This window comes from Helianthus annuus, chromosome 3 (assembly GCF_002127325.2).
Source record: "Helianthus annuus cultivar XRQ/B chromosome 3, HanXRQr2.0-SUNRISE, whole genome shotgun sequence".
In the NCBI taxonomy this organism is placed as follows: domain Eukaryota; kingdom Viridiplantae; phylum Streptophyta; class Magnoliopsida; order Asterales; family Asteraceae; genus Helianthus; species Helianthus annuus.
This window is the reverse complement of record NC_035435.2, coordinates 16,311,982-16,384,070: the sequence shown is the minus strand read 5'-3', so window position 1 is coordinate 16,384,070 and position 72,089 is coordinate 16,311,982. Positions and strand designations below refer to the sequence as shown.

Sequence of the window (72,089 nt, the reverse complement as noted above, 5' to 3'; positions counted from 1 at the left end):
GGCGAGAAAGAAAGGAGGCATGACAGAAAAAGATGGAAACGCATCAACGTCACTCCACGAGCAAGGGAATGTATCTCTTCAATGCCCAAAATTGAAAGAGACGAATTACACCCAATTGGCAGTTATGATGGAAACAATCTTGAAGGCATATAGTCTTTGGGAAACAGTTGTTTCAACGGAAGGGATAAATGAAAAGAAGGCGCACACAACGAAAGCACTTATCTTCCAAACATTACCGGAAGATGTTTTGATGCAAGTTGCGCAATACGAAAAAGCAAAGGAAGTATGGGATGCAATCAAAGTTCGTTATCTCGGAGCAGATATGGTTCAGAAAGCACGTCTACAAACTTTGAGGAGCGAACTAGAAGTCTTAAAGATGGATGAGAACGAAACAGTAAGTAGTTTCGCAAGCAAGTTGAGTGGTATAAAAGCCAAATTTAAAACTCTCGGTACCACTATCAAAGACAAGAAACTCGTAAGGAAGTTACTTATCTCCGTTCCGAAGAAGTTCCTACCCATCGTGGCAAATATCGAACAATATTCAGAAATAGACAAAATGCCATTTGAAGAAGCAGTGGGAAGAATAATAGCTTTTGAAGAACGTCTCAAAAGTCAAGACAAGCAAGAAGATAATAATCAAGGAGGACTCATGATGGCACATGCAGATAACCAATTTGAAAGTTTGCATCATGGAAAAGGTCGTGGTGTTCAAAACCATGGTAGAAGTCAAGGACAAGGATCTTTCAAAGGAGGAAGAGGACGTGGAAAAGATATGGGTCCAAGAAACCAAGACAAAAGCAAGTTTAGATGTTATGATTGTGGAGAACTTGGTCATTTTGCAAAAGATTGCACCAAGTGGAAAGAAAAGGAGAAAGACACGCAACAAGAAGCCAATCTCGCATTGGAAGAGGAACCAATGCTACTGCAAGTCAAGCAAGTTGAAGACCTTTGTTAAACTATATTTAGTTTACGGGAGAGTATTGGTGTTTTAAACTAAATATAGGTATAGGGGTCATTCTGTAATTAGTAGATAGTCAGTTTATGTTATAATTAGATTAGTTAGTAAGTGCGAGGACCGGAAGCGACAAGATGAAAGTTTGTAACCTACAAACTTAATCAAGGGACGCCTCTCCAGGAGATGTACCTGTTCACATCGATGCCTACATCACAGAGACAAGGGGACGTGATTTTTCAAGGAGACACACCTCTTCAAGATCAATCTCATCCACAAGTTCAAGAATCGCAACCGTTTATGAAGAGACACGTCTCTACAATCGCATCTATTCGTATAGTATATATAGGGTTCATGTATGTAAATTGTAATCATCACTTTTCATTCAATACAAGCAAGTTTATTAATTCTTGATTCTCAATTCTTTTATATTCAAACATGTGATTTGCAAGTTCGATTACCAACAAACACCACCACATGATGCATGATTAACCATTCCCCTCTTTTAATGTTATTTTCACGAAATTAGTAATAACGTTAAAATTAGTGCACTTTCACTTTTGCCCCCCATGCGCTCAAAGTGAAAGTGCACTAATTTTAATGTTATTTTACTAATTTCGTGAAAATAACGTTAAAATAGGAGGATGGGGGCATTGATAGCCGAAAAACAAGGGAGTACCTCCACTAAAATCTAAATGAACAGTCACATGCACTACTTACTACTATCAATAAGGAGCATGAAGAAAAGGATCATCTTAACCATAGGCTTAAGGGATATGGCTAGCAATATTGTATTTTAAAACAATTAACTTACTTGAAACTTTAATGCCTTCTCAAGCTCCTTGATGACTTCTTCAATTGTTGGTTGTTCTGCTTGACTTATTGCCAAACATCGATAAGCAATTTTTGAAAATGCATTCAAAGATTCAAGACAAGGTCCTACTTTTAGAGTAGAAATGAGTTCATGAGCTTCATCCCTTATTTTCGGATCCAATATTTTGTCAAGTGTTCCCTTTTCAAAGTGTTTTTTGCGATGGGTGCAAGCCCATTTTCATTTTCGCAAATGTAAATTTGATCATAGGCCAACGTTCCTGAGAAGATCTCAAATAGTACTACTCCGAAGGAGTATATATCTGATGCTTTTTTTAACTTACCTGTCCTAGCATATTCTGGATCCAAGTACACATTTGTGCCTGCAATATGATTTGTTTTGATGGTGCTCGCGTGAAGATATCCATGGTGAACTTTAGATAGCCCAAAGTCAGCAATCTTAGCTTCCCAGTTCTCTCCCAACAAAATATTGTCGCTTTTTATATCACGATGGATTATCCCATATTTGTTCCCCATGTTTGTGTGCAAGTAATGCAAACCATGTGCAATATCAATACACATCTGCAGACGCTGTGTCCATGTAGGATTAACCTTGTTCGTGCTTCCCAAATAACCATCCAAGCTTTTCTTAGGAGCGTGCTCATACACCAGAAGCATTTCATTATCTTCAACACAAAATCCAAGTAGTGAGATTATGTTGGGATGCTCGCATCTACTCAGCACATCAATTTCAGCAAGGAACCCTTCTTTTCCTTGACCGTCATCTCTATTGAAGATGCGCTTTATAGCTACAGTACTCATTTCCGTAAGTTCATCTTTACCCTTCATCTTTATTGCCAAGTAACTTTTGTACACTTTACCATATCCACCTGACCCAATACAATATTTTTCGTCAAAGTTCTCTGTGGCTAATTGTATATCCTTAAGTGCAATCTTCAAATGATCCAAGTTTTGCACCTAACATAAAAGAGAAAGAAAAAAGGATTTTGAAATTAGAAAAAGAGATATAAATCCAATATCAAGATAATTTATCTTCTAAGAAATTATTAATTCTCACTACAAGAAACAGGCACCTTTAGCGACGACACGTGTCGCCGCTAAAAGTCCTTTTTGTCGCCGCTATTGCCTTTTAGCGGCGACATGTCGTTTAATTGGTTTATTAGTTTTCATATTGGAGTTGGATTGCTTTAATGCTTATTATAAATATAAATATATTATTTATTAAGTTTTGTCGAGTTATGCTAATAAAGAAAACACTCAAACAAAGAAAACAATCAATGTGAGTTGCTTTAGAACCTCCTGCGCGGTCTTTTATTTTCGGTTTGACTTTTTAACAGCGGCTATATTTTTTTAAAAGGTGTGAATTATTCGCAAATGTCGGGAGGTTTAGCATACGTTGTCTTAACCGGGTCCGCGCTAGAGAGCTCTCTCGCACAATAGATCCCAAATATAAACTCCTCAACGAGAAACCTCTATAATACAGACTCGAACTTGAGGCCTGGAGGGGAAAATCATTCTGGCCCACCATAGGTGGAACTTAAATACACATAGCCACCACTAGAGCAGTAATGATGGTTCTAACAGCCACTATATAAATATAAAAAGAATCGGTCAACAAGGAGCAAACACCAAAACATCAAACACCCAAAACACCTAAATACTATCTCTAACGTTAAAATCCCATCACATACTCTAATCTAAAGATTTAAATTTAGACCTGCTCCTAACCCACCAAAAGAAATTCTCCTTAGGATGGAAGGGTGCCCCTCTCATGTACTCTCGCTCCCTTTAATCTTGCTTGCACATTATTTCTATCAAAAACTATCCTAAAACCACCAAAACACTGGCAGCAGTATCCTCAACTACCCTAGAACATTTTTATCTTTTAATTAAAAAACAAATTCAACAAATTAAAATAACTAAATTATAATTTCACTAACAAATACAAATAATACGTAAGTTAGAAATAACAATTAACAAGACTTAAAATCAATAAATTACATCAAATTTAAATAAGTAATTCTTTCTATTGTGTGAATGAGTTCGTACAATCTTCAAATCCTCAAGGTGAGAATCAAATCTTTATATTCACTTAGGTCAACCAAAATGGCATCCTCCCGTTCGGCATTTGTTGGTTGCTCATTGCCTCTTTGAGCAATTTTTCGAACTTCGCACCATTAAATTGGATAATACACCACCTGTTCACGAGGTCGTATACTTTTCGGGTTTTGTTACCCACTCTTTCATGAAATATGTTGAGGATTTGTAGACATATCTCACAAGACCCTCGAACCTTGTTCACGGCTATATCAACCCAAACACTCGACCATTTGACTGATAGAAGAAAGTGTATTGTTTGTTTAGAGATTGAGAAAGAAAGTAGTATGCGAAGTGTGGTGTAGTTTTTGTGAAAGAAACGAGTTGTATTTATACCGTTTTAATTGTAAAATATTTTTTTAAGTCATAACAGTCCTTCAACAAACACATTCAACGATCACATTTGACCTCCACGATGCGGCTTCCACTTCCCTCTAAACAAACCCACAATGACTACCTCCATGGACCATGGATAGCATAACTACAAGAAATCTTTGATTTAACGGTGACAGAAATAGGGGCGACAACGAGCAATAATGACGACCTAGATGTGGGTCGCCACTAGTGCTCGTTGTCGCCCTTATTGTCGTCGCTGCTCCATTCGTGTGCTTCTTCAAGATTTGTTGTTGACCATTGATTAAAAACTAATCCAATGGTCTTCATCTTCTCCTGCTCCAACAAACACACACCCCATACGGCTTATCCTCCTAAAAGACACATATCTCAAACACAACCTTCAACCTTCATGTTCACCCCTCCACCGTTCACCACCAAGAAACAACCACCACCCTCAGCCGCCAACCGTCACCTTCCACCTTCGGCACTCCACCATTCACCACCCAGCAAAGCCGCCATCATCTGCCACCATCAACCACCGCTGTGAGGTTTGAAGCTCTACCGCCATCCACCGCTGTTATGATTAAAGCTCTGCCCACTTGTTTCTGTATAGTGTTTATTGAATTATGCAGTGTTTGTTTCTATGTAGTGTTTGAAAACCGATTTTCATAAGAAATAATTCATTTTTTTGTTATTGTGTTTTAAGTTTCATTTTCGAGTTTAAACAAACAATGGTGATTTGTACTTCTGAAAAGTGGAAATCCTTCTCGAGTGAAGTTTCTGGCAGTACTCCAACCCTTTTATAGGCCTAAAACGAACTCTAAATGTGGGCCCTCTCTAGTATCTAACAGATTGTTTTTCGTTGTTTTATATCAAGTATATGATTGTATTCTTGTATATTGTATGATGTTTTGATAAAAAGAAACTAGATTTTTGCTTAGTGTTTTATGAATTATTTTAATTTCAAAGCATATATGTTTATTGAAAAATTAAAAACTAAGTAAATAAATCAAGAAAATAAAACTTATGTAACCATTTCTAGAAATAGACGCTAATACAACATATTCTAAAAATGAGAAAACAAAAAAAAAAAAAAAACAGCTTGTTAAACATTTTCGGATAATCACTAATATGAAGTTTTTAATCCCAAATCGTAAACCCTTTTAACTTTTAATAATAAAAATTTTAATTATAAAAATGATATAATCAAGTATTTAATAGAATTAAGTGGTTATAATTTGAATAGTGGGGATTTGGTTTAACTAATACACGAAGAGCAAGGTAAATTATATAATATAGATTTACATCTAACACTAGTTGAAATATATTTATATAATAGAATAGATTAAAGAAATTTAATTTCTTGTAAATTTATAATCTATTAAAATATAGCATACCCATATGATAAGTTTTCACAATAGTATAATGTCCGGGACAGCTCCTAACCTTCTAAGCGGTGATGATCCTTGATCTCGCCTGGATCTCTAGATCTACGGAAACCACGGTGACACAAGACCGTGTCTTGCGAATAAAACGCGAAAATACTAAATTGTACATTCTCTTTAGTTGTAATTGTTTATATGGTATTTTAGAAATCTTCTTTCATAATTAGGGTAATCCTTGCATCTTTCAAAGTTTCTCTATCTTCCTCGTGCGTTTTATCGTTAGGGAATTATCACACGCAAAACTGTGAGTAGATCTTTCATCTTCCCCTTTTTAATACAAGTTTTGGGGTGTATTATAGCCAATGACTATAGGGATATAGCATAGCTTATTAGATACTTAGAGCATATACTATAGTCAACTAGTACTTATGCGCTTACGAGCTAAAATGTTTATGTTCTAACTTATGACATTCATTTGCTTACACTTTTAATTTCTTTTATCGCTCACAAATGTATGCAAGCACCCTATTAGTACTTGATTATGTGTTACATGCAACATGTTATAAATACACCACTAAAACATATATATATATATATATATATATAGGGGAAGGATAAATCGAAAACCCACTTGAGTTGAGAAAACTCAGAAAACCTTTATAAAAAACCATGTAAACTCAAGAAATATTTCTAAAAAAATAGGAAATGTAATATACATATATTTGAACATTTTTAAAAAAGAAACACAAAAAAACACCAAGTAGTTTTTTTCTAAAAAATGTTACAAAATTCCAGGTTACATAATATATATGTCCAAAAAAATGTAATATACAAATTTTCAACATTTTTTTTAAAAAAATAGTAAGCGTTTTTTACATTTTTTTCATAAATAGGTCCGTGTACATTTATATTGCATTCCCTATTTTTTTAGAAAAAAATAAAAACGTTACATAGGGTTTATTTGGGTTTTCTCAACTCACATGGGTTTTCGATTTATCTTTCCCCTATATATATATATATATATATATATATATATATATATATATATATATATATATATATATATATGGGAGGGATATAACGAAAACCCACTTGAGTTGAGATAACTCAAAAAAGCCTTTGTAAAAACCTCATGTAACATTCTTATTTTTTTTCTAAAAAAATTGGAAATGTAACATACGTATATTTAAACATTTTTATAAAAGAAAAAACAAAAAAGCGCCGAATAGTTTATTTTTTAAAAAATGTTAAAAATTTCATGTTAAATAATATATATGTCAAAAAAATGTAACATACAAATTTTGAAAATTTAAAAAAACTAGTAGTCGCTTTTTAAATTTTTTTTTTTTTTATAAAAATGTTCAAGTACATTTATGTAACGTTCCCTGTTTTTTAACATACATATATTTAAACATTTTTATAAAAGAAAAAAATACAAAAAAAATGCCGAGTATTATTTTTAAAAAAAATGTTAAAAATTTCATGTTACATAATATATATATCTAAAAAATGTAACATACACATTCTGAAAATTAAAAAAAAAAACTAGTAGGCGCTTTTCAAAATCTTTTTATAAAAATGTTCAAGTACATTTATATAATGTTCCCTGTTTTTTAGAGAAACTTGAGAAGCATTCTAGATCACACATTTTTCCTAAGCTTTTCGTAATATACACATATGTATAGTTTAAAAATCACTATATACATATATGTATAATTCAAGATTTGACAATATACATATGTGTATATAGTGAATTTTAAACTATACGTATGTGTATATTATGAAAAGCTTAGGGAAATGTGTGATCCAGAATGTTTCTCAAGTTTCTCAAATAGGGTGGACTTCTCTTAGGATCCCTACCCTATATATATATATATATATATATATATAGAGTAGCGTTCGCACGGAAAGTGTGTTTTTCCTACAAAGTCTAGGAAGCGATCTGGTCCATCCGATTGGTGTGTTTAAGGGTTGAGATTAAATCAATGGCAATCTTGTAATATTTGAGTTTAATTAATTGATTGTTTTAAATAAGTAGGGGCAATTTTGTCAATGGCCGTGTTTTAAATCAATTAGATAACCGCCCAGTTCCTAAATTCAAGCGATTTTCCCTCTCTCTCTCTCTCCAAACCCATCTTGGGAACCCTAATCCTACCAAAAATAACTACAATCATGGAAGAAGATAACTTTAGAAACGATGGAGAGCACCGGGTCAAATTAAAACACTTCTCCATCTCCACCATCTCCGAGTTCATCATCACCATTCAAATATTGTTCTTATCATCTCCGTTTTCTTGACGTTGTGTTTTAACAGCAAGCAAATTAATACAGTTGTGTTTTAGCAGCAAACATATTCATACACTTGTGGTTTAGCATCCAGATTCATACAGATGTGTTTTAACAGCAAGCAGATTCATACAGTTGTGTTTTAGCATTCAGATTCATACAGATGTGTTTTAACAGCAAACAGATTCATACAGTTGTGTTTTAACAGCAAGCAGATTCATGCAGATGTGTTTTAACAGCAAGCAGATTCATACAGTTGTGTTTTAGCATTCAGATTCATACAAATATGTTTTAGCATCCAGGTTCATACAGTTGTGTTTTAACAGCAAGCAGATTCATACAGTTGTGTTTTAGCATTCAGATTCATACAGTTGTGTTTTAACAGCAAACAGATTCATACAGTTGTGTTTTAACAGCAAGCAGATTCATATAGTTGTGTTTTAGCATTCAGATTCATACAATTGTGTTTTAACAGCAAACAGATTCATACAGATGTGTTTTAGCATTAAGATTCATACAGTTGTGTTTTAACAGCAATCAGATTCATACAGTTGTGTTTTAGCATTCAGATTCATACAGTTGTGTTTTAACAGCAATCAGATTCATACCCTGTGTTTTACCATCTTTATATTCTGGGATCTATAAAAAAAATGACTTTAGCCCTGTAAACTATTAAAACACAGCACCAAGAATATGCTGATAAATTCCAGTAATCTTCTGAACAATGGAATATGCGATGTAATGTGACATGGAATTTTAGTTAATGAACACATTGACTTCCAGATTTGAATTCGAAAATAATAAAAATTCCGAAAATCAGGGAATTTTAGTTAATGATGATACATTCCAAAAATAAAATTAAAATGTGAAATTACATAATAACCCTTCTACTTAAAATCCCTCAATGACACATGTCCAATTCTTATTCCTTCCTAGACTTTCTAGGAAAAATAGACTTTCCACCCAACTCCTACTCTCTCTCTCTCTCTCTCTCTCTCTCTATATATATATATATATATATATGATAAGGATACGTTAGAAACCACTCTTTATTTCCAGAACCACAAGAACTAGTGTGAACACAACCAAAAATACATAAAAAATAAAAAAAACACAAAAAAAAAATTTAAATCGCTGCTTTTCATCCCAAAAAAGAAAATTGGGACGAAAATTAGCGATTTAAAAAAAATTATGGTTAGTTTAGTTGTGAGGTTTATGTTAATGGTTTAGTTTTTAGCATTTAAATTGGGTGGGTGGGGGATTTTAGGTTTTTTTTTCTTTTTTTTTTTGGGGGGGGGGGGGGTGGGGGGTTAGGTTTTGGGGGGTGGGGGGTTAGGTTTGGGGGCGTGGGGGAGGGGGTTTAGGTTCTCGCAATAAGAGTGGTTTTCAAATAAACCCTACCCGATATATATATATATATATTAAATAATGTATTTTTATTGTGTAGGATGAATCGCGAGCTGTGTAGGATAAATTTCAATATGTGTACGATAAATTTTCAAAATGTGTAGGATAAATTTTGATGTGTGTAGACGATAATTTTAGTGTGGAGTATGATAATATTTATGACTGATAAATTAGTCAAAGATAATAATAAATTAGATGAGAGAAAAACTATTTCATGTTTTACAACTATACCCTTTGTTATTTTTTTCTTTTCAATATATATATATATATATATATATATATAATATAGAGATCACTACACACACAATGCACCATACAAACCTAATAATATTCTTATTATATGTTCCAAGCCCCTTTAGATTTTTTAACATTTCCTTCCATTTTCAAAATATACTTTCTTCATTATTCCAATTTTTGAGATGATTATTATTTTCAAATGTCATCAAAGTAAGTTCATGTGACGGGTATGTAGTAACTGGAAGGGTTCGAGTACTGGTAGTCAGGACGCCATGTTTAGGATTGGCATTCATATAAATCCAAAGTAACAGACTAGTTTGCCTACCTGGGGACTAATGATGAGAATACAAAGGACCAGTTAGGCGAAATCATGCCACACCAAACATCGTGTGAACTAACCCTACTTTGAGTTGTCACCGTGTCCACACCATGATACCCTCTGACTTTTGCACGTCATGTTTCACAATTTTATTTGAGTTTAGCGTACGTTAACAGGCTAACCTATGCAAACCATACAAAAGCCCGATAATCATGGGGGCCCACATGATTACGTAGGTAAAAGTATGGAAGGCATACGAGGCTCAATTTCGAGCAAAGCCCAACGCATCATCAATGATACGGTTTTTCATTTAAGTTTATTTTATTTATTTATGTATTTTATCCACATGCAAGTTTTATCATTCATATACATCGAAACTCACTACCTCGTTTGCGTTGATTTCCTATAAATGACTTCTAGACGCCACCACTCTGAAAAACGCACCAGGAACTCCGGTCGATGTATGGCTGCCCAAATCGCCAAGCAAGTGGCCGCCATATTTCGCATCACCGTCATCCATGGCTAACATTCTCATGTAAATACTGGCCGAATCAAGCAGGTCCAATCTGATGATGTTGTTGTTATTACACACCCCTCTAAGTGCTCATTCAAGAACTTCAAGACCTGTGACCCCCTAAGTACGAGGGAACGAAGGGGGCCATTTCTCTCCTTCATATGTTTGAAGAGATGGATAATACCTTCATAAACTGTGAATGCCCTAATGGCCGCAAGGTTCGATACGTTACCGGTCGGCTCATTGGAATCGTTTTAACTTGATGGAACACGGCATAGAGCAAATGAGGAACCAAAGCAGTTGTGGCCCTATCTTGGGGACAACTTAAGGAACTCATGACCAAACGATTTTGCCCCCATAGCGAAATCAAGAGGTTAGAAGATGAATTTTGGGATTTAGAGCAAATTAAAAGGGGACTATGTGACTTACAACAAGCGATTCCATAACCTTAATCAGTTGGTCCATTACTTGTTCATCCCTCTCAGTCTTCTCATTGAGAAATACATTGGGGGTCTTCCTTCTGGCATTCAAGACCCTGTGATGAGTAGTGTACCGACAACCTTAGTGCCTACTATAGAATTAGCCTCCGAGCTCACGGAAAACCGTTTCCGAAACAGAGATTTCGATAAGGAAGTAAAAAAAGGGTTCAACCAGCAAAACCCGGCAGAAGCACCTAGGGTCTTCCTCTCAGTTCAACCCTAAGAGGAAGAGGGATGGAAGAAACTATGTTGTGGCCCCGACCATCCTACCTAACCCGCCAAATTAACCCATGCAAGCAGCCCCATTCACTCAAATTCCCCCAGCCAACGCCCCACATAAAAAGCCTTATTTAGGACCCTTCGCAAAATGCAACCGGTGTCAATATCACCACCTAGCGGAAATCCCATGCCAATACTGTGTCGGATGTGGACGTGCGGGCCATACGGCCCAAAACCTTGGGGTGCACCTGTTCTTTTTGTCAAGAAGAAGGATGGAACATTCCGAAGGTGCATAGACTATTGGGAGCTCAACAAGCTAACAATTAAAAACTGTTACCCATTAACTCATATTGATGATCTTTTATATCAACTTTAGGGTGCAACATGCTTCTCGAAGATTGATCTTTGTTCTAGATACAATCAGCTTAGAGTGCGGGAGGACCATATCCCAAAAACCGCATTCCAAACTTGTTATGGTCACTACAATATCATGGCCATGCCCTTTGGCTTGACCAATGCTCCTGTCGTTTTCATGGATCTAATGAATAGGGTGTGCAAGCCTTATTTTGACTGTTTCATTATTGTGTTCATTGACGACATCCTCATCTATTCCAAGACCAAGTCAGATTATGAGCGACATCTTCGGCTTACTTATTTTGGGACTCTTGAATACCGAAAAGCTTTACGCTAAGTTCTCCAAATGTGAATTTTGGTTGAAGGAAGTCCAATTCCTTGGTCATGTTGTTAACAACGAAGGAATTCATGTTGACCTAGCAAAAATTGAAGTAGTGAAGGATTGGCAGGCTCCACACACCCCTTCTGAAGTCAGATCTTTTCTCGGTCTAGCAAGCAATTATCGGTGTTTTATCGCCCATTTTTCTCGAATTGTCTTACCGCTTACAACCTTGACTCACAAGGGTAAACCCTTCGATTGGGGGCCCAAGCAGGAAGAGGCTTTCCAAAATTTGACGCAGGAACTTTGTGATGCACCTGTCCTTACCCTCCCGGACGGTTGTGATGACTTTGTAGTTTATTATGATGCATCATGGCAAGGTTTAGGGTGTGTCTTGATGCAACTAGGAAAGCTGATAACTTGTGCCCCCATGCAACTCAAAGTCCACGAAAGAAACTACACAACTCACGACCTTGAATTCGGTGTAGTCGTGTTCGCTCTGAAAATATGGAGACACTATCCTTATGGTACCAAGTGTGAGATCTACACCGACTACAAGAGTCTCCAGCAAACCTTCAACCGAAAAGAACTAAACATGAGAAAACGATGATAGGTCGAACTTTTGAACGATTACGACTGCGAGCGCTACAATCCTAGCAAAGCGAATGTTGTAGCAAATGCTCTTAGTCGAAAAGAGTAAGCAAACTCAATCCATCTCTTGTGTTCTCGGGTTATAACCGACATTCAAAATCACATTCGTGAAGCCCAACGTACTTTAGTAACGAATTATCACGCGGATCTGAAACCAAGCTGGAATCAAAATCTGATGGGATTCTTCATTATCTAAATCGCATTTGGGTGCCTGACCATGACAACGCTCGTACTTTTCTCATGACCGAGGCACACAAAACTCGATATTCTATTCACCCAAGAGCTGATAAGATGTATCAGGATCTTCGGTACTCTTATTGGTGGTCTGGAATGAAGAAGGATATTGCAGTCTTTGTTTCAAAGTATCTTACATGCTCCAAGGTAAAAGCCGAGCACCAAAGACCCTCAGGCTTACTTGTTCAACCCGAATACCCTGCTGGAAGTGGGATAATATAACCATGGATTTTAGTACCAGGTTACCTTGTACTTCTAGAGGGCACGACATGATTTGGGTTATTATCGATCGCCCTATCAAATCTTCTCATTTCATTCCGATTCGCAAAGATTACAAAAATGAGAAGTTGGCTCGTATTTATATCGATGAAATTGTAAGTCAATACGGTGTGCCCTTGACCATTATTTCCGATCGAGATGGACGCTTTACCTCTGTAACGCCCCAAAATCTGAATGTTAATATTTGTCGTATGTTCTTATGTGACACGTCATGAAATAAATAACTAGGCTATTTAACCTAGTTAAGGGGATGGTCAAAAGTATTAAATGATGAGGGTAGTGTCAGTTATGTTTTAAAGGTAAACCCGAGGGGCCAAAATGAAACAAATGAAAGTTAAGTTATTAAATAACTTAATCACACACAAACACACACATACGTGTGTTCGAGAAAGATCAGGAGGCTCCCATGGAGCCTCAAACCCTAACTTCATTCTTTTGCTCAAATTGGAAGGCAAGATGAAGTTTAAAGCCATAACCGAGCATGGATTAATGATCAACAACACGAGGGGATCATAAGGTATGTCTTAAATCTAAGATTGGTGATCATGGATGAAGTGGGTTATGTTTTAATCCGTGAATTAGTATGAAATTGATGATGTATAAGGGTTAGAATCATCAAGTAGAACATAGGTTATGTATAGTTTGTGTTAATTTGATGTTTAGAAGTAAAACCCATTAGTCATGGTGATGATGATGACTTAATCACCATCTATGTCCAATTCTTGTTGAAAGATTGATGAAATATCGGTGTATAACGAGTTATGGTTTGATGAATTGAATAAAATGTGATGATGATATGTTGGATGATTAATTGTGAATACTACATGATGGTGAGTAGAAGGATTTGATGAACTATGTATGAATGTAGAAGATTGATGCATGAAATAGTTGTACATTATGCTTAGATAGTGGTACGCACGCCAAGTGTTTGATGAAATGACTAAACGACGATATTATGTGAAAATGTATGCAAGTTGTGGATGAACATACATACAATGTGTAAATGATTAAATTGTTATTAAACTTACACAAGGAACATGTGTAAGATCGAATCCATGTGGAGGTTTTATTGATGTCTTGTTTGGGTAGAAATGTGCACTACTATCTTTCATTGTTCACTCACATTGTATGGTACACACTATGTGTTTAGTCGACGGTTTAGTTGAGGTTACGAAATGAAATTGGCGTTAATGTATAGCAAGTAAGGATGGTAAAATCATGTTGGTTATGTACCCCAAATATGGTCGTCTAGTATGGGATCCCGAAAGCTTTAGTATATGTAGTATTGATAATATGTATGTGTGTGTATGTAATGGATTGATCATGTGGTTGTAAGCATATTACATCATGAATATGAAGTGTATATAATGCCATTGTTATAGCTTAATATGATGACACGGATATATGAGGTTAAGTCGAAAGTCCATAAGATGGGTCGTTGACTTTTGGAAGTCAAACCTTGCATAAGTAGTATGGCTAGACTCTTGTCAAATTTCAATGCTATAAAGTCATATGGTGCATGTTTAACAATGTGTGTTATATGCAATTATGTAAGGAATTATACGAGTTGGAAGAGATGTGATGTTGGGTATATGTCTTATGTTTGTTAGACTTGACTAATGAAAGTCAGACTTGAACCATACATTCGACATGATCATTAAGTGTACAATCACGCATACTAACAAGAATGTGATTGCGTGATGTGAAGGCATAAGGCTCATGTGGAAATGGACTTAAGCAAGAAAGGCAAAAGGGTAAAAAGGAGGCAAGGGAACGGACGCAAAAAGGTAAGTGATTTCCGTAATCACTTCTTAATTGTTTATGTAAAGTTATGTGCTAGTTAGTTAAGTATGTTAAGTGAGGACCAATAAGGATATGTTGTATGAAACCAATGATTTTGTTAAGTAGATGTAACGGGTCAAAACGTAGCCTTGATGTTAAAACGAATGTGTTGTTTGATGAAAACATGAACGGGTCGAATAACCGTAAATGAATAATAAGCCGATAGCGCATAAGTTAAAAATTTACTTAATCCGGATGTGGGATTTTGAGTCCATAGGATAGAGGACCAATTTGCAAGCATGTAGGAAGAAACGGGAGGTTAAACGGGTAGACGGTTCAAAAGTTATGCGCGTTTTAGTGCGTACGGACGACGAAACGAATCTGCAGAAAAAGTGGTTTTCTAGAGGGCGTCGCCGACGGGGTTAGGGCCGTCGCCGACGGGCTCTAGAAAACCAGTTTTTCTCCGACGCCTTAATTACCTGTCTACGGGGTTTTTGGCTACGGGAAAAGCTACGGGCCATCGCCGACGGGCCCTAGGGCCGTCGCCGACGCCCTCCCCAAGTCCAAAAATCTGAAATTTGTAATTTAAGTTGATTTATGTATCGTAGGCTTCGGTTTGTTATCCGTGGACTACGGCGGGCTTTCTAAACATGATTTTGATCGATCCTTAGATGTTTATGGGCTATAAATCAAAGTCTAAGTCCCATGTAATTACCGTATGAGTATGTAAGAGGTGTGCAAGATCTTGTACGTGTATGTAGATGTGTAATTATGTATATATGGAAGATATATATGAGTGTATGCATGTATGTAGAGACGTACGAATGTAGGTACGTATATAGAAGCGTATTTGTGTATATATGAAGATACGTAGGATAGTATGTATATATGTGAAGGCGTAAGAATGTAAGTACATATGCAGATGAGTATTTATGTATGTATAGAAGTATGTGTGATCGTATGCATGTATGTAAAGACGTAGGAACATAGGTACGTATGCAGATGTGTATTTATGTATGTATGAAGATACGTATGAGTGTAGGCATGTATGTAGAAACATACGAATGTAGGTACGTATGTAGTAGAGTATTTAAGAATATATGAAGATACGTATGAGTGTATGCATGTATGTAGAGAGGTATGGATGTATGCACGTGTATATGTAAGTATGATTTTGGATACGTTGAGTGTTAATGATATTAATCGTGTGCCTAGAAAACGAAGATTTATGCAGGTACATTATTGAATGCTCACCAGGGAATGGATATGCGAATGATATGCTTAAAATCAGAGAGAAAGCTGAATGGAAAGTGTACATGTATTGGATCTTGTTTATGTATTGTGTACTAATGTGATGAATGTATGTGGTGAGTGCAGGTTCTACGAATCACGGGCGGTTATCACGAGGAATAGAGATCGAAGACCGAGTCACAAAATAGATTGTACGGGATTAATTGAGTATGTACTATTAGTAAACAAGACTTATGCTGTCACACCCCCAAAATCCACCCGCGGATAACACCCGCTTCGAGGGCGTGACTGACCAGGATCCAGCCACCAATTATACTAAGCATTGGTTAATATTAAAGTAATACTTACTAACCATAAGATTAGCAAATATCAAGTTCAGAGTTTAAGGTTTCAAGTTTAAAACAGTAACAAGTAGCGGAAGCATAATTAAATAGTTTTAAACAGTGTTCATAAGGTAAGCATAATAAATGCCCAACACACGGGCAGACGACCACTACACATCCCAAGCAGCTGCTCCAGTCACTGGCCACCTGCAAAGCATGCAGTAAAAGGGGTCAACAATAATGCTGAGTGAGTTCACTAGTTGTCCAGTTTTAATTACCAAAAACTTGTTTCACCAGTTAATATATCCGTTTATACATGCCATGGGGAGCTACCCCAAAAGTTAGCGACTAAACTGTTTTTCCAATACCGAACACTAGGTAACCGTTTGCGTTTCCGCAGGATGCCCCGATGTCAATGTTCTATCATCATTGACGGATGCCTGAGTACATTAGTTCACGACCGATCCCATACCATGGCACGGTGTGAGGCTGGTAAGACCTAAATAGCGCTATCAACTAATAACCCGTTCGCCTGGCACCGGCGACTAATCGGTATTATGTAGTAGGGACTTGAGTGATAGAGTTGCGTTTAGTGCCGTTGGTTGCATTCCGTATAAACAGTAATTAACTAAAAAGGGTTTCCCAATACAAGGGGAGATAAAGTAAGTATGTTCCCAATAACTAGGGAAGGAATGTAGACGGTATCCCCTTTACAAGGGGATAGGGTTGTTTTAGTCTCGTGTCCCAAACCACCGGGACGCATGCTTTTAAGTTGTGAACTCACCTTGGGTTGCTCGGTAAGATACGTTACTTGGTTAAGCTCGTTGGTTACCACGTCCTAGCATGGTTACCAAGCATGGGTCAAGTCGGGTACAAGTGAACACGTATACATACAGTAACATGTAGACATACAAACAGTAGCAGATCAGTAAACAGCTCAAACAATAGACAGCCCAACAGTTAAGGCCCAAAACAGCAAAACAGTCAAAGCCCAATACACAAAACAGCCCAGTTGAGACTAAGGTGGTTGCGACTCGCAACCGAGGTTGCGACTCGTAACTGCGGTCTCGGTCCGTCACGTTTTGGTCACGACTCGTAACCGGAGATTGCGACTTAGCAGGCGTGGTTGCGACTCGCAACCAGGTTTGATGCGTGCTGATTGCGACTCGCAACTGGGAGGTTTCGACTGGTCATGCGTGGTTTCGAGTAGCAACCAAAGGTTGCGACTCGCAACCGTGATAACGTGCATGGCAAACTTCTAGAACCTGTAGTGTACTATCCAATGAAATTGCATTTTCATGTAAATATTGTACTATGCCACTAAACATGTCTGTTGGTCGGTTTGTGCACAAATTTGGATCAAAATCAGCATTTTCAAAATATTTAACACATTCAAACTGTTCTTCATGATGTTCATACCATAATCAAACAACATTCAACCATAAACAACACAAAACCTTGCATAGAACCTCCAATCGGACCCTCATCCTAAACGAACAACAACAATAATCCGAACATGCAATAGTAATCTATCTAAACCCTCATTATAACAACCGAATATCACAACATTTTATAAGCTATCCGAATCATCCAAAATATGTCATTATAACCAACTATCATGAACTTCTAACAAAAACCAAAACAAATCGGATATCATGCATTTTCAACATAGACCAAGCATTTTTAACCATCATTTAGCTACCATCACATTATTAACAATAATCAAGCATCATTTAGTAACAACACAAACAATCGAAGCAACTATAGGGATGTTTATGCTAACCGGTTGTGTGAAGCTCAAAGATCCGAGAGAAGAAAAGGGAAGATCCGATTGCGGTCTTGTTGCGGGTTGATCCGAGAGGGATGAGAAGAGTGGTCTTAAAACTTTAGGGTTTTTGTGTGAGAGATGAGAGTGTGAGAAGAGAGTGTGTAAAATGGTTAAGGGAGGTGGGGTTGGGTTTATATAATGTACCGAGTTGGGCTAGGGGGGGGGTTTCCGGGTTGGGTTCTCGGTTACAAGGCCCAAACGGCCCAATCCAAACAACCGGCTCCTTTTGTTGTTCACGGTTCACTCGAGACCGGGTGGTCTCGAGTCGGGTCTCGGGTTTGGTTGTGGTTTCGGGTTCCGGTTCATCTCACATACACACCCACCCTCTTATATATATATATATATATATACATACGTATAACATACTAGCACAAAGATCACATAGAACATCAAAACAATACACCACTTTTTCCATTTAATAGTATACGTACACGCATGTTACATCGAAAGATTGTCCGGGAAATTCCGAAGTGTCACATTATCCCCAAGTTTTAGGAACTTTCGTCCCGAAAGTTAAGGCAGCCACTGTCAAGCTAGTGTAAGTGAAAGCGTTTCAACGGGGTGTCACATCATCCCCCCGTTAGTTTGGAATTTCGTCCCGAAATTCGTTCGTAGCTTCAGTGCTGGGGTTTTCGTTAGGGAACAGCTGGGGATACTTGTGCTTCATCTGATCTTCCCGCTCCCAGGTATACTCTGGGCCACGTCGCGAGTTCCAACGAACTCGTACAAGAGGTATCTGGCTACGTTTGAGGATTTTGATCTCTCGATCCGTGATCTCAATCGGTTCCTCAGTAAAGTGTAGCTGTTCATCAATCGTTAGTTCCTTAAAAGGAATCACAAGTGTTTCATCCGACAAACACTTCTTCAGGTTGGATACGTGAAAAACGTTGTGTACCGCACTCAGTTCCTCAGGCAGGTTTAATCTATAAGCAACCTTACCGATCTTCTCGGTAATTTCGAATGGTCCGATATATCGCGGATTAAGCTTGCCCCGTTTACCAAAGCGAACCACACCCTTCCAGGGTGAGACTTTAAGTAGAACCCGGTCACCGACCTGGAATTCCAATGGTTTCCTACGCTTATCAGCGTAGCTCTTCTGACGGTCACGAGCTGCCGCCATGCGTTGTCTGATCTGGGCAATCTTTTCCGTTGTATCTACCACCATCTCTGGGCCCGTGATTTGACTATCACCGATTTCTGCCCAGCAGAGGGGTGACCGGCATTTACGACCGTACAATGCCTCAAAAGGTGCTGCCTGAATACTAGTGTGGTAGCTGTTGTTGTAAGAGAACTCTACTAGCGGTAGATGCTTCTCCCAGTTCTTGCCAAAATCGATCACACACGCTCTAAGCATGTCTTCTAGAGTCTGGATGGTGCGTTCAGACTGTCCATCCGTTTGCGGGTGATAAGCAGTGCTCATGTCCAAACGTGAGCCAAAGCATTTGTGCATAGCTTGCCACAATTCCGAGGTAAATCGAGCGTCTCGGTCTGAAATAATTGAGGTTGGCACTCCGTGCCTCGAAACTACTTCCTTTAAGTAGATCTCCGCCAGGGTAGAAAACTTGTCTGTTTCCTTAATAGCCAGAAAGTGCGCGGACTTGGTCAATCGATCTACGATTACCCAAATAGTATCATTTCCGCGTTGAGACCTAGGTAGCCCTGTAACAAAATCCATGGAAATTTGCTCCCATTTCCATTTCGGGATTTCTGGTTGTTGGAGTAGACCTGCTGGCTTCTGGTATTCTGTCTTGACTCTCGCGCAAGTCAAGCATTTGCTGACGTATGTTGCTATGTGGGCCTTCATACCAGGCCACCAATATGTAGTCTTCAAGTCGTGGTACATCTTGTCCGAACCAGGATGTACTGAGTAGCGGGACTTGTGGGCTTCGTCCATCACGAGTTCACGTAAACCTCCAAAGAGAGGAACCCAAATGCGCCCTGTAACATAGTAAGCACCATCTTCTTTCTGTTCTAGTTTCTGCTTTGACCCTCGCAGAGACTCAGCCCTGATGTTTTCCGGCTTCAGTGCTTCAACTTGAGCATTTCGAATCTGGGTACGGAGGTTAGACTGGATGGTAAGTTGTAGTGCTCGCACGCGCTTTGGTAAAGTGTCCTTTCGGCTGAGGGCGTCTGCCACGACATTGGCTTTGCCCGGATGGTATTTGATGGCGCATTCGTAGTCATTCAAGAGTTCGACCCATCGACGCTGTCGCATGTTCAATTCCTTTTGCCTAAAGATATGCTCGAGACTCCTGTGGTCGGTGTAAATCGTGCACTTGGTACCGTACAGGTAATGTCTCCATATCTTAAGAGCAAAAACCACTGCTCCCAGTTCTAAGTCATGCGTCGTGTAGTTCTTTTCGTGCGTCTTGAGTTGTCGAGAGGCGTAGGCAATAACTTTCTCGCGTTGCATTAGCACGCAACCGAGCCCATGAATAGACGCATCGCAGTAAACCACAAAGTCGTCAGTACCTTCAGGTAGCGAGAGAATAGGAGCGCTACAGAGGTTATCCTTAAGCCTCTGAAAAGCAGATTCCTGTGCTGCATTCCACTTGTAGGCGACGCCTTTCTGAGTAAGAGTCGTGAGGGGTTGTGCAATCTTTGAGAATCCCTGAATGAATCTGCGGTAGTAACCTGCCAATCCCAAGAATTGGCGAACTTCAGTGGGAGTCTTAGGTATAGGCCAGTTCTTTATCGATTCGATCTTAGCGGGGTCGACGTGAATTCCGTTCTTATTAACTACATGGCCGAGAAAATGGACTTCTCGAAGCCAGAAGTCACATTTAGAGAATTTGGCGTACAGTTGCTCGTTGCGAAGGAGTTCGAGGATAAGGCGTAGGTGTTGTTCATGCTCCTCTTGACTTTTCGAATAAATCAGGATGTCGTCGATAAACACAATCACAAATTTGTCGAGGTAAGGCTTACACATGCGGTTCATAAGATCCATGAACACTGCCGGCGCGTTGGTCATTCCAAAAGGCATAACGAGAAATTCATAGTGACCATAACGAGTCCTAAATGCAGTCTTGGAGATGTCTTCATTACGAACTCTCAGCTGATGATAGCCTGATCGCAGGTCAATCTTAGAATAGTAGCTCGATCCTTGCAACTGATCGAATAGGTCGTCGATACGCGGGAGAGGGTAACGATTCTTGATGGTAACCTTGTTCAACTCACGATAGTCGATGCACATTCGGAACGTGCCATCCTTCTTCTTGACAAAGAGTACTGGTGCTCCCCAGGGTGATGAACTAGGACGGATAAATCCTTTATCCAATAGTTCTAGTAGTTGCGTCGAGAGTTCCTTCAGTTCTGCAGGGGCTAGACGGTACGGTGCACGAGCTATAGGTGCTGCTCCGGGAGCTAGCTCGATTTGAAATTCGACCTGACGGTGGGGAGGGAGTCCAGGTAGTTCCTCAGGAAATACCTCGGGATAGTCGCGTACTACAGGAAAATCTTCAATCCTCTTTTCCTTCTCGTGGGTGTTGGTGACAAGTGCTAGGATAGCGGTGTGCCCTTTTTGCAAACACTTCTGGGCTTTTAGAAGCGAGATAATGCCTGTGACTTCTCCACCTTTGTTGCCTTTGACGATGAGGGTTTGACCAGAACGGCGAGGTATACGAACTGCTTTCTCTTGACAGAGGATCTCAGCGCGATGTTTGGATAACCAATCCATACCAATGACAACATCGAAGCTCCCAAGTTTGACAGGGAAAAGATCGATACTAAACGTATGGCCAGACAATTCTAGGGTGCAGTCGTGGATCACATGCGTGGCCTCGATGTTCTTACCATTAGCTATCTCGACGATGTGCTTAGAACTTAATAATGCGGGCGAGTGCTTAAGTTTCTTACTAATGCGAAGGGATACATAACTGGCGTCGGCACCGGAATCAAATAACACAGAAACATAACGATCATCAAGTAGGAACTTACCCGCCACGACGTTGGGATCGTTCCTTGCCTCTCCAGCTCCAATCACAAAAGCTCTGCCCCTTGCATTCCCAGCATTGTTGTTCTGCTCATTGTTCCCAGCTCCCTGATTGTTGTTTTGATTTTGATTCAGTTCAGGGCAGTCCTTTCGCATGTGCCCTGTTGCCCCGCATTTAAAACATGCTCTGTTGTTTCCCTGCTGCTGTTGCTGTTGGGGTTGTTGCTGATTCTGCCTCGCCGGGAACTGACTTCTACACTCCTTTGCTTCGTGCCCCATCTTGTGGCATCGCTGACACTGACCCTTGTTGCATGCCCCATTGTGGTGCCTGTTACACTTGTTGCACTTAGGGTAGTTTCCCCGGTAGCCACCCTGTTGCTGAGTGCCCTTGTTGTTGTCAGTTTTCCTTTGCTGTGCTGGGGCTTGAGTAGGGTTAGCATCTTTGCCCTGATTTCCTTCCCACTTTCGTTTGCCATCACTAGAACTTCCTTCCGCAACACTGATCCTTTTGGGCAACCTGCCCTCTTCCACAGCCTGATCAGTGAGTTTGTGAGCAAGTCGAACGATCGGCTGAATGGTAGTGTGGTTGGCTGAAGTTACATGGCTTCGAATTTCTGGAGCCAGACCCTTGATGTACAGTTCGATCCTTCGATACATAGGTCGAGACATGTTTGGACAAAGAGCAGCATAGTCGTTGGACAGCTTGGTGTAGGTCTCAATCTTTGACCCAACCATCTTGAGTTCATAGTACTCATTCTCAAGCTTGTGGATGTCATCCCTGTGACAGTACTCTTCCTTGATCATATCCTTGAAATCTTCCCACGCAGTAGCGTTTGCAGTCTCCAAACCAAGCATTTGAATCTGCGCCTTCCACCATAAGAGTGCGCTTCCCTCTAGAGTACCAGTAGCAAACTTCACCCAATTAGCAGGGGGACACTCGCAGACAGCGAAGACAGCTTCGACCTTCTCGATCCAGTGCAGGAGACCTATGGCACCCTCAGTGCCACTGAACGGAAGAGGCTTGCAATCCATGAAGGTCTTGAAGGTACAAACACGTGGTTGCACAAGTGCAGGCTGACCTGTTGTGAGGAGTGAAGCGAAATAGGTTTAGAGGTGAAAGGACGATGTGGCGGTAGGATCTAAACATCCTAAAACATCGAGTTTACCTATAGGGTGAGCTGCGAAAGCTGCAGCCACAGTGTTGAGCAGGTTAGTGAACTGAGCCTGAGTCATGTTGACGTTTCCTCGTCCGCGTCCACTCATTGTCTTCATAACCAGAAAACATAGTATGAGTGTGTGATAGCGAGAATAAGATAGAAGAGAGAAGATGTATCTATCTAATCAGGCAAACTAGTACGTATTGTAAAGCAGAAAGCATAAAACAATTAAGCAAGTAACTATGGGTCCGAGCTATGAGGTCAGATATGTCGAGCCTTGTACTTGGAGTGTAGTGTCGTCACGAGTCACGGGTTATAGTCTGGTTTTTCTCAAAAAGATTTTTCCCCTTTTTAAAACCAAGTTCACTATAACCAATGGCTCTGATACCAATCTGTCACACCCCCAAAATCCACCCGCGGATAACACCCGCTTCGAGGGCGTGACTGACCAGGATCCAGCCACCAATTATACTAAGCATTGGTTAATATTAAAGTAATACTTACTAACCATAAGATTAGCAAATATCAAGTTCAGAGTTTAAGGTTTCAAGTTTAAAACAGTAACAAGTAGCGGAAGCATAATTAAATAGTTTTAAACAGTGTTCATAAGGTAAGCATAATAAATGCCCAACACACGGGCAGACGACCACTACACATCCCAAGCAGCTGCTCCAGTCACTGGCCACCTGCAAAGCATGCAGTAAAAGGGGTCAACAATAATGCTGAGTGAGTTCACTAGTTGTCCAGTTTTAATTACCAAAAACTTGTTTCACCAGTTAATATATCCGTTTATACATGCCATGGGGAGCTACCCCAAAAGTTAGCGACTAAACTGTTTTTCCAATACCGAACACTAGGTAACCGTTTGCGTTTCCGCAGGATGCCCCGATGTCAATGTTCAATCATCATTGACGGATGCCTGAGTACATTAGTTCACGACCGATCCCATACCATGGCACGGTGTGAGGCTGGTAAGACCTAAATAGCGCTATCAACTAATAACCCGTTCGCCTGGCACCGGCGACTAATCGGTATTATGTAGTAGGGACTTGAGTGATAGAGTTGCGTTTAGTGCCGTTGGTTGCATTCCGTATAAACAGTAATTAACTAAAAAGGGTTTCCCAATACAAGGGGAGATAAAGTAAGTATGTTCCCAATAACTAGGGAAGGAATGTAGACGGTATCCCCTTTACAAGGGGATAGGGTTGTTTTAGTCTCGTGTCCCAAACCACCGGGACGCATGCTTTTAAGTTGTGAACTCACCTTGGGTTGCTCGGTAAGATACGTTACTTGGTTAAGCTCGTTGGTTACCACGTCCTAGCATGGTTACCAAGCATGGGTCAAGTCGGGTACAAGTGAACACGTATACATACAGTAACATGTAGACATACAAACAGTAGCAGATCAGTAAACAGCTCAAACAATAGACAGCCCAACAGTTAAGGCCCAAAACAGCAAAACAGTCAAAGCCCAATACACAAAACAGCCCAGTTGAGACTAAGGTGGTTGCGACTCGCAACCGAGGTTGCGACTCGTAACTGCGGTCTCGGTCCGTCACGTTTTGGTCACGACTCGTAACCGGAGATTGCGACTTAGCAGGCGTGGTTGCGACTCGCAACCAGGTTTGATGCGTGCTGATTGCGACTCGCAACTGGGAGGTTTCGACTGGTCATGCGTGGTTTCGAGTAGCAACCAAAGGTTGCGACTCGCAACCGTGATAACGTGCATGGCAAACTTCTAGAACCTGTAGTGTACTATCCAATGAAATTGCATTTTCATGTAAATATTGTACTATGCCACTAAACATGTCTGTTGGTCGGTTTGTGCACAAATTTGGATCAAAATCAGCATTTTCAAAATATTTAACACATTCAAACTGTTCTTCATGATGTTCATACCATAATCAAACAACATTCAACCATAAACAACACAAAACCTTGCATAGAACCTCCAATCGGACCCTCATCCTAAACGAACAACAACAATAATCCGAACATGCAATAGTAATCTATCTAAACCCTCATTATAACAACCGAATATCACAACATTTTATAAGCTATCCGAATCATCCAAAATATGTCATTATAACCAACTATCATGAACTTCTAACAAAAACCAAAACAAATCGGATATCATGCATTTTCAACATAGACCAAGCATTTTTAACCATCATTTAGCTACCATCACATTATTAACAATAATCAAGCATCATTTAGTAACAACACAAACAATCGAAGCAACTATAGGGATGTTTATGCTAACCGGTTGTGTGAAGCTCAAAGATCCGAGAGAAGAAAAGGGAAGATCCGATTGCGGTCTTGTTGCGGGTTGATCCGAGAGGGATGAGAAGAGTGGTCTTAAAACTTTAGGGTTTTTGTGTGAGAGATGAGAGTGTGAGAAGAGAGTGTGTAAAATGGTTAAGGGAGGTGGGGTTGGGTTTATATAATGTACCGAGTTGGGCTGGGGGGGGGGTTTCCGGGTTGGGTTCTCGGTTACAAGGCCCAAACGGCCCAATCCAAACAACCGGCTCCTTTTGTTGTTCACGGTTCACTCGAGACCGGGTGGTCTCGAGTCGGGTCTCGGGTTTGGTTGTGGTTTCGGGTTCCGGTTCATCTCACATACACACCCACCCTCTTATATATATATATATATATATACATACGTATAACATACTAGCACAAAGATCACATAGAACATCAAAACAATACACCACTTTTTCCATTTAATAGTATACGTACACGCATGTTACATCGAAAGATTGTCCGGGAAATTCCGAAGTGTCACATATGCTTTATTTTTGTAAAAGATACATATTAAGACGAATTTTCAAGTAAGTCCAAACGTTTGTAACGAAAGAAATTTTAAGGCTCGAAATTCCACTGCGTCGTGTTAAGGTTAAACGTGTTAGGGTGTTACAAGTTGGTATCAGAGCCCTGGTTTGAGGGAATCAAGTACGAGAAGGTAAGTACTTGAACTCAAACTTGTGTGCTCTTGAGATAAGAAATCCGTACAATCTAAGACTCGATCAAGATCCAAAGGTAAAGGCTAATGTAAGTATGTACTTATGTATACGTATAAGAAACTGACGGTTTTGTATGTGCAAGGTAAGCATAAGTGTTGGAAGAGGATGATTCGTGAATGCAGAATAGGATGAATGCTTAGGCAGGCAAAGATGCAAATAGGCAAATTAACCCTAGGTACACGTTGCTAATATGTATGGGTACCAATGTTAAAAGAAAAAGGAAGAGATCTCCTTGAGAGGGTAATTATTAAACGAAAGACAATGATGTGGTCTTGGAGAAGTTTTGGAAATATGCACGAAACTGAAACCCATTTCTCGGACATAAGGCGATGATTACACGAAGGCACGAAACTAGTGTGTGGATTGCGCACCTGGCCAGTACGCAAGAAGCATATGACGTTCGTGAGACCGTGGTAATTATCGCGGGTATGTCCGGTAGAACTGGGTAGCAGGTAGGCGTGCGGGTGAAATGGGTAATAAGACTCTCGGAAAAATTGAGGATACTACGCAAGAATAAGAAGTATAAGTGATAAGAATGAAGAATGTTGAATCCATAAGAAAGTACAGATCAACAAGATATGAATGCAAAGTTTGAATCCGCGAGATGGATTCAAGGAATGAAAGGTACGAATGATGCAAATCCCTTGCGGATTTGGTTATGATAGCGAATGCTATAATAAGCTATGCAAGTCGACCGGTTCAAGTTGAACAAGTCGAGTAAGGATAAGGTACCATCCGTTTAGAACGGGTGGTCGTGAATGCAATAACGAATGTATGGAGTTCAATCCGTTATACGGATAGAACGAAAGATTTATGTTGAAAGCAATTAACCCGATGTGACCAGGTCGAAAGTGGTATGCTTGAATCTCATTATGAGAGTATATGCCATTACCCCTTTTATTGGGTAATCGAATGTGTAAAGGAAATGAAAGTATATGAGTGAATGGAACTAAAATGTTGGTATTGTAAGCGAAGTAAGTATTATGACTAACTTTTAAACGGGAAGGGCAAGTGTTTGCAAGAAAACACTGGAACAGTGAAGCGATGAGATCGTAAGCATGTCTGAATTGAAAAGGAGTACAAACATGTACTTCAATACGTATGTGTATATATATATATATATATATATATATATATAATAAGAAATAAGTGGCAGTTTGACCTTGAAGAGTCAAACTGCAGAAGCTGAGAAATAATTTAGTTTCGAACCGTGGGAGCGCTGGAGAAGAGAGGAAAAGTGTAGTGTAGTACACCAAATGAGTTTAAGAATTACAAAATAATGGTTATGTATTTACCCATCAAGAACGGGTCAAATAATAAGAATGATATATTAAGAAATGGCCATGTTTGACCCATTATGAATAGGTCTAACACACTAATGTCTTAAGAAGGAATTGAGAAAGTATTAATATATAATTGAGGTGATGTGATTAACATCATGTCTGAATGAAATCGAATGAAATGTGTAAACCCCGAATAAAATAAATTTGGAAAAAAAAGGTAATAATGACAAGTACCGATGGAAAATGCTAATTTTGATGTTGGGCTTGTTGGCCATGTTCATCTGAACAAGTCATTGTTGAAGGGATGCGCATAGGCGGATGCTCAACAAGTCAATGGAAGAAATCCATACAGGTACTGCATGAACTCATGAAGAAACGATCCAATTCGGGCCACGAACCGTTGGGATACGCAACGAAATCAAGGTTAGTAAGATGTTTAGCTTGTGATTATGAGTAAGTATTGATATAATTAAATGTTTAAAGTATGCCTTTGATGGTATGTTGACCTCTAGTATGAACATGAAGATAATTAGAAGTAACAGTAGTAATGGAATGTTAAGGATGACTCAAAGCGAACAAAATGAAAGATCGTGTATGATGTATGAGTAGAATGAAATAAATCGATTTAGTTCGATTAGTAAATGTATGAATGTATTATGCTTAATTAGAAAGGTAGAAACAAGCCGTAAATTTAGGTATGTGCGAGCAAAAACCTGGATATAATCTCGAGTATGATTTTGCATTAGTATGCATATTGAATGAATTCAGTGAATGGATCGCTAGTAAGGATGTTTGCTAGGAACTAGCATCATACAACGAAAATGACACTAGTAAGAGCTCTGAATCAGATTCCGAGTTTTAGGTGATTACGAAAGTAAATTACATAATTTAAGAACGTAAGGACAATGCGTACAATCATGTTTAGGTATGAAACAAACCTTTTGACCAAGATCCCGAATGTATTCATGTTGTAACAAGCATCATGATTAAATAGATGAAAAAGTAAGAGTAGTTTTGGTCTACTAAGAATGAGAAAGGTTTCGGGGACGAAACCTTCTTTAAGGGGGGTAGACTTGTAACGCCCCAAAATCTGAATGTTAATATTTGTCGTATGTTCTTATGTGACACGTCATGAAATAAATAACTAGGCTATTTAACCTAGTTAAGGGGATGGTCAAAAGTATTAAATGATGAGGGTAGTGTTAGTTATGTTTTAAAGGTAAACCCGAGGGGCCAAAATGAAACAAATGAAAGTTAAGTTATTAAATAACTTAATCACACACAAACACACACATACGTGTGTTCGAGAAAGATCAGGAGGCTCCCATGGAGCCTCAAACCCTAACTTCATTCTTTTGCTCAAATTGGAAGGCAAGATGAAGTTTAAAGCCATAACCGAGCATGGATTAATGATCAACAACACGAGGGGATCATAAGGTATGTCTTAAATCTAAGATTGGTGATCATGGATGAAGTGGGTTATGTTTTAATCCGTGAATTAGTATGAAATTGATGATGTATAAGGGTTAGAATCATCAAGTAGAACATAGGTTATGTATAGTTTGTGTTAATTTGATGTTTAGAAGTAAAACCCATTAGTCATGGTGATGATGATGACTTAATCACCATCTATGTCCAATTCTTGTTGAAAGATTGATGAAATATCGGTGTATAACGAGTTATGATTTGATGAATTGAATAAAATGTGATGATGATATGTTGGATGATTAATTGTGAATACTACATGATGGTGAGTAGAAGGATTTGATGAACTATGTATGAATGTAGAAGATTGATGCATGAAATAGTTGTACATTATGCTTAGATAGTGGTACGCACGCCAAGTGTTTGATGAAATGACTAAACGACGATATTATGTGAAAATGTATGCAAGTTGTGGATGAACATACATACAATGTGTAAATGATTAAATTGTTATTAAACTTACACAAGGAACATGTGTAAGATCGAATCCATGTGGAGGTTTTACTGATGTCTTGTTTGGGTAGAAATGTGCACTAGTATCTTTCATTGTTCACTCACATTGTATGGTACACACTATGTGTTTAGTCGACGGTTTAGTTGAGGTTACGAAATGAAATTGGCGTTAATGTATAGCAAGTAAGGATGGTAAAATCATGTTGGTTATGTACCCCAAATATGGTCGTCTAGTATGGGATCCCGAAAGCTTTAGTATATGTAGTATTGATAATATGTATGTGTGTGTATGTAATGGATTGATCATGTGGTTGTAAGCATATTACATCATGAATATGAAGTGTATATAATGCCATTGTTATAGCTTAATATGATGACACGGATATATGAGGTTAAGTCGAAAGTCCATAAGATGGGTCGTTGACTTTTGGAAGTCAAACCTTGCATAAGTAGTATGGCTAGACTCTTGTCAAATTTCAATGCAATAAAGTCATATGGTGCATGTTTAACAATGTGTGTTATATGCAATTATGTAAGGAATTATACGAGTTGGAAGAGATGTGATGTTGGGTATATGTCTTATGTTTGTTAGACTTGACTAATGAAAGTCAGACTTGAACCATACATTCGACATGATCATTAAGTGTACAATCACGCATACTAACAAGAATGTGATTGCGTGATGTGAAGGCATAAGGCTCATGTGGAAATGGACTTAAGCAAGAAAGGCAAAAGGGTAAAAAGGAGGCAAGGGAACGGACGCAAAAAGGTAAGTGATTTCCGTAATCACTTCTTAATTGTTTATGTAAAGTTATGTGCTAGTTAGTTAAGTATGTTAAGTGAGGACCAATAAGGATATGTTGTATGAAACCAATGATTTTGTTAAGTAGATGTAACGGGTCAAAATGTAGCCTTGATGTTAAAACGAATGTGTTGTTTGATGAAAACATGAACGGGTCGAATAACCGTAAATGAATAATAAGCCGATAGCGCATAAGTTAAAAATTTACTTAATCCGGATGTGGGATTTTGAGTCCATAGGATAGAGGACCAATTTGCAAGCATGTAGGAAGAAACGGGAGGTTAAACGGGTAGACGGTTCAAAAGTTATGCGCGTTTTAGTGCGTACGGACGACGAAACGAATCTGCAGAAAAAGTGGTTTTCTAGAGGGCGTCGCCGACGGGGTTAGGGCCGTCGCCGACGGGCTCTAGAAAACCAGTTTTTCTCTGACGCCTTAATTACCTGTCTACGGGGTTTTTGGCTACGGGAAAAGCTACGGGCCGTCGCCGACGGGCCCTAGGGCCGTCGCCGACGCCCTCCCCAAGTCCAAAAATCTAAAATTTGTAATTAAAGTTGATTTATGTATCGTAGGCTTCGGTTTGTTATCCGTGGACTACGGCGGGCTTTCTAAACATGATTTTGATCGATCCTTAGATGTTTATGGGCTATAAATCAAAGTCTAAGTCCCATGTAATTAACGTATGAGTATGTAAGAGGTGTGCAAGATCTTGTACGTGTATGTAGATGTGTAATTATGTATATATGGAAGATATATATGAGTGTATGCATGTATGTAGAGACGTACGAATGTAGGTACGTATATAGAAGCGTATTTGTGTATATATGAAGATACGTAGGATAGTATGTATATATGTGAAGGCGTAAGAATGTAAGTACATATGCAGATGAGTATTTATGTATGTATAGAAGTACGTGTGATCGTATGCATGTATGTAAAGACGTAGGAACGTAGGTACATATGCAGATGTGTATTTATGTATGTATGAAGATACGTATGAGTGTAGGCATGTATGTAGAAACATACGAATGTAGGTACGTATGTAGTAGAGTATTTAAGAATATATGAAGATACGTATGAGTGTATGCATGTATGTAGAGAGGTATGGATGTATGCAGGTGTATATGTAAGTATGATTTTGGATACGTTGAGTGTTAATGATATTAATCGTGTGCCTGGAAAACGAAGATTTATGCAGGTACATTATTGAAGGCTCACCAGGGAATGGATATGCGAATGATATGCTTAAAATCAGAGAGAAAGCTGAATGGAAAGTGTACATGTATTGGATCTTGTTTATGTATTGTGTACTAATGTGATGAATGTATGTGGTGAGTGCAGGTTCTACGAATCACGGGCGGTTATCACGAGGAATAGAGATCGAAGACCGAGTCACAAAATAGATTGTACGGGATTAATTGAGTATGTACTATTAGTAAACAAGACTTATGCTTTATTTTTGTAAAAGATACATATTAAGACGAATTTTCAAGTAAGTCCAAACGTTTGTAACGAAAGAAATTTTAAGGCTCGAAATTTCGCTGCGTCGTGTTAAGGTTAAACGTGTTAGGGTGTTACAGCCTCGCGCACATATCAAGCAGTACGGTCAGTGTTAGGTACTCGACTGGATCTTAGTACTGCGTTTCATCCACAGACTGATGGTCAATCTGAGCACACCATACAGACACTTGAAGACATGATGCAATCATGCAGCATCGATTTCAAATGAAACTAGGATTCTCATATACCTCAAATCGAGTTCTCTTGCAATAATAGTTACCACTGCAGCACCGGTATGGCTCCATTTGAAGCTCTATACGCTCGTAAGTGCCGATGACCAGTATGTTGGCACGAGATCGGTGAAGCTCAAGTCACAGGGCTTGAACGTATTCAAGAGACAACTAACAAGATCCTCCAGATTCCCAACAACTTCTTAGCTAAGCAGATTCGTCAAAAGAGTTGTGTTGGTAAACGACAAAAGTCACTTTAATTCAGTATTGGTGATTGGGTACTTTTGAAGGTATCACCATGGAAGGGATTCGTTCGATTCGGACAGCAGGGCAAGCTAGCACCCCGCTATGTCGGTCCTTTCAAAATTCTCGAGAGAATCTGCCCCATAGCTTACAAGCTCGAATTACCAGAAGAACTCAGCAGAACCCATCCAACTTTCAAACCGGCCTAAAGAAGTGCCTTGTTTCGGACCTAAAGAAGTGCCTTGCTGACGAGTATCTGCATACACCTTAACTTAAAAAAAAATAAAAAGATGCATCAATCTTGACTTTTGAAAATAAATTTTGAATAAAAAACTCTTTATATTCTCTTCTATTTTGTTGTATATGGAACCGAATTTTTTTAGTTTGATATACTACAATATCGAGTTTGTCATGTATATTCATTAACATAAGTATTTGATTGAAAGTAATGTATTTTTTTATGTGTTAATAACAGAATATTGGATTAAACATAAATTTTTAAAACAATAAGTAGAAAAAATAATGAATACCGGAAATGAATTCATAGTGGTCTTCGGTTTAAGGGATGATTGTTAGGTGTCGTAACTATCTCATAGACTCACACTGAAAAGAAAGATTCCAGTCCTAACATATAGAGGTGAAAGTTTGAAATTCTCTCTGATGATTGAGAGAGATGCTGATCTATTATATACAATAATACAAGGCTAATTACAAAGAAAAAGAAAAGGAAAGTCATAACTATAATTGGTTACAAGTTTGACTATACAAAGTAAATGCACGAGCAATAATAGGAGAAATAGTTGTTGCAGAATATACTATCTTTTATCCCCCTGCAAGCGAAACGGCGGCAGACACACACGAAATAAGTCTCGAAAATGCTCGAATTGTGGACGTGGCAGGCTCTTTGTAAAAATGTCCGCTAGTTGAAGCTTGGTAGGAACATGTTGAGTATGCAATTTCCCGGACATGACCAATTCACGAACAAAATGATAGTCTAAGTCGATGTGCTTGGCTCGTTTGTTGGACACCGGATTTTGACTCATGAACAAAGCACTTACGTTTTCACAAAGTAGTGTAGGCCGAGTATCTGGAAGAGCATAAAGTTCCTGCAATAAATGAGTAATCCAAATAATTTCTCCTGCGGCATTTGCCATGGCTCGATACTCGGACTCACAGCTTGATCTTGAGACAGTAAGTTGTTTCTTCGCGCTCCATGACACTAAGTTGCCTCCCAAAAAAATTGAATAACCATATGTTGATCGGCGTGTTTCGATGCACCTTGCCCAATCCGCATCGGAGTAGCCCAAGATAGTAAAAGACTTGGGGCGAGTGAAGACAAGGCCATGAGAAATAGTACCCTTGACGTAGCGCAAAATCCGCTTAACTAGCTGAAAGTGTTGATCAGTTGGAGCATGAAGGTGTTGACATGCTTGATTTACTGCATAGGCTAAGTCGGGTCGAGTTTTGGTTAAATATTGAAGCGCCCCAACAATGGATCGGTAAAAGGTGGGATCGGCATATGGTGTACCAGTAGAGGAAAAAGTATCGGTGGTGGAAAGAGGAGTGAAGACAAGCTTGGCATGAGTGAGACCGGCACGAGAAAGAATGTCATTTGCATATTTGGTTTGGGTGAGAAAGAGACTGGAGTCATTGTGAACAACCTCAAGACCAAGAAAATAGCTCAGGGAACCTAGATCCTTGATTGCAAATTCGTTATGTAAACAACTTGTAAAGGAGGTAAGTAAAGAGGATTTATTTCCCGTGAGAATAAGATCATCCACATATACAAGAAGATACATGAGAGAATCACCTTGATGAAAGACAAAAAGTGATGGATCTGCTCGACTACAAGTAAACACGTAGGATATGAGAAACGAACTAAGTGGTTGGAACCAAGCCCGGGGAGCTTGTTTAAGGCCATAAAGGGCCTTCTGGAGCTTGCAAACATGATTCGGTAATTTTTCGTTAACGAAACCCGGTGGTTGTTCCATATAAACGGTTTCGGATAAGGACCCGTTAAGAAAAGCGTTGTTAACATCTAGTTGATGAAGAGACCAACCATTGATGACGGCCAACGAGAGAACGATGCGAATAGTCGAGGCTTTTACAACGGGACTAAACGTATGCGTGAAATCGAGACCCGGTATTTGTGTGAAACCTTGAGCAACTAGTCGGGCTTTGCAACGATCTATGGAACCGTCGTGGTGATATTTGGTTCTAAACACCCATTTTGAGCCAACAACATTGGTAGAAGAGGGTCGTGGCACAAGAGACCATGTTTGGTTGTTGTGAAGAGCTTGTAGCTCATTGTGCATGGCTGCCATCCAATGGGAATTTTTTGATGCACTTTTGAATCCCTTAGGATCAACAGTAGTTAAGAGACTAGCATGTAAACCAGAATGCATGGCATGAGCAAGGTAGGCGGTATGTTTAGGATTGGGTTTGAAGGTGCCGACCTTGGAGCGAGTCACCATCGGATGGGAAGGGGCCGTAGAGGTTGGAGGGACATCATGATGTGGCGGAGAATGGGAGGTAGGCGAGGAGCCAGGTTGGGCGGCTGAAGAGGCGGAAGGTGTAGACAGTGGGCTGTAGGCAGGAGTGAAAGACTCGGTAGGTTGCGGCTGGGCTGAAGGGGTAATAGGAGGGGCTCGGTCAACAGATTGTTGATCGAGGCAGCACATTTGCATAAAGAACAAGGTGGGGTAAGAGGTGACTTATTGGTGGGTTGTAGTGGAGTGGTGGGATTGGCCGGTTGATATGGAGATTGAGAAAAGGTGGTGGATTCATGAAAAGTAGAAAGAAAAAGGTTTGCAATGTTTGCATGTGAGGAATCACTAAGGTAAGGGAAAAACGTTTCATCAAATCTAGCATGCCGAGTCACGTACATACACGAAGGTGCCGGGTCAAAACATTTGTATCCTTTTATTGGGGTGCATAGCCTATAAAAACACACGGGATACTACGAGGAGCAAGTTTGTGAGGGGCATAATCGCGTAGATACGGGTAAACACAACATCCAAAAACACGAAAATTGGCATAATTTGGTGTTGTGGAGAAGAGCATTTGGAAAGGGGATTTGTGGTGGAGAACTTTGGTGGGTAAACGGTTGATAATGTAGGTGGTGGTACTAAACGCATCGACCCAATGGGTAACGGGGACGCGGGCATGAAAAAGCATGGCTAAACCCGTTTTCATAATATGCCGGTGCTTCCGTTCGGCGCGACCATTTTTTGGAGCGGTATAAGGACAAGAGAAGCGATGAAAAGTGCCGTTTTCATCAAAAATTTTGTGCACATGTTGGTTGACAAATTCCGTACCACTGTCACTTTGAAAAACTTTAACTTTTCGTGAGAATTGCGTTTGAACAAGTCTCAAAAAGGTTTGCAGAACGAAGTAAAATTCGTTTTTCGTTTTAAGCGGATATAGCCATGAAAATCTCGAATAGTCGTCAATAAACACAACATAATATTTATATCCGTCATTGGTCACGACAGGTGAGGGTCCCCATAAGTCACAGTGGACAAGATCTAGGGGATGAGAAGCACGTTTCTCATTTGAATCAAAGGGTAATTTGTGAGCTTTAGCAAGTTGACATGGAGAGCATAAATTAGGCTTAGGTAAAATAGAAGTAAATGACAAACAACCAAGTCTTTTCAAAACAGAAAGTGTATCAAATGCAACATGTCCTAATCGATTGTGACACAATTCAAAAGAGGCTTTATTGGACGAAACGGATGCAACAAAAGCAAAAGACTTGTCCCGAAGCACGTAGAGACCGTTTTCACACCGACCTTGAGCGAGAGGTTGGCTTGTTTTCCGGTCCTGGATAACAAAAAAGGAATCCGAGAATAAGACATCAACGGGATAATCTTTGGTTAACTTGCTAATGGAAAAAAGGTTCTTAGTTATAGTAGGCACAACTAAGATATCATTTAGAGAGACATTTTTATTTAATGAAACATGTCCTTTATGAGTAATAGGAAGGGAATCTCCGTTTCCAAAGAAAACTAATGAGGTACCAGTGTAGGGAGAAAAAGAATGAAGTTTACCAGTATCATTAGTCATGTGTAAATCGGCTCCGGTGTCAGCAGTCCAGTCGGGACCTTCACTGGCGACATGACATTGGGCGTGAAAGGCACGAGCGAGACCGTCGTCACCCGATGCAGCAGCCCGAAGGAGGAAAGTTTCGGACACTTGTTGGCATAGTGTCCATTGGTACGACACAGTTGACAGTGGGGCGGCCTTCGTGTGCCTTTGGAGGATGCAGGCTGAGGAGAACCACGGTTGACAGAGGTTCGAGAACTGGATCTGTAACGGTTTGAGGAAGACCTGTTATGACGGGATTGGGCAGTAAACGCGACCGGAGTAGGGTTTGAAGGATGGAGAGTGTTCAGAAATTGCTCTTGACTCTCTGCTTTGGTGAGTAATTCACGAAACGGAAGAGAGTCACGAGCGGTCCGAATAGCCGTGGACCAACTTTCAAATGTGGATCCGAGACCACAAAGAAACCAGTGAGTTTTGTCTGTGTCACTCACCGGATGGCCTATGGCTGACAATTGATCGCAAATAGTTTTGAACTTACGACCAAATTCAGCAACGGTGGATGACCCTCTGGTTAATTGACGAAGATTGTCGCGAGGAAGGCGCATCCGCTCGAGAGAAGTGTTGTTGTATGCCGCTTCAAGAGCGGTCCAGATTTGACGGGCTGTCATGAGTCCTAGAATCTCAGCAACGGCCTCCTCCGTCAAGTAGGAATTTAAGATGAGAACCGCCTGTTGGTCTGCAAGAAACCAGGCGGTATAGGTAGGGTTTGGTTGATCTTTGTCATCGACATTAACGGTTTTTGGTGGTGCAGAAGAAGAGCCATCGACATGGCTGAGGAGTTTTTGGTTAGCAAGAAAATGGAGGAGTTGATTGCGCCAATAGAGGTAGTTGGTAGAGGAGAGTTTGATAGTAAGCATGTGGAGAATAGTATCCATGGGAAAGGAGGTTTCGGCAGTGGTGGTGGATGAAGAGGAAGGAGTCGACATGGTAGGAGAAGGAAGAGGATCGAAGATGTTAGGCTGATACCATGAAAGGTTGAAATTCTCTCTGATGATTGAGAGAGATGCTGATCTATTATATACAGTAATACAAGGCTAATTACAAAGAAAAAGAAAAGGAAAGTCATTACTATAATTGGTTACAAGTTTGACTATACAAAGTAAATGCACGAGCAATAATAGGAGAAATAGTTGCTGCAGAATATACTATCTTTTAAGAGGAAATCGGATACTCTTGTTATCGGCTAACTTTTGAATTAAACTTTTGAGCTTATGTATTTCATAATGATGAGGTGTGGGATATATTATGATTCCAGCATGTTAATATGCCTACAACTTGCTTTCAAGCAAAAGTTGTTACTACTTGTTAGGCTACTCTTGTTATCAACTAATTGACACCCCATTTTAAATATCACAAAACTTACAGTAGGCAAAATGTTATTTATTGAATTTTTAAATTAAATCAATGTTTTCTGTTAGATTTAATATTTAAACTAATGTAAAAATTACGGCTTAAACTACCATAATGCCTATACTGCTTTTAAGGATAAACAAAATATCATGTGAAAAAAACTATGTTTAACTTCAAAGATTTACTTACTTGAAACTGTAATGCTTTCTCGAGAGACTCGATGACAAGTTCCAACGTAGGACGCTGGCTTGGAGTTTCTACCACACATTGATACGCAATTTTGGTAAATGTATCAAAAGAATCTTGATTGGGTCCTTTTTTTAGAGGATAACTGCACGCTTGAGCTTCGTCCATTATCCTAGGATCTGCAATGTTCTTTAGTTCTCCATGTTCGAAGTGTCGCCTAGCCATGGAAGCAAACTCATTGACATTTTTCTGCATGGTTTGTGGATCGTAGACCAACCTCCCGGTTAGGATATCAAATAAAGTCAGTCCAAGAGAGTAAATATCATCTAATACACGTCTTTGGCCAGACGGTATCTGAGGTGCAATATCCATGGCGTTCCACAGCCAAGGTTCGTATGAACTGAACTGGGAGAGCCTAAAGTTAGGTATCTTTGCTGTCCCCCTCTCATTCAAAAAGACATGTAGGCTATGCAGTACTTGGGTTTCTTCCCTGCTGTGAAGGAACTTCAACCCATGTGCAATATCAAGGCTGACACGTATTCGTTGTTCCCAAGTAAGATTAGTGATGTTGCTCTCACTTCTCAAATAATCATATAGGGTTTCTTTAAAATCACATTAAAAAACCAGAACCATCTCAGAATCTTCATGACAAAAGCCAAGAAGAGTGAGTATGTTGGGATGCTCACAATTACTAAGAATTTCAATTTTTGCGTAGAAGTCTTTTGTGATTTTCGGGTAATTCATGTTATCCTTGAAGCGTTCAATAATTACCCGCTTCTTTGGCAGTTCACCTTTACTATCCCCTTCTATTGTTGACACACTTCCCCCATCAAAATGCTCCAACTCTGCTTTATACACCCGATCGTAGCTGAGTGACTTGATGCGATACGTATAGTCAAAATTACATGTTGCTAACTTTATATGCCTGAGTGGAATCTCCAAGGATGCAAAGCTTTCCATCCGTAACTATAAGTTAAGAAGAAAAAGAGAGTTCATCAACTTGTCAAGCAGTGTGTCTATAAGAAATTAAGGGCCTACGCGAGTAGAAATGAATTTACCCAAAATCGAATTTTTGTTAACGTTCATATACTAACAATATTATAAACCATAAAATAGATCATTTCATAAAAACAATCCTTACATATATATATATATATTTTTATAGTATGTTGACCATTGCAAATAAGTTTGGAATCTCCAAGTCCTATATAGTGTCACTTCAAACAATGGTTTTATAGTGGGAGAGAGACCACCACTTGGTCTCTCCCAATTTACACGATATATACTCTTTCGGTATTGTTAAGATTGCTTATTGGTTGTGGGTTTGTAACGTTATGCTGTCCGAATCAATACAAGCAAGTGTCTATCTGTCTCTAAACATTCCATCTATGAACTTAATCTTTCACTAATCGTGGTTATCGGTCCGAAACCGGAATTTCAATTGGTATCAGTCTATCAGAGCCATGGTACTAGACTTAGTGAATCTAACCATTTGCTAAGTCACATGAGCTCTTGATTAGTAATTTTTGTGAGTTTTTGTTCAAAGATGTAAAAATGATGTGAAAACCCTAGATCTTGAAAAAAAGCACAAAACATGGATCTAAGATGAAATGGACCGTAACCGAGTGTTAGGTTTCCATTTACACACCATTTGGATTGGTTTTCATCATCAAACTGATTTTTTTTTTTTTTTTTTTTTTTGTCTAGAGGTTTTCAACTGAGTTGTAGATGAATAGTTTGTTATATGATTTTTCAGATTTGAACATTATTTGCAAACAACATCTATGACATCATCATTTCTTTAAACGACATCAAGTATCATTAAGAAGACTTTATACATATACAAACAACATGTCAAAATTTTAAAACGAAACCTAAACTTCAAACGACATCATCAATCTTCATGATGACATCACCAAACGATATCTCTTCTCTCACATCTAGGGATGTAAACGAACCGAACGAACACGAACAAGGCTATGTTCGTATTCGTTCGTTAAGAAAAAAGCTTGTTCATGAATTGTTCACGAACGCTTACCGAACGAGATTTCTTGTTCGTGTTCGTTCATTTAGGAAACGAACATGTTCACGAACATTTACCATATGCTAATGAACTCTAACAAATGTTCATGAACATAAACGACGTTATGAACACAATATTCATTTTAGAATAAAATCTGCATTTTCATCACAAACATTACGAAGAATCCACAAAAAAATAAATAAACACTTAACATAATTATTCTAACAGAGTTGGCGTGATTATCAAAAACATAAACATGATAAACACAAAATTAAGAGTTTGTTAAGACTTAACAAAAACTAAAATTGAAATAGTGAAATGAGGGATGTTGTGAGAGGCATATAATATAACTAGGGTTTCAAAATTTTAAAAGCTAGAAATAATAAAACAAAATACAACATATAAAAACCTTTAACGAACTAACACAAATAAATATTAACAAGCAAACATAAATGAACTCATTATCGAACGTTCACGAACATAAATTAACGAAAGCAACCTCTGTTCATGTTCGTTCGTTTAACTTAACGAATGAAATTTCTTGTTCGTGTTCGTTCATTTACTAAACGAACGAACATAAACGAACTTCCTGCCGAATGGTTCACAAACTGTTCGCTGAACGTTCGGTTCATTTACAGCCCTACTCACATCACTTGATTTTTCAAACAACACCACTAATACGCATTATAGAGTTTTTTTCCAAACTAGTATTAGTGGATAAAATATTTACCAAAATGGTGTTTCTTGAAAACTATTTAGCAAAATAGTGTTTTCCATTTAATTTTTTATTTGCATTTTGTTTTTAACCTACATATTAAACTTCTTTTTACATATATCTTGTCAACTAATCGATTCTCTTTTTTAAATATATCTTTTCTTTTATATTTTTTTTCTCAATCAATACACTTTTTTTTTGTTTAAGTTTTCTATTTTGCCTTTCAAAAGAAAACGCTTTCTTTGTTTCTTTGATTTATAGTTTTTTTTACCAATAATTCTTTTCATTTGTTATTTTCTCAATCAACAGTAGCTCTATACGTGAAACAAACAATCCATAAACCGTTTGACGAAATTTCGTTCACATTCCATTCATTTAATAAATGAATGAACATGAACACATTTTATTCATTTGATTAAACGAACGAACATGAACACATATTTTGTGCGTTCAGTTACGTTCGTAATTTACGTTCATTTGCATTCGTCTATGTTTATTCCATTAAGCAAATCAATATGAAACGAATGATTGATTAGGTACAAATTTCCATTTTACCGGTCGTCAGACTTTTTATTTCTTCCATTCTATTTATTTTTTTCTCCCATTTTAATTTCATTTAATTCTGGGCACGTGAATTTAATTATTAAAATATATTCATACTTTTTTTACAGATCGTGAACAGGAAAATTAAATATGCACGTTGATCCTATTTGTTACTTATAATAAATTTTTCATAAGAGTGAGCAAAATCAATGGAGCCAAATAAAATTTCAAAAACAAAAGACATGTGTAAACATGAATATATAATATTGTTTGTTGTGATACTTTTAAAAACCCAAACCCTTTGTGTTAAGCATTGTTTGTTGGCTAAACATCAGTGTACAGTTACATATTAGCAACTATTTGGATTAGTTTTCAAGGATTTGTTAAAGAAACAAGATATCTTGTTTTGTTAGAAAAACAATACTGAATCGATTGATTAAAAACAATAGATAGCTTTATATAAGAATAATTATATTAACATTGAGTTCATTGAATAAGAATAATACCAAAGAAGGCTAATATGTTGGTTTAAGAAGAGACGCAAATAAGATTAAATAAAAAACACTATTTTAGTAAATAGTTTTCAAGGAACACCATTTTGGTAAATATTTTCTTCACCAACACTAGTTTGGTTAAAAACTCCGCATCATATAAGCCTATACGATGCGTATTAGGTTAATTCAATTTCCAAGATCAGTCAAAGGCTGATACTGTCTCCTCATGCGGACTAATACGCATCGTATAGGCCTATACGATGCGTATTAGTAATAGGTTGTCTATCAAACCTGACAGATAGGGTTCAAATGCAAACCCTATACGGATCGTATATGTCTATACGATCCGTATTATAGTACGTGTTGGATCAGTTCTGTTTAAACATAATGGAAAACATGAATAATACCTGTTACAGCAGATAACCCAGCAGAGAATCCAGTCAGGGATGCAGCCATCGAGTTAGTCATGATTGTTAGGATGATCTGGTTCCTCCTTAGGGTGTAAGTTATGATGGTGATGAAACCGAAACTAGGGTGAGAATCGGTTATAGGGAGAGAGCCGAATTCTTTGATGTTATGAGGGTTGTGATTGTGTAATGTGTGTAACCCTTTAACTCTCTAATAAGCCCCTTATTTATACACCCAAGAGGAAACCCAATTAGTTAATAAGGGTAATATGGTCCATCAACAATTACCAACTAATTATTAATAGGTTAATAAATATATTTTGATCTAATATAATATAAATGATTATATAGGCTACAAGATTAAATATTACATTTATATATTTAATCTCACATTCTCCCACTTAGCCAAGTAATCATTTATCATGAGTATTAGGTAAGCCTGGCCAGGAGTTAACACTCATTTTAGCTTTAAACCAAGAACTATAGCAGAGAAATACAGCCGTTGAATCATCATTCGACTCAGGACCCCCATTAGTCATACTATAGCCTCAATTTAAAACCTAATAGTTACGATCAAAATATGTATAAGCCCTTTAGCGTCTGATTTGTATTTATATTTGTCTATATGTCATTACACCGGCAGAACATATGTTAGAGACATACAAAATCAAACTGAGGAAATTTTATTAATTAAAACATAAGCTAGTACAATATGCCATTAAACAAGGTTTTTAGTAAGTCCCATATTCGATACATGTTCTTCGAAAACTTTAGGTGGGAGACCTTTAGTCATCGGATCCGCTAGCATATCTTTAGTACTAATATACTCAATACAAAGATTATTTTCCTCAACTCGTTCACGTACGAACAAGTATTTTGTATCGAGATATAAACCAGCTCCAGTCGAACTGTTACTGTTCGAGAAACTAATGGCAGCTGAGTTATCACAGTAAAGCTTCAATGGTCTAGAAATGGAATTAACAATTTTGAGTCCAGTGATCAGATTTCTAAGCAACATTCCATGACAGGTTGCGTTGTAAACAGCAATGTATTCTGCCATCATTGTGGAAGTTGTAGTTAACTGTTGTTTATGACTTTTCCATGAGATAGGTCCGCCTGCTAACATAAAGATGTAGCCCAAAGTGGATTTCTTGTCATCTTTGCATTTAGCAAAGTCAGAATCAGAATAACCTACCACTTCTAAGTGATCACTTCTTCTATAAGTCAGTTTATAGTCTTTCGTCCCTTGCAGATATCTGAGGACCTTCTTAGCTGCTTTCCAGTGATCTAGGCCAGGATTAGTCTGATAACGGCCTAGCATTCCAGCAATATAAGCGATATCTGGGCGAGTACAGACTTGAGCATACATCAGGCTCCCGACTACTGACGCGTAAGGTATCTGGCTCATTTGCTCCTTTTCAACCTCTGTTGTCGGACACTGGAATGAACCGAAAACATCTCCCTTAACTACTGGAGCGACGGAGGGTTTGCACTGTTGCATGTTGTAACGTGTAAGGACACGATCTATGTAAGTCTTTTGAGACAATCCTAAGATCCCTTTGTGTCTATCTCGGTGAATTTCGATGCCAATGACGTAAGAAGCATCTCCGAGATCCTTCATGTCGAAGTTATGCGAGAGTAACCGCTTCGACTCATGCAACATGTCTAAACTATTACTTGCCAATAGAATATCATCTACGTAAAGGACAAGTATAGTAAAATTACTCCCACTCATCTTGAGGTAGGTGCATTGATCCACTTGATTCTTCATAAAACCTTGCCTCTTCATGACTTTATCAAACTTGAGATACCATTGACGTGATGCTTGTTTTAACCCATAAATGGATTTCTTCAACTTACAGACTAGATGCTCCTGACCTTCAGGTTTAAAGCCTTCAGGTTGTTTCATGTAAACATCTTCGTCTAAGTCTCCGTTAAGGAAAGCAGTTTTGACGTCCATCTGATGCAGCTCTAAATCAAAATGAGCTACTAGGGCCATAACGATCCTTAATGAATCTTTACGAGAGACAGGTGAAAACGTCTCTTGATAATCAATTCCCTCTTTCTGAGTGTAGCCCTTTGCAACCAATCTCGCTTTGTAGCGTTCAACGTTCCCATTCGGATCTAGTTTTGTTTTGAACACCCATTTACAACCTACAGGTTTGACACCGTTGGGTAATTCTACCAAATCCCAAACGTCATTTTTCTTCATGGATTCAAGCTCATCAATCATAGCTTTGTTCCATTCAGAAGACTGATCACTGCTAATGGCTTCATTATAAGAGATAGGATCATTGAGCTTTCCAGCATCCATTTCAGTCAGGTAGGTAATATAATCATCCCAATTAGTAGGCCGTTTTTGCCTAGATGACCTCCTGAGCTGATTTTCGGGTTGAGCGTTTGATGTGCCTTCGTTATGAGGTATAATGGGTTCTGGTTGTGGAGTTGTAGTTTGTGCAGTGGCTTCAGGTGCAGTTGCATGTGGTACAAGAGGAGTAAACGGAGTAATGGTAAGCGACGAGTCTCTCCCCCCCGCGTCTTGTACTTCTTGCAATTCTTCGTAAGGGTTGGTACTGCTCCCACTGACCTTGAAATCCTCCAGGAACGCAGCACGCTTGGTTTCAACAATACGGGTGACATGGGAAGGACAATAGAAACGATAACCCTTTGAATGATCAGGATACCCGATAAAGAAACAGGTAACTGTTTTAGGGTCAAGTTTCCTTAGGAAAGGATTATATAATTTTGCTTCAGCAATGCAGCCCCATACTTTCATATATTTAAGACTCGGTTTCCTTCCTGTCCAAAGTTCATAAGGAGTTTTAGGGACAGACTTAGAAGGAACTCTATTGAGTATATGAACAGCTGCTTTTAACGCTTCAGTCCAGAGGAATAATGGTAAATTAGTGTTGGCTAACATACTGCGCACCATGTTCATAAGGGTACGATTTCTTCGTTCAGCGACACCATTCTGCTGAGGTGTACCAGGCATGGTGTATTGGTTCACAATCCCCTGGCCCTTACAAAACTCATAAAATGGACCAGGAGCTTGACCCACATCAGTATGTCTTCCATAATATTCACCACCTCTGTCTGATCTCACAACTTTAATTTGACGATCTAATTGCTTTTCAACTTCAGCTTTATAATCTTTAAAAGTTGTAAGAGATTCAGACTTTTCCTTTATAAGATACAAGTACATGTAACGAGAATAATCATCAATGAAAGTGATAAATGAAGTATGTCCTGTGATGCCAACGATTTGATAGGGACCACTAATGTCAGTGTGAATGAGTTCTAATAAATTAGAGCTCCTAGTGGCACCTTTCTTATTCGCTGATGTCATTTTGCCTTTAAGACATTTGACACATGTTCCAAAATCAGTGAAATCGAGAGGAGGTAAGACTTCATCCTTTACGAGACGATTTAATCGTTCTCTTGAGATGTGGCCTAAACGTTGATGCCACAACATAGATGAAGTCTCTAAGTCTCGAATTTGTTTCTTTTCCATCTTTGTGAGTGATTCATTAACATTATATGACAACAAAGATTTGGAAAAATTATCATCTAGTTCTAATCTATAGAGACCACCATCCAGAATGCCAGTACCATAAACAACGGAATCATAGAGAATAGAGAGTTTGCGATGACCATGAGAAACGACAAAACCGTCCATGTCTAACTTTGGTCCTGATACAAGGTTCCGAGTTACCTCAGGAACATATAAGGTATCATAAAGTTTAATACATAAACCAGTTTTCAAAAATAATTGTAATGTTCCTATGGCCTTCACTTCTAATTCCCGATCATCCCCAACTTTAAGTGTTCTTTGGTTTCTTCCCAGCTTCCGGATTGTAAGGAATCCCTGAAGTGAATTGGTTACATGAACCATAGAACCAGAATCAAACCACCAAGAATTAGCAGGAACATTTAAATTAAAGGACTCAAGTATCATGAAAAAATCGTTACCTTTCTTAGCCAGCCACTCCTTAAAGTCAGGGCATTCCTTTTGCTTATGTCCTGTTTTCTTACAGAACTTGCAATAGGGTTTGCCTAAGGAGTTCTTAGAGCTGGAAGGTGCACTTGTATTAGGATTTGGATTTGGCTTTTGAACCTTAGAAGCATCCTTTCTTTGATAAGAGTTCTTCCTCTTCTTTGAGCTGGAAGTGGTGAAGTTAGCAACATCAGTAGTGCGATCCATCTTCATACGCTCTTCCTCCTGCACGCACATAGCGATCAGCTCACTCATTGTCCATTTGTCCTTCTGAGTGTTGTAATTGATCTTGAAAGCTTCATAGGACGAAGGAAGCGAAGTGATGATGAAGTGAACGAGAAAACCATCACTGATTTCCATCTCTAGGCCCTTCAGCTTATTGGCCATATCATGCATCATCATGATGTGTTCGCGAATGCCGCTCCTCCCATCATACTTAGTTGTCACCAGCTTGAGGATAAGAGTGCTAGCGTGTGCTTTTGATGTTCCCTTGAATTGATCCTCCACAGAAGCCAGATAGGTTTTAGCATTTTCAGAATCAGGAATGGCCCCTCTGATTGAGTTATGAATGGATTGCTTCATGAACATGAGAGACATGCGGTTACACCTAGTCCATTTATCATGGACTATCTGCTCAGCAGCAGTACTTGTAGCGGTAAGGTCCGCTGGCTTATTCTCTCTTAGAGCATAATCAAAGTCTAGCAATCCTAGAGTAAGCATGAGGGCATCCTTCCATTCAGCAAAGTTATCACCAGTCAAAGGTGGAATCCCGCAATTGGGTGCTGGTAGTGGAAATAAGATGAGCAAGTTATGATACAAAAGAAGAAATCCTAATGTGATCTAATGGGCTTGTTACACTAAGGCAGGCATAAATAATGACCATTATAATTATGAAGCTGTGATAATGTCCATTACTAACATCAAAATAATAGACTTAGTAAAATTCTACTTAAACGAGGACAAATCAGCTTTGGCCAGAAGTGTAATCATTTAAGTATGTGTGCAAAGTAATTGTGACAAATCAGCTTTGGCCAGAAATGAGACAATCACTTTAATTATGCACTTGTCAAGTTATGCTAAACATAAATGAATTAAATCAGCTTTGGCCAGAATTAAGACATTTCAGGTTTGTAATGCATACTCAACATAGCTTTCATAATACTTGAACAATAAATAGATGTATTAAATCAGCTTTGGCCAGAATTAATACATCAGAAGCTCATCCAAGTTAAGCTATTTTGGTTTTGTAAAAAAAAAAAAAAGTTATCTGATTCTGATCAATGAATTAAGTATTAACAAAACCAAGTACTTAATAGCAAACCACCTGTTAGCGCAGCTTAAGTTTTGAGATTTCGAGTCATGGTCTCGAGTCGCAACCTTAGTCTCGAGTTGTGCTGTTATGGTTTCGAGTCGCAACCTTAGTCTCGACTAATCACGTTATGGTTGCGAGTCGCAACCTCAGTCTCGAGTTATGCTGTTATGGTTTCGAGTCGCAACCTTAGTCTCGACTAATCACGTTATGGTTGCGAGTCGCAACCTCAGTCTCGAGTTATGCTGTTATGGTTTCGAGTCGCAACCTTAGTCTCGACTAATCACGTTATGGTTGCGAGTCGCAACCTCATGGTTTCGATCAATCACGTTATGGTTGCGAGTCGCAATCTCATGGTCTCGAGTAGCAACCTCATGGTTGCGAGTAGCAACCTCATGGTTGCGAGTAGCAACCTCGTTAACAGCTGTTTTGTGATAATAACTGAAAACTCGAAATTTAAGGGATTGTGGGATAATGTTTCCTGTTTTAATGCTGATCTAAACTTATCAAAAGATTTCGTAATAATAACTGATTATCTTTTAACAGTTTTCGAAATTTCAATAGATAAAATAAAGATCAAAAACAGGAAAAACACCCACTAATCTAAATTATATTCCAAATCTTAGGGAATTTTCGAGTTTTCTTAGAACCTTATGATGAACCCTAAAAAAAAAATAAACATAATTCTGGGTTCCGAAATCTAGATTTTTAAGATTTTGTTAACAGATTTCGGATACTAGGTTACCCATTAAGATTTCGAGTCAATTTATCATTCAATTAATTTCCGAAAACAGGGATTTCGGTAACAGGACTCGAAACAGTTTTGATTTTTATGAACTTTCAAAAAAAAAACAGTTTTCCAGATTTTTGATCCCAGAATAATGGATACAAAACCAGAACTGATTAATCAACATATGCTCTGATACCACATGTTGGATCAGTTCTGTTTAAACATAATGGAAAACATGAATAATACCTGTTACAGCAGATAACCCAGCAGAGAATCCAGTCAGGGATGCAGCCATCGAGTTAGTCATGATTGTTAGGATGATCTGGTTCCTCCTTAGGGTGTAAGTTATGATGGTGATGAAACCGAAACTAGGGTGAGAATCGGTTATAGGGAGAGAGCCGAATTCTTTGATGTTATGAGGGTTGTGATTGTGTAATGTGTGTAACCCTTTAACTCTCTAATAAGCCCCTTATTTATACACCCAAGAGGAAACCCAATTAGTTAATAAGGGTAATATGGTCCATCAACAATTACCAACTAATTATTAATAGGTTAATAAATATATTTTGATCTAATATAATATAAATGATTATATAGGCTACAAGATTAAATATTACATTTATATATTTAATCTCACAGTACGAGGTTACTTTCTGTCACACAACAGTGACATAAAGCGATTGAAAGAACATTGCGTCAGCCCCATACGGGTCGTATAGGCCTATACGACGCGTATTGGTATGTGAATTTGCATTCGCATTCTGCTTGGCCTTTATAAACGAGGAAGACGACGATTCATATTGTCTTCGTTTTTTCTTTATATTCGATTCCACCATGTCTTGGTTCAACCTTAATTACATTTTCGGCGAGTCGTCCAACACAAACACTAGCACGTTTATTTCGAAAAGCAGTGTGGTATAGCATTTTTTTAACTTGTTTTGTTTTTTTTTTTTTTTTTTTTTTTTGTTTATGAAATACTTAGCACACCGTTTATATTAGGAGGGGCCTGTTGTCTCTGATTCTTACGATGGGAGAGGAAATGATGATAACGTGGGGAGGTCGTGTCCGGTTTTCGTCCTCATTATCATGAATCGTTGTTGCCCGACCTCAACTAGGTAACTATTTATTTACTTTTTTTCTATTCGGCGTTAAACTTACTATTACCTTGTACTCGTTGGTTTTTTTTAATTTGTTAAGCCCCGCCAACCGTTATTGTCAGATCCAAACGAGGTAAAAATATATTTACTTATCATTAAGAAAACTTTTAGATGTGCCATTATCCTTTAAAAACTATTGGAAAAAAAAAAGAAAATCAAAAAAGAAAAACCTGATGTGGAATTACATGGCCCCCACATGCATAGGGTTATGGCACTCGTTAAAGAGATGGACCCCGTTCATAACACCCACAGGGAAGTGTTTGGTGGGCCATTAGTTGATCTGACTAGGGCGCTAACCCATATCAGATAGCCTTAAGTCTATCCACTCAATTTATATGAACCAAATTCATATCATTTCTTTTATTTTTATTTTCACTTGTTTTTAATCAGTTTACTTTGTATAGTTTTTAATCTTTGTATTATCATATATTAGATTACCTGTTTACCAATTTATTAAGTTTTAGATTACTACTAAACATAAGGTGAATAATTATTGTACAAAAGAGTCGATTCACACGAAATGTAGGAAATATTCAAAGACAAGAGTATTTTAGGAAAATCTAATATTGTTGACTTATAAATTCATTTCTTGCACGATTTTGAAAAGACTTAAACTTTTTTCATATGATAATACTCTAAAAAAATACATTGTATTAACGAGCATTTGATTTTCTTTAATTTGAATAGGCTATTGCTGTAGTTTTCTTAATTTATTTTTTTTTAAATGATACGAGATTACACATTCAATATAAATCATTACGTGATTATACAATTAATTTGATTTGTTATAACTGATGTTATTACAGTTAGTTTATTACGTCTTTACACATTTAATAACGAGAACTTAATTGTTTACGGCTTATTATGTGATTTTAATCTGTAATATATAGCATTACGTGGTTATTATAGGTTGATTGGTTAATGTTTTAATTACATTTATATTTAATACGTGATTAAACCTGAAATATTAGGTATTCCGTGAAATATTATGTATTTATCTATTTTGATTTTTATTACAATTATGGTTGGTACGTAATTGCGTAATCACTTAGTTTTCACATAAATACTAAATATTGTAATGAAATTAAGTAATCACGTAATGGGTATGCAAAATCACGTAATCACATAATAATATATAGTCAACTATTGTTATATAATTACGTACTAATACATAGTCACGTAGCGTTACACTTATGATGCGGACTCAAGTGTGGAAGATTAAGCCATGGTATTCTGGCAGCCTATAATCGAGCTACCAAGGGTGATACACGAAAATGACCATAACTTTGGCTATGAGTCTCCGTTTTAAGCGTTCTACTACTCAAATCGAACCTTTAAACGAGGAACACGTCATGAAGTTTGAGTTCAAAAAACGCATTCTATTGGGAGTTACGAGCACGTTTATGTTTTTCTTCATGTTTTATGCCTTTTGTTTTTTGGCTTCTATTTCCATGGCCTTTTTATGGCCCGTTTCGAATTTTTGTTCTTATTTATGTCCTTCTCATGTAATCTGGATGGTCACTTATCAGTTTTGCAGTAAACCATCTTATCATTTCAAATTCTCTGCCCTGTGAGTCGAATTTGGGGGTTTGGGAAGATTATTGCGGGTATTCTAAGAATCAACGCGATCAATCCTTCGTTACAGTTCACACGCTATATCAACTTGTTTCAAGAATAAAAAGCATATTACTGTAACATGATGATGTAGCGTTACAAAATCACGTAACGTTATAGCTTGTAAAACAAAATTTTAAAATTAAGAAATCTATAGTAATAGCCTACTTAAGTTAAAGAGGGTGAAATGCTCGTTAATATGAAATGTTTTTAAAAAAATATTATCGTATGGGAAAGTTATAGTTGTTTGAAATTCGTGTTGAAAATGGGTTTATGAGTCACCAATATTGGATGTTCATATTTTTTCCTTTTCAAACTTATTTCCCTTGTTTTTAGTCACATAAATTTTACATACCATGTAGTCTCAACCATTGAATTTCTTTATTAATGGTCAAAACTTTCTCCTACACATTTTTTACGAATTATCATTTTGGTACATTTGTACATGATCCTTTGCCTATAGATAAGTTTCAATCATTTCTTAAATATATATAGAAAGTGTAAGAATCAAATATAAATGAGTGTTAATATACAAAATGGTCTAAACATGAGAAGTGAAGGAGGATACTTTTTCTTTTTTAAAATTTTTTTTTTCATCTACTTAAGCTTGTTTAGTTGCAAAATGTAACAAAAATTTCATGTATTTATTCTAGTAGAGTAATTATTTGTGAATAATCATAATTACTCGACTAATAATTATTCCACTAGTGTTATTTAGACAGTTAGTTTTTTTTAGATCCTAAGAATAAAATCTATACTATATAATAAAAGAAATCACTTTTGGGACACTTGTCATCATATTAGGTCATCTCTTATAGATAATTATTATTTTAGTTTAATATTATTTAGTTTAATATCTTATATTATAAATGACTCTTCTACTAAATATTATTAGTTTAATATCTTGTGGATAATTATAATTATTATTTAGTTTAATCTCCTTCTCATTTATAATATTATTTAGAGTAAATTGCAAGTATTGTCCTTTATCTTTATACTCATTTGCAGGCAGTGTCCTTTATGTTTAAAATTGACGGGTTTTGTACTTATTGTTTCAAAATCTTGCACTGTATGTCCTTTAACCCTAACCTAGTTATTTTTTTCTTTTAAATTATTTCACACAAGGGTAATTTAGTCTTTTTACCGGTTTATTTAAAAAAGCTAACAAATAAAACAAAAATAAATATGCAGAATTAATAGAATATATATATAAAACAAAAATAAATAAACCACAACCATATCTCTGCTTCTCTCTCTAGCTTTCTCTCTCTCCCTCTTTCTTTCTCCCTGCATCTCCTCCACCGCCACCATTAATCACCAACCACCACCTCTAGCCACCACTCTCCAACATCTATATCTACTATCAATATAAGAATCACAGCCTTCAGGAAAACCACTTTTCCTGCTAAATTTCCCAACCAAACAGTTAACCGGTAGCATAGTTGGTGCACCACCGGTGGCGGCGGAATCCGGTAAGCATCTAGAGGCGGCGGAGGGTGGCACCAATGTGGTAACGGTCCAGCCAGTAACAGGTTTTGTAACAAAGGCCCTGCTTTCATCACTGCTTCCAAAAACTTCCTCTTTTCAGGTAATGCCTTGATCGAAAAACCGAATTCGTGCTCCGAAAACTGTGTGGGTTCGGTTACAGGCGATGAGTGTCACCAACTAAAATTTCACTTGATTCTATCAAGACGAGTTATTGTTAAGATGTTGAGATTTAATAGGTAATTGTGGATTTTATGTTTGTTTATTTGATTTGGGTTTTAACTTTAATTTGAGTGTTCTTGTGTTAATCTGGTGATTTTGATAGGGGATTTGATATGGATGTTGATAGAGGAACTATTTATGGGGTTTAGGAGAGAGAGAGATGGATGGGTTTGATTGTTAGTTGTTGCTGGTGGGTTACGGTTAGGGGGTGGTGGCAGCATGTGGTGGTAAGTGGTGGGGGTCGGGTGGATGGTGGTGGAAGATGGTTTATGGTGGGCTGGATAGTAAGTATATATGTGTTAAAACTTTTTATGTATTTAAAGCTTTTGTTTTTTTAAGTTATTAACATAATTAGTCTTTTTAAAGGTTAAATGACAAAAATGCCCTCATGTGCCTTGCACATGATCAAATTTAACAGAAAAAATTAACTGGGTTATGGTTAAAGGACATACACTGCAAGATTTCGAAACAATAAGTACAAAACTCGTCAATTTTAAACATAAAGGACACCGGCTGCAAATGGGTATAAAGATAAAGGACAATCTTTGCAATTCACTCTATTATTTATTTGAATTAATTATATTTGAACGTTTTGTTTAGTTTGGTATCAAATAGATTTTACGAAACTTAAAATAAAAATAACTAATATTATTTATCATTTATACATTTACGGATTTTTAAATAAAAGGTTAAATTTATTGAGACTTCGTTAACAAATTTTGCAACAACAGAATAACGTTTTGTTTAGTTTGGTATCAAATAGATTTTATGAAAGTTAAAATAAAAATAACTAATATTATTTATCATTTATACATTTACGTATTTTTAAATAAAATGTTAAATTTATTGAGACATCGTTAACAAATTTTGCAACTACAGAATAATCTATTTTTATCACGAAAACCAAACTTTGTATTAATATATTAATATAAAAGGTTAAATTTATTGAGACTTTGTTAACAAATTTTGCAACAACAGAATAATCTATTTTTATCACGAAAACCAAACTTTGTATTAATATATTAAATTTTTTTATTTTCACTATACAAAATTACATTAACTCGACCTATGTAATATATGAGGTTTTTTAAGATATAACTTTTTATTATTTGATATATAAAATTAGATTTGAATTCGTAATACACGGAGTTTTTTAAGGATATATATTTTTTGATTATTTAGTATAAAAAATTACATTTATTCAAACTGTGTAATGCGCATATTTATATAGATGTAATTTTTTTATTATTTGGTAAACAATATTACATTTATTCAACCCGTGTAATAAATGTGGTTTTAAAGATATAACTTTTTTATTTTGTATATAAAACTATATTTATTCAACCCGTACAATATGGTTCTTATAGATATAACTTTTTATTATTTAATATATAAAATTATATTTATTAAACCCGTGCAATAAATGAGGTTTTTAAAGATATATTGTTTTATTATTTAATATATAAAATGTATTTATTCAACCCATGTAATACACGGGGTTATAACCTAGTACATCTTTAATAAGATTTCAAAAAAAAAAAAAAAAAAAAAATCTCTCCACTTCTTACGTTAAGCCTTTTTTTATGTTAAAAGACACATTTGTGGAACTTAACTTTATATAGCAAAAAAAAAAAAACAATATATTAGTCATGCGAAGATGTTTCTTTTGAAAACGTATTTAGTAGATAGTACTCGAATTTCCTTAAATTCTATGAATATATGGAAGTTTGTTTTATTAAATTAGATATTTAAAACTTAAGTTTTATTGTGTCATTTACTGACTTTGAACGTTTAAAACTTTGATGTTTACTATTTATGTTTACGTGGGGAAGGCTGATTTGTTTATCTTACCGAGGGCCTAATTTTTTTTTCTTTTTAAACTCTTAGAGACGAGCCTGCAATAAACCTCTATGGTGAACATGTGTTGTATCTTAGTTCGTACCGAATTTAACTTCGGAGCAACGTAACTCAATTTGGTTTTTTGATCAACGATGTTAATGTTCATATACGTACAAATGTTTTTAAAATTGTGAAATAAGTATTTTACATATATGTATATTGATGAAATTGGATATTCTGAACATGAGTTTGAGTAGAGTTCAATTAAAAACCTAAAAACTGACTAAAAAAGCCTAAAAATATATAATTTTTTATTTTTTTTACAAAATTTTTGTACTTTTTATATATAAAAAACTTTAGAAAAAAAAAATAAAAAACTTGTACTGCACATGTGCATTATATGTGTACTACACATGTGTATTATTACACATGTGCACTACAAATTTATATATTTTTTTAAAAGTTTTTTTATACATAATTAAAAAAAAATGAAAATTTTGTTTTTTGGTATGCTTTTTAAGATTTTTTAGTTAGTTTTCAGTTTTCACAATAAAAAAAGTTTTCACTTGAACTCTCCCCTATATATATATATATATATATATATATATATATATATATATATATATATATATATATATATATATTATATATATATATATATATAGGGATCAGGAGAAATCATACCCATATATATATATATATACACACAAATTAACAAATTATGTCCATTTGAGAGAGAAATAATAATATACTTTTATATAGAAGTTAACAAATTATGTAATTGGAAACAGAAATGATAATATAACTATATGTATAAATTAACAAATTAGTTAACTTTGGAGAGAAAAAAAGAGAAATAACGTAATCAAATATTTAATCGGTTTTACCAGTGTTGGTTGTCTAGTGACACGATAAAGCATTTTAAAACACCTAAGTTTGAGATCTTAGTTCAAGTCTCGAGAGTTAGCAAGAAGTTCACCGTTAAAAACATATTTAATTGGAGTCTTTTTTTATTTTATTTTTAAGATAAAAAGGAATGAATGGTTCACATTATTTCTTAAAGTTCTCAGATTTCATTTGGTTTCTTTAGAAAAACTGACACGTGCGCGCGTATTTAAGTTCCATTTATAATGGGCCCGGGTGAGTTTTCCCCTCAAGGTCTCAAGTTTGAGTCTTGGTGATAGGGATTTCTCATTGAGGGGTTTAAATTGGGGATTTATTGTGTGAGTGGGCTCTCTAGCACGGACCCGGTTAAGACAACGTATGCTAGACCTTCTGACATTTGCGAATAATTCACACCTTTCAAAAAAAAAAAAAAAAAAAAACGTGTGCGCGCACACACATACATATATATAGGGTGGGGGATGTTCATTTAAAAAGAAAATTTATTAAAAAGAAAAATAATAAGGGGTCCAATTATAAAACACTAAATAGTTTTTCTCCTCTTATTTATTGTTATGTTTGACTAATTAATTAGTTATAAAAATTATCATCCTCCACGCTAAAATTTTTGTCTACACACATCAAAATTTATCCTACACGTTTTGAAATTTGTCCTACACATATTAAAATTTATCCTACACAGCTCATAATTTATCATACATGCATCGTAATTATCCTACACTTTAAATTAACTTTTTTTCTTTGAAAATATATAATTTTTGTAAATAAGTTACAAATTTAATTTAGTTAGCTATTCAAAAGGAAAACTAACAATTAATGATCTGCCAATGATCTCGAGATCTAGTGGTGGAGGACTTGCATTTCTCTTGGGAGATGCATGTTCGACTCCCACTTGGTGCAGAGTGAGACACTGGTGGACAATGATAGGAGTCCTAGGGAAACCTGAGTTGGATCCTTGAGCCAAACGGGTATTACCGGTAATTTCACTGTCGTGCCTACGGGCGGGTGGGTTACCAGGTTTTCCCCGGAATTGGTGGTGGACTCGGGTTACTCTCGGAATACTCCGTTTGTTTGAACCCTCCACTATATATGGTTAGTTTCATTTGTGAACAAACCCCTTGATAGTGAATACTAGTGAACTAATCGTAGCCTTTGATTATTAATACACAAGTGTAAATCAATGACAATAATTTGATGATGAAAATACACTAATCGTAGCCTTTGATTATTAATAATCGTAGCCTTTGATTATTAATACACTAGTAACTTACGATTTGATTACGTAAATCAATGGCCAGGATTTGTTTTCATTCAATTCACAAATAAACTAGTGTTCACTCTAGAACCTCACCCTATATATATAATTATAATTACAATATATATATGTATATGTATATATATATATATGAATAAACATTGCATTTTTAACAACTTTATTACATAGTAATAACTTTAAAGATCGTAAAATTAAAATATATATCTTCATCTCGTGTGTCTGTATATATAGTGAGAGAGGTACAGGTTATGCTAAAAACAATTTTTTTTCTAAGTATTGTGAGAATGATTTTTAGCCATGATTTTTAAATTTCGTTGTTATAAAATTTATAATGCTTTTAGTTTTTAAGTATGGTATCCTTTATGCAATACCATGCTTAAAAAATTGAAACACTAAGGCTAAAACTCTTTCTCACTCTTTTTATAGAATATCAAATATTTGTAGAACTTTTTACATATAAACATAGAGTGAATTGCCCTGATGGTCCCTATGGTTTACCATTTTTCACCTTTAGTCCCTACGCTTTCAAAATAACATGAACGCTCTCTATGGCTTAATTTTTTGTTACTCGAATAGTCGTTGAGTGGATGCCTGTTAGTTTACTTTGTTAAGTTTATGTTAAACTAGAATTAAGCACCCCCGCGTTGCGGTGGGGGCGTAAAATCACGTCATATATCACAAATCCCACACAACCGTCAGCGACCACCAACGCTAAAGTTATGGCGTGTTAAAGCAAAGAAATAGACTGAAATGTAGAACATTTAAAAATAACTAAGTTGATCTAGGACACATGCGTTACGACGAATCTGTCAAATGAGAAAAAAAAATATACATAAAAACATTGAACAACACCTGGACGTTGTGCCCTATTAACTCGCAAAATTATGAACGAAACGTAAACATTGAATCACACGCGCACGTTGCGCCCTATTAACTTGCAAAATCATGAACGAAACGTAAACATTGAATCACACGCGCACGTTGCGCTGTTTTAACTCGCAAAATTTAGTACGAAACATAAAACGAAAATTTAGGAAGGATGAAAAGTGTATGGTACCAAAGTAGAAAGTAAAAAAGTTGTGAGGTTAAATTACAAAAGATAAAAAGTTTTTGGTTAAAAGTAAAAAAAAAATATTTTTGTGAGGTTAAAATTGTAAGAAACCGAAAGATAGAGCATATAAAAAAAATAACAAAGTCAATCAATGACTCACGCGTTGCGACAAAACTATGAAATGAAAAACAGTAGACGTAAAATCTTGAACTACACAGGGACGTTGTGCCATATTACTTCGCAAAATTATGAACAAAACGTAAAAACGTTGAAACACAAACACACGTTGCTTCGTGGTAACTCGCAAAATTTAGTACGAAACGTAAAGCGAAAATCTGCGAAAGATGAAAAGTATAGGGGACCAAAGTTAAATATAAAAAAGTTAAGGTTAAATTGTAAAAAAAAAAAAAAAAAAAAGTTTTGGCTCTAAAGTAAAAACAAATCAATTTTGTGAAATGAAAAGTGCAACAAATTCAAAGATTTAGATTAAAGGTAAAATTTCAACTTTTTTTTTGAAAAACACCCAAAACACATGGTACAACATCCAAACTTTTTTTTTTTACAATTTAACCTTAACTTTTTTATATTTAACTTTGGTCCTCTATACTTTTCATCTTTCGCAGATTTCGCTTTACGTTTCGTACTAAATTTTGCGAGTTACCATGAAGCAACGTGTGTTTGTGTTTCAACGTTTTTACGTTTTGTTCATAATTTTGCGAGGTAATATGGCACAACGTCCCTGTGTAAAGCGAAAATCTGCGAAAGATGAAAAGTATAGGGGACCAAAGTTAAATATAAAAAAGTTAAGGTTAAATTGTAAAAAAAAAAAAGTTTTGGCTCTAAAGTAAAAAAAAATCAATTTTGTGAAATGAAAATTGCAACAAATTCAAAGATTTAGATTAAAGGTAAAATTTCAACTTTTTTTTTTGAAAAACACCCAAAACATATGGTACAACATCCTATGCATAGAAAACTTACTAATTTATAGTATATAAATATAAATGACTAAATTCCCCTTAATGATAAAACAAATTAAATTAAATAATTTATAGTGGGATCCACTTTTATTTATATAAGTTAATAATATACCAACTTGTGGGACCCACCGAAGATCTTTAAGAAATTTTTGATTGTATATATTGATTGTATTTTTGTTTTCCAATATATCTACAAAGGGTAGTTAGGTCATTTCATACACCTTTAACTGGATAAGTTAATGACCATTTCATCTGGGGATTATCCGAGTAACAAATAATTTAACCACAAGAGCATATATGTTTTTTTTTTAAAGATGAGGACTAAAGGTGACAATATGTTTTTTTTTTTAAAGATGAGGACTAAAGGTGACAAAAAGGGTAAACAACAAGAACCATCCGGGCAATTAACTCTATAAACACATGTAGAAGTCGGTTTAATAAAAAATAAATAAAAAAAAACCCCTTACTATTCATTTTTAAAATTATTATTTTTACCTGAACGACTTTTACATTGTTTTTGGGCTATAATCTTATAATTGAGGATATTAAACAAAATCAAGAAAAAAAAAACAATTATAAAACAAACATATTGGGTATATATCATTTTTTATCATGATTTAGTTGCCGTAAACTATAATTTGTTTAGATACGAATGGAAAACTAACTGCAATGAAAATACTTACACGATTTTCATGTTTCCATTGAATATCAAAAGCTTCCTTAAGTGTTTCCGCAATCGGTGAGATATCGGATCTTTTCTTGCTTTTGAGGCAGTCATAGGTTGTTCTTGAGAAGATGGACAGTGAGTGTGGGTGCATTTGTGTCCTTAGATGGGGATCAATCATATCATCCACCTCTTCATAACAATATTGATTAACATCTTCGATCGTTGCTTTCCTCCCATAAAGCATTTCCAACAATATTACGCCCAAAGAGTACAGATCAGAGTTTTTCGACTCTGATTCTATACAAAATAGTACCTTGGCTTCCCAATCTTTATCTAACATTATTTCAAAGTCTCCCATGTTTATATAAAAATGTCTGCTACTATGTTGCCTGAATGTCAACGCAAGTGCAGCACCAAAACATATATTCAATCTTTGAGACCATGTGAGGGTTGCTTGATCATTTATATATTTGGCCAGACTTCCATTAACTGCACGCTCCATAACTACCATCAGAACATTTTCCTCAATACAAAAACCAATCAATGATGCTACATTTCTATGCTTGAGACGAGAAATTCCCTCAATCTTTCGAAAGAACTCAGATGGGTATCTAGTATACTTCCTGATTACAACATCTACTTCCCGCCACCACAGCCATCCTTTGTAAATAGCTATCTTTTCATCTTGTCTTAAGAGATTTTCTTTAGAAAAATCATTGGTAGCTTGTAGTATATCTTCAAGTGGAATTCGTAACGGATTAAGCTTTGTGGCTAAAGAATACTCTGCGTCTAAAGGACCTGCAACCGAACGATGTGCATCTAAAGGATCATCTGGGTCTAAATAAAACTCTGCTTCTAAAGGTGAAAACGGAGGCGGATCCATAGGCTTGGCAATCTAGCCACGGGCCTAGAGCTACCAAAAACTTAGGGCCTCCAAGTTTTTAGAAAGTGTTTGTATATAGTATATGTATTATGTTTGTTTCAAAATTAAACAAGTTTTTGAGTTCAAAATAAATATTGTTTAACAAAAAAAACAAAGCGGTAATCACCGATGAAGTCGGGATTAGAGGAGAGTGAAAAAATTGTGTTTCTGTGGGATGACGAGAGAATTTAAGGTGAAGAGATGTATATATAGTTGAGGGTATTCAGGTATATGAAGAGAATTGAAGGTGATGACTCGTGTATATATAGTTAACGCGAAAATATAAGGTGGGAATTAGTATATATAACCAGTTGGGTAGTCTTATGAACATTAAAATTATTTTCCAAACTTTCAATGTTATTTATTGTACGATTCTTTATATGTTCCGATGGGGCTTCAAAATTTTCTCAAACAATTAAGAGTTAACTTCCATTTTCGTCCGTTTAGTTTGTCTAATTATGTTAGATCAGACCAAATTTCAAATTTGTACCATTTTCGCGTCTTACATTCTTGAAACATACAAGTTTCATAAAAAAAGCAAAGTTTGAATAAAATAATTGGACAAAATACAGGGACTAAAATGATAGTTAACTCATATTTTTTGGATGGAACTGACATGTTTCAAAAATGTTAGGGACTGAATTGATACAAATTTAAAATTTGGTCTGAATTGACATTATTGGACAAACCATATGTACGGAAAATGACAACTAACTCATGATTCTAACAAAATAATTTTTTTTTTGTAATAAGCTAATAACTTGAAAGAGTATAAAAAAGTTTCAACTTGGTCCTTCTAGTCAAACACATTGAAATACCTTTTTGTTTGGTTTTTTATACCAAATACTATAACGTTAACGATATCTGTTTATATAGTTTTTGATCCATATAAACTAATAAATAGTATCTTTGTTGTAATATACCTATATTCGTTTTATAGTTTTTGATCCATGACGTGTAAAACATATGTAGACATCCTTTTAGGTTTACCACTACCTTTTCTTTTTAGATTTTCTCATTTGGTTGCTATACCAAGTATGGGTACCATGACAATGTCGTTACAAAACAGACCAACACCGACAAAATCCCCGCGTAAAGCGCTAGGGAATTTTACTAGTTAAAAATATGAAAGTTTTAAGAAATATAAAAATAATTAATTAAATTATTTAAAATATTTGAACAAAATTTAAAAAGTGTAAAATGGCAAAATGGTCCTTGAGTTTAGGCCACTTTTGCGATTTAAGTCCAAAAATAAAACGTTTTGCATCTGGATCCCTGAGGTTTCTTTTTTGTTGTCATTTTCATCCAATTAGCAAATTGGGTTAGAATTTTTTGTTAACTTCTCATTTTTTTTGTCGTTTTCCTCATTTAATTAAGATATATTATGGCATTAATAATGATTATACCTTTCATTTTAATGAGGAGACCTAAAAAAGGGAAGTAGTTAAAGGAAAATTCCAACTCAGATTGCCAATTGGATGAAGATGACAAAAAAAAAAAAAAATGAGACCTCGGAGACCCAGATACAAAACATTTAATTTATTTTTTACAAAAATAGCAAAAGTTGCCTAAACTCCGAAAACCGTTTTAACATTTTACTCATTTAAAAAAGATGGATATAAAAAGATAAAGAGATGTTAGAAACAAAATATGGTTGTTCTAGAAATAAATAAAAATGTAGTGGAAATAATCAAAAGAGTTAGTTACATAGTTAGTCCCCGTGGTTTACACAAAATAACATATTTAGGTACTAATAGTTTAAAATCACCTTTTAGGGTATCAACTTTTCATTTTGTAACGTTTGGAAGTATTAACTTCTTGGATATTAACATAGTTAGTCCATGTGGTTTGCACAAAATAACATACTTAGGTACTAATAGAATGTGATTTTAAACCTACAAATAACGTTATTACCTCCAAACGTTATAAAATGAAAAGTTAATACCGTAGAATGTGATTTTAAACTATTAGTACCTAAGTATATTACTTTGTGCAAACCACATGGACTAACTATGTAATTAACTCTAATCAAATATACAAATATACTGAAAACAAAACTAAATTCATTTTGGTTAATTATTATTGGATAAATTACACTTTTGGTCCTTTATGTTTGTAGCGGATTGCAATGGATACCCTTTAACTTCAATAATTACAATCACAGTCATTTATTTGTAAAACTTATTACACTCTACGTCCTTTAGCACTAACCAGGTTACATTTAAATGTTAAGTGAAATCATGTGCACCTCATGTGAGGGCATTTATGTCTTTTCACACCTTTCCCTTCCCCTTTATGAAACCTCTTTCACAACTCACTCCATCTCTCTCTCAGCTCACCACTGACAACCACCACCCCTCTTTCACAACCCTCACCTCCGCCACCCTCTGAACTCCAACCACTTCACAAAACAAGTAATCTGATCCTCTAACCCCGTCTTCAAAAACTCACACACAAAGAAACACGAAACGCAATGGTTTTTAGATCGGAAACGCGTGACAAAAACGTCAAGGTTCTTAGATCTGTAACATGTAAAAGGGGAACTTTTCTTTCTGGTTGATTCCGTAAAAGGGGGCCATTTTTCGGTAATAATACACGACCGGAGAATAATTTTCATGCCAGAAGAACTTTGAGTTTAGTTAATTAAAATCATAGAAACGATTTGTTACCTTAATAACTAAATAAGACAGATCAGAAATCAATAGTTTGTGGCTTGGCGGTAATCGAACAGAAACGAGTATGGGATGTGGATGCTTTGCATAAAAACGACGGCAACATTACAGGTGAACGGTGGTGAAGTTACCGATTTAGTGGTTGTTGTGTGGTGCATAGGGTTTTCATGTATGGGAAAAATTAGCATGATGAGGATTATTGAACAGGTTTAATTGTTTTGGAACAATCAAGTAATAGCTTGGCAGCAATCACCATTTTCGTTGTTCGAAGCTTTCTCCTTTGTTTGATTTATCACCGGTGTGTTACAGGAAGCTTTGGGGAATTAGGAAATGGGGAAGATGATGTTTTGTTTGTTATAGGAAGGGTTGGGAAATTAGAAAATGGGGAAGATGATGTTATGTTATTTTTTTGGTTTTATTTATTTAGAAACTTTTTAAATTAAGGTGTGAAACGACCATAATACCCTTAAGTGTATAAACTTAACTTAAAATTTTAACTAGGTTAGTATTAAAGGACATAGAGTGTAACGAGTTTTGCAAATAAAGGATTGTGACTTTAATTATTGAAGTTAACGGCTATCCATTGCAATCCGATACAAACATAAAGAACATAAACTGTAATTTACCCACTATTTTATATCAAACATCATGAAAATACACCAAATCCTCACAAACTCACAACTCTCTTCTCTTCAACAACTTGCACAATATGCATTAAAACAAGTAGTCATGTACCTTATGATTCGGTAGTTGGAGCTTGGGACACAAAAATAATGGAGGAGTTATTGCAGTTGCGGAAAAGAAATATTTATGGGTATCCTAAATTTTTTACTGCACATTTATAGAACGATTTTTTTACCTACATTATAAGACAGGGCCGATTCTGAACATTCAAGTGCCCTGGGTGAGCCAAAAAAGACCCTTTGGCCTTAGCGGATTAAATTTTATAGACTTGTTTTTTTCTCATGTTATTAGTATTTATGTTAACGAATCAATATTGAGCATTTCACATTTGGGCTAGACTTTATGATTTATTATTGACAATAAGTTTTTAGGTTTTAGATTGGGCTAGGTTTGTTTTTTATTTTTAGATTAGACTAGCAAAAATATTATCATTATAAACATTCGAAGTTGTTTCATTCGGAATTGTATCATCATCACCAAAATTTTGAATAACCTAACAAAATTGAAAACATCGAAGCACAAACTAAACAAGAAATCAAACTATCAAAGCACAATAAGAAAAGAATACTCATAAACGATCTGTGTATTTCGATCAGTCGATGTTGGTTCGAATTTTGATAAGTTCTGGGACTGCACTTCTGCTGCAGCTTGTTCGAAAATAAAAATTATGATCAGTTCTACTTTTTTGATTTTTTGATCAGTCTCACACAGTTCACACTTTGTCGAATTTTGATCAGTTTATGCACTTATCGAGTTTAGATGCTTGTGCCTTGTACGACGTTTAGTTTCTGTATTTCACTATTTGAGATGAATTAATAATATAACCTTAAGCTTTATGAGTCTATTACAGGTAGTTGCTTCACCATTTCTGAAAACCAGCTAGCAACAAATTGGATGATTAGAGCGTCAACGAAGACTTTGAAAAGTCGCTTCCACGCTAGATCATAATAAATATCCACACCTAAGAATATTGAATAATGATTCGGTAGTTGGAGCTTGGGACACAAGAATAACGGAGGAGTTATTGCAGTGGCGGAAAAGAAATATCTAGGGATATCCTAATTTTTTTACTGTACATTTATATAACGAATTTTTTTTACCAGGCTAGCCAAAAAAGACCCTTAGGCCTTACCGAATTAAATTTTATAAAGTGGTTTTTACCATGTTATTAGTATTTAGGTTAACGAATCAATATTGAGCATTCACATTTGGGCTAGGCTTTATGATTTAATATTGACAATAAGTTTTTGGGTTTAGATTGGGCTAGACTTATTTTTAATTTTTAGATCGGACTTGCATCAATATTATCGTTATCAACATTCAGAGTTGTTTCATTCGGAATTGTATGATCATCACCAAAATTTTTAATAACCTAACAAAATTCAAAATATCTCGAAGCACAAAGTAACAAAAAAATCAAACTATCAAGGCACAATAAGATAAGAATACTCACAAACGATCTGTGAAATTTGATCGGTCGATGTTGGTTCGAATTTTGATCAGTTCTGGGACTGCATTTCTACTTTTTCTAAATTCAAAATTTTGATTAGTTCTGCTTGTTTGATGTTTTTTTATCAGTCTTACACAAGTCACAGTTTGTCGAATTTAGATAAGTTCATGCACTTTGTCGAATTTTAATCAATTTATGCACTTTGTGCTGCTGATGTGTATGGAGTTTAGATGCTTGTGCCTTGTACGACATTTAGTTTCTGTATTTCACTATTTGAGAAGAATTAAGAATATAACCTTAAGCTTTATGAGTCTATTAAAGGTAGTTGCTTCACATTTTCTGAAAACCAGCTAGCAACAAGTTGGATGATTAGAGCGTCAACGAAGACTTTGAAAATTCACTTCCACGCTAGATCATAATAAATATCCACACCTAAGAAGATTGAATTAAGATTCGGTAGGTGGAGCTTGGGACACAAAAATAATGGAGAAGTTATTGCAGTGGCGGAAAAGAAATATCTAGGGGTATCCCAATTTTTTTACTGTACATTTATAGAATGATTTTTTTACCTACATTATGAGACAGGTCCGATCCTGAAAATTCAAGTGTCCTGGGCGAGCCAAAAAAAAAACCCATAGGCCTTACCGAATTAAATTTTATTAACTAGTTTTTTTCATGTTATTAGTATTTAGCTTAGCGAATCAATATTGAGCATTTCACATTTTGGCTAGGCTTTATGATTTAATATTGACAATAAGTTTTTAGGTTTTAGATTGGGCTATGTTTATTTTTAATTTTTAGATCGGACTTGCATCATTATTATCATTATTAACATTCCGAGTTGTTTCATTCGGAATTGTATCATCATCACCAAAATTTTGAATAACCTAACAAAATTCAAAATATCGAAGCACAAACTAACCAAGAAATTAAACTATCAAAGCACAATAAGAAAAGAATACTCATAAATGATTTGTGAATTTTGATCAATCGATGTTGGTTCGAATTTTTATTAGTTCTGGAACTACACTTCTGCTGCAGCTTGTTCGAAAATAAAAATTATGATCAGTCCTACTTGTTCAATTTTTTGATCAGTCTCACACAGTTCACACTTTGTCGAATTTTGATCAGTTTATGCACTTTGTGCTGATGATGTGTATCGAGTTTAGATGCTTGTGCCTTGTACGACGTTTAGTTTCTGTATTTCAGTATTTGAGATGAATTAATAATATAACCTTAAGCTTTATGAGTCTATTACAGGTAGTTGCTTCACATTTTCTGAAAACCAGCTAGCAACAAGTTGGATGATTAGAGCGTCAACGAAGACTTTGAAAAGTCGCTTCCACGCTATATCATAATAAATATCCACACCTAAGAAGATTGAATAATGATTCGGTAGTTGGAGCTTGGGACACAAGAATAATGGAGGAGTTATTGCAGTGGCGGAAAAGAAATATCTAGGCATATCCTAATTTTTTTACTGTAGATTTATATAACGAATTATTTTTACCAGGCTAGCCAAAAAAGACCCTTAGGCCTTACCGAATTAAATTTTATAAAGTGGTTTTTACCATGTTATTAGTATTTAGGTTAACGAATCAATATTGAGCATTCACATTTGGGCTAGGCTTTATGATTTAATATTGACAATAAGTTTTTGGGTTTAGATTGGGCTAGACTTATTTTTAATTTTTAGATCGGACTTGCATCGATATTATCATTATCAACATTCAGAGTTGTTTCATTCGGAATTGTATGATCATCACCAAAATTTTTAATAACCTAACAAAATTCAAAATATCTCGAAGCACAAAGTAACAAAAAAATCAAACTATCAAAGCACAATAAGATAAGAATACTCACAAACGATCTGTGAAACTGTAATTTACCCATTATTTTATATCAAACATCACGAAAATACACCAAATCCTCACAAACTCACAACTCTCTTCTCTTCAACAACTTGTACAATATGCATTAAAACATGTAGTCATGTACCGTATGATTCGATAGTTGGAACTTGGGACACAAAAATAATGGAGGAGTTATTGTAGTTGCGGAAAAGAAATATTTAGAGGTATCTTAAATTTTTTACTGTACATTTATAGAACGATTTTTTTACCTACATTATGAGACAGGGCCGATTCTGAACATTAAAGTGCCCTGGGCGAGCCAAAAAAGACCCTTAGGCCTTAGCGAATTAAATTTATAAACTAGTTTTTTTTCATGTTATTAGTACTTAGGTTAACGAATCAACATTGAGCATTTCACATTTGGGATATATTTTATGATTTAATATTGAACAATAAGTTTTTAGGTTTTAGATTGCGCTAGGTTTATTTTTTATTTTTAGATTGGACTAGCAACAATATCATCGTTATCAACATTCGAAGTTGTTTCATTTAAAATTGAATCATCATCACCAAAATTTTGAATAACCTAACAAAATTCAAAATATTGAAGCACAAACTAACCAAGAAATCAAACTATCAAAGCACAATAAGAAAAGAATACTCATAAACAATATGTGATTTTGATCAGTCGATGTTGGTTAGAATTTTGATAGGTTCTGGGACTGCACTTCTACTTTTGCTTGTTCGTAAATCAAAATTATGATCAGTTCTACTTGTTCGATTTTTTGATCAGTCTCACACAGGTCACACTTTGTCGAATTTTGATCAGTTTATGCACTTTGTGCTTCGATGTGTATGGAGTTTAGATGCTTGTGCCTTGTATGACGTTTAGTTTCTGTATTTCACTATTTTAGAAGAATTAAGAATATAATCTTAAGCTTTATGAGTCTATTACAGGTGGTTTCTTTACATTTTCTGAAAACAAGCTAGCAACAAGTTGGATGATTAGAGCGTCAACGAAGACTTTGAAAAGTCACTTCCACGCTAGATCATAATAAATATCCACACCTAAGAAGATTGAATTATGATTCGTTAGTTGGAGCTTGGGACACAAAAATAATGGAGGAGTTATTGCAGAGGCGGAAAAGAAATATCTAGGGGTATCCCAGTTTTTTTTTACTGTACATTTATAGAAGGATTTTATTACCTACATTATGAGACAGGACCGATCCTGAAAATTCAAGTGCCCTGGGCGAGCCAAAAAAGACCCTTAGGCCTTACCGAATTAAATATTATTAACTAGTTTTTTTCATGTTATTAGTATTTACGTTAACGAATCAATATTGAGCATTTCACATTTAGGCTAGGCTTTATGATTTAATATTGACAATAAGTTTTTAGGTTTTAGATTGGGCTATGTTTATTTTTAATTTTTAGGTCGGACTTGCATCAATATTATCATTATTAACATTCTGAGTTGTTTCACTCGGAATTGTATCATCATCACCAAAATTTTCAATAACCTAACAAAATTCAAAATATCAAAGCATAAACTAACCAAGAAATCAAACTATCAAAGCACAATAAGAAAAGAATACTCATAAACGATCTGTGAATTTTGATCAATCAATGTTGGTTCAAATTTTGATTAGTTCTGGGACTACACTTCTGCTGCAGCTTGTTCGAAAATCAAAATTATGATCAGTTCTACTTGTTCGATTTTTTTATCAGTCTCACACAGGTCACATTTTGTCGAATTTTGATCAGTTTATACACTTTGTGCTGCTGATGTGTATGGAGTTTAGATGCTTGTGCCATGTACGACGTTTAGTTTCTGTATTTCACTATTTGAGAAGAATTAAGAATATAACCTTAAGCTTTATGAGTCTATTATGGGTAGCTGTTTCACATTTTCTGAAAACCAGCTAGCAACATGTTGGATGATTAGAGCGTCAACGAAGACTTTGAAAAGTAAATTCCACGCTAGATCATAATAAATATCCACACCTAAGAAGATTGAATAATGATTCGGTAGTTAGAGCTTGGGACACAAAAATAATGGAGGAGTTATTGTAGTGGCGGAAAAGAAACATCTAGGGGTATCCCAATTTTTTTACTCTACATTTATAGATCGATTTTTTTACCTACATTATGGGACAGGGCCGATCCTGAAAATTCAAGTGCCCTGGGCTAGCTAAAAAAGACCCTTAGGCCTTACCGGTTTATAAACTGTTTTTTTTTCATGTTATTAGTATTTAGGTTAACGAATCAATATTGAGCATTTCACATTTGGGATAGACTTTATGATTTAATATTGACAATAAGTTTTTTGGGTTTAGATTGGGCTAGACTTATTTTTAATTTTTAGATCGGACTTGGATCAATATTATCATTATCAACATTCGGAGTTGTTTCATTCGGAATTGTATCATCATCACCAAAATTTTGAATAACCTAACAAAATTCAAAATATCTCGAAGCACAAAGTAACCAAGGACTCAAACTATCAAAGCACAATAAGAAAAGAATACTCAGAAATGATCTATGAATTTTGATCAGTCGATGTTGGTTCGATTTTTTATCAGTAGTTCTGGGACTGCACTTCTGCTTCTGCTTTTTCTAAAATTAAAATTTTGATCAGTTTTGCTTGTTCGATTTTTTGATCAGTCTCACACAGGTCACACTTTGTCGAATTTTGATCAGTTTATGCACTTTTTCGCTGCTGATGTGTATGGAGTTTAGATGCTTCTGCCTTGTACGACATTTAGTTTCTGTATTTCAATATTTGAGAAGAATTAAGAATATAACTTTAACCATTATGAGTCTATTACAGGTAGTTGCTTCACATTATCTAAAAACTAGCTAGCAACAAGTTGGATGATTAGAGCGTCAACGAAGACTTTGAAAAGTCACTTCCACGCTAGATCATAATAAATATCCACACCTAAGAAGATTGAATTATGATTCGGTAGTTTGAGCTTGGGACACAAAAATAATGGAGTTATTGTAGTGGCGGAAAAGAAATATCTAGGGGTATCCCAATTTTTTTACTGTACAATTATATAACAAATTTTTTTTACCAACATTATGGGACAGGGCCGATCCTGAAAATTCAAGTGCCCTGGGCTAGCCAAAAAAGACCCTTAGGCCTTACCGAATTAAATTTTATAAACTATTTTTTTTCATGTTATTAGTATTTAGATTAACGAATCAATATTGAGCATTTCACATTTGGGATAGGCTTTATGATTTAATATTGACAATAAGTTTTTTGTGTTTAGATTGGGCTTGACTTATTTTTAATTTTTAGATCGGACTTGCATCAATATTATCATTATCAACATTCGGAGTTGTTTCATTCGGAATTGTATCATTATCACCAAAATTTTGAATAACCTAACAAAATTCAAAATATCTCGAAGCACAAAGTAACCATGAAATCAAACTATCAAAGCACAATAAGAAAAGAATACTCAGAAACGATCTATGAATTTTGATCCGATGTTGGTTCGATTTTTGATCAGTTCTGGGACTGCACTCCTTCTTCTTCTTCTTCTTCTTCTTCTTTTTCTAAAATTAAAATTTTGATCAGTTCTTCTTGTTCGATTTTTTTGATCAGTCTCACACAAGTCACACTTTGTCGAATTTTGATCAGTTTTTGCACTTTGTCGCTGCTGATGTGTATGGAGTTTAGATGCTTCTGCCTTGTACGACATTTAGTTTCTGTATTTCACTATTTGTGAAGAATTAAGAATATAACTTTAACAGTTATGAGTCTGATGTGTGCAAAATGCAACATATAAATTACGTCAAATGAGGCATAAAACTAACCCTTTTTAAGTACTAATGTTGGAAAAAGTGTGTTTTTGTCTTCCTTTTGTATTTTCAGGATTAAATGAGCTCAAATTAACAAAAGAAGCAAAAAGGCAGCTAAATCTAACATAAATACAAGAAAAGGAACAAAAGTGGATTGCCCGACCCCTCGACAGCATCCTCCCAAGCAAAACAGAGAAGGCAGAAGACTGAACACGCCCCGTGCTCGTGCCCAGCGAGCACGGGGCCGTGCCCAAGAAGCAGCAGAAAAGACAAACCTGTAGAAGCTTCTATTGCTCACCACGGGGGCGTGCCCAGTGAACACGGGGGCGTGCCCAAAGTACTGCAGGCGCATTAATTGTAATTGCGAATTACAATTAATGAGGAGAGATAGTGTCAGACAGGCACGGGGTCGTGCCCAGCGGACACGGGGCCGTGCCCAGGCCTCTGTTCAGCCTAGAAATAGGAGTGCTTGGCTTCATTGCAACTCATCCCTTGGCACACCACCTCTCTTACACTTCATCCACCACCCTCATCCATTGTCCATCATAGAGTGTGTGAGTCGTCTCGGGATCCAAGATTGATCGTAAGAGTTCTTGACAATCAAGGCCATGTTTGCCTAAGTCTCTTACATCACTTGGTGAAGACAAGTGTTTAGTATAATACTTTTTATTTTTAATCTTTTGCACTTTTTATTTGGTTTTATATTAATGACTTTAATAACTAGTTGCTTATGTTGAAGGTGACTTTTCCTTATCGTTTGTCCGTGGTGTCTTGGCATTATTTTACTGTCTATATAAAATAAAAGATTTTCACCATTCATATCTCCACGGTCTATATGGAGGTATGTTGGCTACCTGGTCGGGGTTAAGGGAACGGTTTGGTAAGGGTCTTGCCCTTGTTCAGCGTTTAGAGATCCTGCAAGGGACCTGGGTCAAATTTAGTAGGATCTCCTTCAATACCCAAAGGTATTGGATGGCGGGGATCCAAACTCTTAGACCCCCTCATAAGTTAACTACTATTAATACTATAATCCGGCTATTTAGGACTGTATCCCTGCTGACTCAGACTACTTAGTCGAGGGTAACGTCACCTCCAAAAGAGGGGCCTACCATAATTTCCATTAATAACTTAATTCATTATTTTTCAATAATCCGACCCTTTAGGATTGTATCCTTGCTGACTCAAACTACTGGGTTGAGGGTAACGTCGCCTTCAAAAGAGGGGCCTACTACAATAATTAAGATAATCTCTTAAACAAGTGCAAAAGTGGGAAAATAATCAAAGGTTATACTAATACACGAGTCAGATCCAAGTGATTCATCTTTTCTATCTGTTTTTATTTTTATTTTATTTTTCAGCATTTAGTTAGTTTTATTTTCTTAGTTTAAAAAATCTTTTCTAACATTTTGATTTGATTAGACGTTGAGGACAAACCGGTACTAAAAGTTCTTGTGTCCTT

The 72,089-nt window shown here is 36.4% G+C and overlaps 2 protein-coding genes across 4 annotated transcripts; both read right to left on the bottom strand.

The window, feature by feature from the left end:
* Positions 1–1,112: 1,112 nt before the first annotated feature.
* On the bottom strand, positions 1,113–15,202 carry LOC110875219 (probable receptor-like protein kinase At2g23200). Its single transcript, XM_022123416.1, has 3 exons — positions 15,161–15,202; positions 2,107–2,740; positions 1,113–1,144 (listed from the first exon to the last, which is right to left on the bottom strand). The coding sequence occupies exons 1-3, from the start codon at positions 15,200–15,202 to the stop codon at positions 1,113–1,115; spliced, it is 708 nt and encodes a 235-aa protein (XP_021979108.1).
* An 8,434-nt stretch (positions 15,203–23,636) lies between these two features.
* On the bottom strand, positions 23,637–60,422 carry LOC118490140 (probable receptor-like protein kinase At2g23200). 3 transcript variants are annotated; one of them, XR_004888322.1, is made up of 3 exons: positions 59,250–60,422; positions 37,831–38,793; positions 23,637–23,857 (listed from the first exon to the last, which is right to left on the bottom strand). XR_004888322.1 is itself a non-coding variant. In XM_035987410.1 (2 exons), the coding sequence occupies exons 1-2, from the start codon at positions 60,114–60,116 to the stop codon at positions 52,124–52,126; spliced, it is 1,185 nt and encodes a 394-aa protein (XP_035843303.1). In that variant the 5' UTR covers positions 60,117–60,401; the 3' UTR covers positions 48,984–52,123. The 3 variants fall into 3 exon arrangements, 1 of the variants encoding a protein (XP_035843303.1); XR_004888321.1 differs by lacking the exon at positions 23,637–23,857 and adding an exon at positions 24,432–24,488 and having other exon boundaries at positions 59,250–60,419; XM_035987410.1 differs by lacking the exons at positions 23,637–23,857; positions 37,831–38,793 and adding an exon at positions 48,984–52,441 and having other exon boundaries at positions 59,250–60,401.
* Positions 60,423–72,089: the final 11,667 nt, after the last annotated feature.

Bases quoted from the DNA above. Each gene is read 5' to 3' on its own strand.
- LOC110875219 (XM_022123416.1), bottom strand. From the start codon at position 15,202: ATGGCCCGTAGCTTTTCCCGTAGCCAAAAACCCCGTAGACAG. The intron at 2,741-15,160 runs GTAATTAAGGCG...CTTTTATGTTAG, and splicing joins GCCAAAAACCCCGTAGACAG to GTGCAAAACTTGGATCATTT. The intron at 1,145-2,106 runs GTAAGTTAAAAA...CGATGTGAACAG, and splicing joins TCCAGAATATGCTAGGACAG to GTACATCTCCTGGAGAGGCG.
- LOC118490140 (XM_035987410.1), bottom strand. From the start codon at position 60,116: ATGGATCCGCCTCCGTTTTCACCTTTAGAAGCAGAGTTTTATTTAGAC. The intron at 52,442-59,249 runs GTAAGTATTTTC...GAACCCACACAG, and splicing joins AATGGAAACATGAAAATCGT to TTTTCGGAGCACGAATTCGG.